Source organism: Typopeltis vanoorti, chromosome 24 (genome assembly GCF_054136105.1).
Source record: "Typopeltis vanoorti isolate ZY-2024b chromosome 24, IOZ_Tvanoo_1.0, whole genome shotgun sequence".
NCBI classification, from domain to species: domain Eukaryota; kingdom Metazoa; phylum Arthropoda; class Arachnida; order Uropygi; family Thelyphonidae; genus Typopeltis; species Typopeltis vanoorti.
This window is the reverse complement of record NC_143572.1, coordinates 67,955,186-68,016,133: the sequence shown is the minus strand read 5'-3', so window position 1 is coordinate 68,016,133 and position 60,948 is coordinate 67,955,186. Positions and strand designations below refer to the sequence as shown.

The 60,948-nt window shown below is 35.6% G+C and overlaps 2 protein-coding genes across 3 annotated transcripts in view; one reads left to right on the top strand and one right to left on the bottom strand.

Moving 5' to 3' along the window:
• Positions 1-2,560: 2,560 nt before the first annotated feature.
• LOC150093377 (nicotinamide N-methyltransferase-like) lies at positions 2,561-27,152 on the top strand. The gene is made up of 4 exons (XM_090413971.1): positions 2,561-2,693; positions 16,615-16,757; positions 24,940-25,147; positions 26,670-27,152. Exons 2-4 carry the CDS (start codon positions 16,628-16,630, stop codon positions 27,100-27,102), a joined length of 771 nt encoding a protein of 256 aa, XP_090270097.1. The 5' UTR covers positions 2,561-2,693; positions 16,615-16,627; the 3' UTR covers positions 27,103-27,152.
• Positions 27,153-47,434: 20,282 nt separating this feature from the next.
• LOC150093376 (nicotinamide N-methyltransferase-like) overlaps positions 47,435-60,948 on the bottom strand; it is a 15,088-nt gene continuing 1,574 nt past the window's right edge. For both annotated transcript variants that reach the window (XM_090413658.1, XM_090413657.1), the window contains exons 2-4: positions 57,643-57,785; positions 54,486-54,693; positions 47,435-47,918 (exon numbers count right to left, since the gene is read on the bottom strand). In XM_090413658.1, the coding sequence (XP_090269784.1) occupies positions 47,486-47,918; positions 54,486-54,693; positions 57,643-57,772 (771 nt within the window). In that variant the 5' untranslated portion in view covers positions 57,773-57,785 and the 3' untranslated portion in view covers positions 47,435-47,485. The remainder of the gene's footprint in view (positions 47,919-54,485; positions 54,694-57,642; positions 57,786-60,948) is intronic.

Here is a 60,948-nt window from a genome sequence, read left to right as displayed (position 1 = left end):
CTTGTTACCATATTGATTTCTGAACTAGGATTAAAATAAAATGCTCATATTAGGATTCTTTAAAGTACCATTCCCCTAACTATTTAAAAAACTGAAGGATTTGTCAAAAGGCTTCATCAAACACATCATTACATAGAAAACATTAAACAATAAAAAGCCTGTGTAGCTGTGGAAGTGGCGCTTGCGTCCACTGCACTTGGTCGCTCGAAGTTTGACTTAAGTTCAAGTCCAGTCGCCCGGTTCCCAAGTTAGTCGATCTCTGGCACGGGCAAGCGGGTTTTCCCTCCCCGAAACTGGGTTTTTCATCCCATAAACTCAAGAAAATCGACGTAGTACCCACATTATTTCAGACAGTAACATATCTTGTTAGGGTTAGGTACCAACAGCCCTTGTTTGCCAGCCTCTTCACCTGTGGCTGCTATAATTAGTGATAGACATGGGCTAGCTATCTCTGATTGGCTATCAGTGGAGATTGAACTGTCCACTCAGTCTCCAAAAGCTAGATAGGGTATAAATTTTGCCTACTCTCTTTAAGGAGAATAAAAGGTGATTTATTTTTTTAATTTATTTTATAAATAGCTAACAAAATTGACATACATTGCTTCAATAATTATCTCAGTATTATACACTTATAATCAGTGTTGAGCTATAAGGGGATCGCTGAGGTTCGCGCGAGCGTTTTGTTAAATTTTTTTCAAATTTGCGAGCCCCGTGTTCTTCTTGTTTACTAATCTTGTAAAACTAGAAAATACCACCATGGAATGTATACATGCTACTATAATTGCTATTTTAAATTCATATGGATTTTCTGATAGTTTTATAAAAAATCATTTCATTGCATTTTGTTCTGATGGAGCTGGTATAATGTTAGGAAACAAATCAGGTGTTGCAATCAAACTTCTACAAAAATTTTCCAATTGCGCTCATCGTTTACACTTAGCATTAGACGATTCGATAAAAAACATTAAAGAAATAAATCATTTTGAAATATTTATGGATAAATTATACGCTTTTTATCCTCAATCACCAAAAAATCAACGAGAATTATATACGACTGCAAAAGACCTTGGTATCAAAATTTTAAAGATCGGCCGTGTGTTTGGACCACGATGGGCAGCTTGCAGTTTACGAAAGACTCTTGCTTTGTGGAGAAATTACCCAGCTTTATGCAAGCATTTTGCATCGAACGATAAATATAAGGGCTTTTTAAACCGACTTCTCAATTTGGAATTTTTAAAAGATCTAGCATTGATGATTGATATCTTACAGGAATTATCACATCTGTCAGAAGCTCTACAAAGTCGCAATATAAGTATCATAAGGGCTAAGTTAGGCTTTTTTTTTTTTTTTTTTTTTGCTCGACGGTGCGAGCCCTTTGTTAAAATTTCCATAGCGCACCACTGCTAATAATCAATAGTTTTCAATTTAACACTCAGTACAGATGCTCTATACCGCTCCCTATACCGCTCACGAAACCAATGAAAATGTCCGAAAACTGATTGACTCAATAGATGGGAGAAAAAGGGAAAATATTCTGACAGTCATCAGAAAGAAGACAGATGAAATGGTTCGGACATGTGGAGAGGGCTAATGACATTCCAAAGCAAACCCTAGAAGGAATCGTTCCGGGATCAAGGGTTAGGGGCCGACCTCGCTTAAAATGGACTGATAACATCAAAAAATGGACAAATTCGTCCCTTTCTCAACTGACATCAAGAACAAGAGACCGAGACGACTGGAGGAGGCTAGCAAAGAGTATCACCTACCAGCCATGAATGACCCAACGGTTCATTTAGAACTATGGGAGAAGAAGACAGATGCTCTGAGAATGGCAAGATTAGGCTTAACAACAACAACAACACGATCACAATAGCAAGATTAGGCTTAACGGTAACGATTCTATACTCATACAATCTGATATAAATACAAACCAATTATACCAAATAAAAATAACCCACACAAAAATATAAACACATACTTCAAAGAAACATCTAACAGAGAATATGCAATATTGCAGCCCAACGCTATGTGCCAGGGAGTTGACATCTACCTTGACATATTTTTTTAACATGAGTCTTCCACTGGGTCAAGTTGCAAAGGAGTGGAAGGAGGGCAAGATTCTGCTTCTTCATAAGAGAGGTGATAGAACTCAAGCACCCAATTATAGGCCTATCTGTGTGTCAGGTGTTGTGGTTAAGTTGTTGGAGAAGCTTGTGAGAACTAGAATCTGGAATTGTGTTAAAAACAAATTAATTAATTAATTTTAAATACAAATAATTTAACAGATAAATGCTAATCCAACCTGAAAGAGCTCTTTTTCACATTGCATCTTCTAATAAAACGAACGTGCTGTACTTACTCGAAACATAAACACAGCCATTTTTGCTATATACAGTATTTGATTCGTCGGCCTTGACGCGAAGGCTATTTAGTGTTTGTGAAGACGCATTATCTTCACTGGTGAAGCGTGTTGACATCTGTTATTATGGCAGTAACTGAGCCCATGGTGACGAAATACTTTTGAAGGATTATTTATTTTTATCTACACCTACCAGAGACTTATATTATCACAAGTATAACCCTATGCAACAACAGTTGTAGAGTGATTCAGTTCACTCTACAACTACGATAAATTCAGTTCGTGCGCTGGTAGGTGTATCCGATTGTGTTAGTGAAGTGCAGTATAAGACAGAGTAAGTCAAAATTAATAATTTTCATATCGTCATACTTAATAACTGCGTTATGTTTTTAATTATTATAATTATTGTTTCTTAAATGTTTCATGAACATCGCATGGAATTCTGTGTAGAGATAATAAGCGATAAAATATTATTATTATTATTATTATTATTATTATTATTATTATTATTATTATTATTATAAGCAGACGGATGCTAGCACTCTGTTATCGCTGCTCCCGTTTTTATAGGTTTAAAGTGGTTTTAGCTACTTTAAAATCACTGCTTCGGTTTTTATAGGTTTGGAAGCCCTGCTATTTAATTCTATTAGTCACGCTGAAGACAGGGACGTTTAAATCATAAAATCGGCCAAGTAATATCCAAATTTTGTGTGCTTAAATTCATAGAGTGAACTGTTGTCATCAACCAACAAAGATCAAAGGACATCGCCATTTTAAAAGTCGCACTACTGTCGATAAAGGGAAGAAAGTCCAAAGGTCCCCGGGACAGAGAAGATCAAGCACAATGAGCTGTAAGCGCAATAAGCCATTAAGCGACGGGCTGCATTGCTCTGGATGTGGCCGAAGACAACACTAAAAATGCTCTGGGATCTCAGAAAGCACGTGGAAATAAAAGGAGCCGCAAAATGGACCGAATGGCGCTGTCTACAATGCTATGAGAACAGTGGTGTAGCTAGAGCTTTTGTCCCCCTCTCAATACACACCAAAAATAGTATAAAAAGTCAAAACGACGTATAGGGAAATAAATTAAAACACTATTTATTTCTAAAGTAAAACTTTAATTTCAACATTCTAAAATTTTATTTTTCTTGCTGTTCTGTTAGCAAAATCTTCGATTACATTGGCGAAGTCTATTTCAGAGTAATGTAGGTAATTCTTGATGAATTTTATTTAGAAAAACTCTTCTCACAACTAGCAACATTTACAGCAATTGTGAGGAAAATTCGCAGTAATATTACAATATTTGGCAATGAGTACTCGAGACTATAATTTAGAATTAACTGCAAAAGTTCAAAAAGGTTTAAAGTGCCGCCTGGGGGCGGATCGTCCCCTCCGACCCTCCCTAGCTACGTTTCTGCGTGAGAAAATGAAGAACAAAGAAAAAATTTCAAATAAAACTAACGACGCACATCAAAGCAAGTTCCTTCCTGATCCTAAAATTACAGACAACTTAGACTCATTCAAACTTATGGTTAAAGATTTGCTAAATACATACATGGAACAAATTAACAAAAAACTCGAGAAGTATGAACATTACATATGGTATAATAACATGACTGTTTAAGAAGTGTTAGGAATAAAGATAACGGTAGCTATAGAAACACAAGAAACATTCAAGCCAAAAATGAAGAATTGCGAAAAGAGATAAACACACTCAAGTGTCAAATAAAGCACATGCTACAAAAAAAAAAAGAAAAAAAGAACATCAAATTAAGAGAATATCAAAAGACATTTAAAAAAAAACATAGTGCAACTGATCGGCAGCAAAATTGGCATTCAAGTCGCGACCACAGACATTGCTTCTGTTAACCGAGGGACACAAAAAAAACAAAGAGAGTCCGCCACCATTTATCACTCGTTTTACCAGTAGAAGACCGAGAGACTCCATTCTTGCAGTAAGCAAGAAAACAAGGCCGACAACATCGATCATTAACTGATAAGAAACGCCCAACACCAATCTGTATAACTGAACACTGGACTCCATACTTTAAAAATCTTTTATACCAAGCAAGGAAGACCAAAACAGATAAAAACTACAAATTCCTTTGGACTAAAGATTCACAGATATTTATGAGAAATAATGAAAATACTCGAGTTTACATAATTGCAAGAGAATCCGGCCTACACAGCCTACCAATATAAAACACTAATTCTTCACATCCTTAAGAACAAGATTAGAAATCACTTAAAAACTATATAATGGAGATCTCAAACATAGGCGAACATAGCCAGTCAGACAATATAAACTTCAAGGTCTTTGACTCTTTGAAGAAATGGACAGACAACATTTCCACCAATACCAACTTCACTATCATACACACAAACATAAGAAGAATAAAGAAACACAGCTTACATGTTATGGAAATTTTAACAAAGGGCTCGCATCGTCGAGCAAAAAAAAAAAAAAAAGGCCGTATCTCACACAAACTTTTTTATTAATACAGCTTGCGTACCTCTTAATTAAAAGGTATGAGGCGACAATCAACCTATGAAGGCTATCATTTTTAAACAAATATTTCATGATCTAAACATGAAATATTCGTACATAATCATTTGTGTTAATTTATCTTACATAAGAAAAACATTTTTTAACTATCAATATATAATAAGAATAAAATCCTTTATAATCGCACATATGCAATAGTCCGCATTTTTTATAAACAAATTCGTTTTGTTTGCGATAGAAATTTTATGACAAACAATCTATAAATAATAAATAAATATTATCTAAACACAATAATATTGAAATATGTTATATTTCTCTTTTGTTTTTATACTTCAAGTGATAATCAACGGTACCAATCAAGGAGTATTATTTTATAGTCCTATTTATTTATATGCGATTACAAAGTGAATTCTTATTTGTGAAATGCCAGTAAAAGTAACTATAATATTTTATTTAATAAAATCACTTTGCTAGGTTATCCTATGAGTTTGATGCTTAATATATTTAAAAAAATTATGTTTTTATTGTTTTTTAAATAAAAAAGTAAACAATAAGAACAAGGGATTCGCAAATTTGAGAAAACTTTAACAAAGGGCTCGGGGAGCCCCCGCAAGCCCCTTATAGCTCACCACTGCATATACGTCATCAGTAATTAACATCAAAATTGCCGATCACTACTTTGTCTCAACGTCGTTTTATTACGTTACCTATCCCCCCCCCCTCCCACCACCACAAAAGTCCACAAAACTCGATCATATTAAAGAGCATTGTCGACAACCTTGTAAAAAATATAGACTGGAATTGCCTACTTAAAATAAATGATCCTGTAACATTATATGAGAATTTCCAACTAAAGTTCCAAAAAAAGACATTCTACCAACGATCAATAAAAAATTACCAACTCAAAGTGAACAGCAAACTATGTGTTTTCCACCAGTAACAAAACTTGAACCTAAAGAAGCACTCTTACAACTAAAACCAAAGACTACTCCAGGAATAGACAAAATAAGACTCACAGACCTTGTAACACACACTTTGAACAAATAAATCCAATAATTTTGAGACTCGTGAACATAATATTCGACACTGGCATTATTCCACAACAATTAAAAACTGCAATAATTACGCCAATTTACAAACATGGTAAAATAAACGATACTCAGAACTACAGACCAATAGCTGCCCTACCAGTTATTTCAAAAATTCTAGAAAAAATAACACACTCCAGACTACAGAACTCTATATAGAAGTACAATATGATCTCACAAAACCCAATACGGCTTTCAGAAAACAAAAAGCACAATCACTTTATTAGAAGACATCACCGACTCCATAAACAAAGCCCTCGATAAAAACAAGTACGTAGTCCTGACTTAACCACACTTTGTTTCGGGCTCATACTCAAAACACCACGTTTCGTCACCAGTAACAATCGTTTCAAGGAAGTTTGAGTCTTTACGAACGGTTTTAATGAGGTCCTTGCAGTGTTCATTTCGATACATTTTTTGGTCGTCGGCCAACTTCTGGGTAACAAATCGTGAATTCAATTTACGATGGCCCAAACTCTCGATCAAAATGAATATTGTGCACAGTTGATTTTCGAATCCCCAATTCATCTTCAATCAATCTCACAGACGATTTCGGGTTTTCTTTGATGAAATCATGCACGTTTTGGAAGTTAACTTCGCACAGTCCAGTTTTGGACGGTTCGGGTTTTCGTCGTCCTCGAGCGTCTCACGACCCCGTTGAAATCGCTTAAACCACTCGTAAACTTGAGCACGGGATAAGCATTGATCACCGTATGCTTTTTGAAGCATTTGATGCGTCTCGGTAAAATGTTTACAAGTTTAACACAAAAGTCAATCGCAGCTCTCTGTTTGAAACTCATTTTCCGACCGTTCGTCAAAACACACTGTCACTCTTGGCACTATAACTCGGCTTGTAATGAAACAAATGTCATAAACATTTGACACAACACGAATGAAGGTTGCCGCTTTCGACAACAAAAGGATACAACAGGTGGCGCCACTAGTTTCTTCTATTTTCGAAAAGTTCGGTTTCTTTTTAGACAGAGGGTGTAAGAGGAACACTGCATACCTGGTTCAGGAACTATCTCTCAACCGGAATACAAATAACAAAAATAGGTACATGTCACAGCCGGGGTATACAAATAAAACACAGTGTTCCTCAAGGCGCCATATTATCACCCACTCTATTCAACATATGCATTCACGATGTTCATAACATGGCCATAAGAAGTCAAATATATCGGTACGCAGATGCACCGCCCTACTGATAGTCCACATAGACATCAACACGCTTCTCTCCAAAGCACAACAAGACCTAAATGAGATCACAACATACTTCTACCAAAACGCAATTCTAATCAACGGCACCAAAACACAGATGTTGATAATACACAGCCTAAGAATCATGCGTTTCGCCAAATTATCGATACATTGTCACATATACCGCTGTATTAACAACAACAACAACAACAAAAACTGCCAATGTCCCGAAATCAAACCTATAACACGTGCAAAATACTTTGATCTTTACATAGATTGCCATCTTAAATGGACAAGACATATAGAATATGTACATACCAAATCTAAAACCAAAACTCTTCCACGTAAAAGACATTATTCGATCTGACATAAAAAAACTCCTTTATCACTGTATCTCCGAATTCCTACTAAGATACGATATAACAGTCTATGCAAATACATCAAACAGCCACCCTACAAAATTAGAAATATTACATGGGAAAATTTTGTCAACAGTGATTTGGACACCTTATTCGCAACAGCCAATATCCGACCAGCACATATCGATACACAGCGTCCTGAGCATTAAAAATCTGAAACACTACGTAATATTAATAAGGAATTACGTCAACATCACCTATCGAAACAACAGAGACACATATCGCATAACACGACCCACAACAACTCTCTACATCCCTACACCCTTCAACAATTCATACGGTTCTTTTGCGAGATCACATCAGATACCCACGGAACTCAACAACCTACCAAGAAAGTTAAAACACGTAGATAACTAAAGAGCATTAAAACACTAACTCTGGAAAATATACCAACAAAGTTAACATACCATTAACACTAATATACACATCACAAATCACCAGCATCCAATGCCCACATCCCATCCATAAACAATAACAACAACATAAATAGTGAAGGCTAATCCCACTCTCTTCATAAAAGCTAACCCAAGCTTCGAAGTGGGTGGGATTAATCTGCTTCATTCATCTACACGTAATCCTCATAATCAAAGACTGCAAATTATGTACCAAAACAGTCAGTTTGGTGTATAATAATAATGAAGATACTGATATAAAAAATGTGTGTATGTAAATATTCTGCATAATAATAAGCTATGATATTGATATTGAAAAAAAAATTATGTACATTTATATTTAAAAAATCACTGTACTCGACATTTGTATTGAACAGAAAATGTAATAGCATCATCATCATTAGCATCACGAACCATGGGCTCACTGCCCGTTGATGTCTGATGCCTGTTTCACTATCTTCTTCCACCTTTCTTTGTCCAATGCACAGTGTCGCAGTTTTTGTACACCCATTCCACACCAGTCTTTTATATCGTCCATCCATTCTCTGTATGGTCTACCTCTTCTGTTTAAACCATCCAAAATACCAAACATAAATGTCTTTATCTTCCAGTCCTCACTCAATCTACAGATGTGTCCAAATAATTGCAGCTTCCGTTTTATAATCTTCTGCATTAGATTCTGTTTTGGTTGTATCTTCTGATAGACTTCATTGGTGATTTTCTGTACCCATCCTATTCTTAAAATCTTCCTGTAACAAGTTCTTTCAAATGCCAAAATTCTTTTTCTTGATTCCTTATTTGTTACCCACGTTTCAGATCCGTACAGTACACCGCTGAAGATGCATGTTTCCAGTACTCTTAGTTTTGTTTGCAGGCTGATCACTTTACTTTTCCAGATGTTATCCATGGCCTTCAGATTTGTTCTTCCCTTTGTAATCCTGATCTTTATTTCTTTTTTACAGTCCAAGTCATACGTCAGTTTACTTCCCAAATATGTGAATTATTCTACATTTTCTATATCAGTTCCATCCACTTGTATCTTTTGTTTCATGTTCTTCTCACCAAATACCATTGTTTTTTCAAAGTTCATAACAAGTCCAAATCTCTTCCCTTCCTCATTTAACAGTTTCAGTGTTTTTTGTATAGTTCTCTTTCGTCTTCTTCAATAATAACAATGTCACCTGCAAATCTCAGATTGTTAATTCTCATTCCGTGTACAGATATTCCTTTGGCATCTTCTTTCATTTTATTCATTGCTCTTTGTAAATGTGAGACGAAAATGCTTGGTGATATTGGGTCTCCCTGTCTAGTATCTCTGCTTGTTCTAAACCATTTCCCCAAATCATCACCTATTCTAACTGCTGCAACTGCATTCTAATAAACATCTTTTAATATAGCTATTAGTTTTTTTTTTATCAATTCCATAGGATTCCAGAACTGCTAATGTTACTTTCTGGTCAATACTGTCAAATGCTTTCTGAAAATCAACAAAGCAAGTATATATGTTTTTGTTTTTTCTCCTAACTTTCTCTGCTATTAACCTTATTGTCAAAATCTGTTGAATTGTAGTTCTATCCTTCCTAAATTCTGCTTGCTCGTCTGCAAAGTATGTTTCCAATTGTGTTCTCAATCTTTCTGTCAATATGATCATCATCACTTTACCAAGGTGACTTATCAAGGCAATTGTTCTATAATTTTTACATTCTAGCTTATTTCCTTTCTTGTATAATGTTACTAATATTGATTTCACTCACTCCTCTGGCATTTTCCCTTCTTTCCATACCATATTACATAGTTGGTGCATTTCTGTAACCATACTTTCACCATATTTAATCATTTCTCCAGTAATGTTATCGTTACCAGGACTCGTGTTGTGTTTTAGCCGTCCTATTGCTTTTTCTACCTCTCCTCTTAAAATGTCCATACCATGCTCATTACCTGGTGGTGATATCTGCTTGAATTCTTCAGTCAGTTTCCCAACGCTATCTGAATCTAGTTTTTCTTCATATAACTCACTACAGTATCTTGTCCACCGCTGTACAAGTTTTTCTTTATTCATCAGTACTTTGCCTTTTTCATCTTTAATTGTTGGTCTGTTTCGGTTGCCACTTTCTATTAATGGTTCTGATCATTTTGTATACCTCCCTTGTTTTATGCTCTCCATAATACTGTTCTATATTGTTGCATTGGGCTTCTAACCATTTCATCTTATCCATTCTGACTGCTTTTTTCACCTCATTACACTTTTTTCTATATTGCTCTTCTATTTGTTCTGATGTATTCCTTCTTATCTTCAACATTATTTTCTCCTTCACTAACTTCAGTGTTTCTTGTGTAATCCATTTCTTCTTGATCTTCTCTTCTTCTGGTACTGTTTCTTCAACTGCATCTTCTATCGCCTTCATTACTCTTTTCACTCTTAAATTCGAGTTTTTTTCTTTCTCCACACTTTTAAGTTTCTCTTCTAACACTGTTCTGTACCTTCTTCCTATTTCTGCTTCACTTATTCGTGCTGTATCTCTTCTATTCTGATGTTGGGGTTTATATTTCTTTTTTAATTTCATCTTGATGTTTGCAATCACTAAACTATGGTCCGAGTCTATTATCCTCTCCTTGAAAAGTTCGACATTGCTGTACTAATGTTATCCATCTTGTTTTAATCATAATCATATCAATCATGTTTTTGGTTTTCCCATCATTTGATCTCCACGTCCATTTTCTACACTCCTTTTGTTGGAATCGTGTGTTACAGATCATCATCTCGTGGTCCACAGCAAATTCTAACAATTTTTCACCTCGTTCATTTCTTTCTCCGAAACTATATTTTCCCATGACTCTTTCCCAACCATCATTATCTATTTCAACTTTGGCATTCCAATCTCCTTCAATAATTAGCACATCTTGCTTTGGTATTGTTTCTATTGTCTCTGTCAGATCTTTGTAGAATAAGTCAATATCCTCATGAGATGCGGGTGCATATATCTGGACTATTGATATGTTGAATGGCTTTGCCTGAAATCTTGCTACTATGATTCGTTCATTAACTGGTTTGTAGCCTAACAGTGCCTCTCGAGCTCTTTTGCTAAGAAGGAAGCCAATTCCTGCTTCGTACATGGTGTCATGTCCTGACCATATTACTTCGCATCCATTGATCTCTCCAGATGATGTCCATCTCATCTCTGCCAATCCTAGTATATCCCACCGATATCCTTTCATTTCTTTACGAAGTAGTTCTAATTTTCCTGACATCCAGAGTGTCCGCACATTCCACGTTCCTACTGATAACAGTTCTGTTAGTTTCAGTTCCTGTTTCTGTTTCCTTTCGGTATCCCACTTTTCGATCCAACCCCGATCGCTCGATTGGTATCGTGGGCCTTGTTTATCCGGGAGACGCCCGAGCCGGCATGTTGTAGCTGTTGATTGTATAGGCATCAGATAACAATCGTGTTTTTTTCTTTACGGTAAGAACATCGACAGTCATCTGACCGACCCTCCTCCTTTATCCAGGCTTGGGACTGGCATGAGACCCTCAAGGATCCCATGGAGTTATATGTAAATATAAGTATATATGTAAATACTCTGTATGATGATAAATACAATGTTATTACAGTTCAAAAATTATTATTATTATTATTATTATTATTAATAACAATAAATCGAAATAAAATCGGAATAAAACGAAACCGGATATGCAAATACATCAAACAGCCACCTAACAAAATTAGAAACACTACACAGGAAAATCGTGTCAACAGTGATCTCGACACCTTACACGCAACAACTAATATCCGACAAGCACATGGCGATACATAGAATTCTGAGCATTAAAAACCTGAAACACTACATGACATTAACAAGGAATTATTTCAACATCACCTACCGAAACAACAGAGACACATATCGTATAACACGACCTACAACAACTCTCTACATCCCCACACCCTTCAACAACTCATACGGTTCATTTGTGAGATCACCTCAGATACACGCGCAACTCAACAACCTACCAAGAAAGTTAAAACACGTAGATAGCTACAGAACATTATAAAACGAACTCTGGAAAACATACCAACAAAGTTAAGAAGCCATTAACACTAATATACACATCACAAATTACTAGCATCCAATGCCTACATCCCATACATAAACAGTAGCAACAACACAAATAGTGAAGGCTAAATCCCACTCTCGTCATAAAAGCTAACCCAAGCTTCGAAGTGGGTGGGATTAACTTGCCTCACTCATCTACAAGTAATCCTTATAAGTAAATGCAGAAATTTGTATGTATAATGACGCTCTCTCAAACTTTAAAAAAAATAAATCAATAAAATAAAAAATAACAAATCATACAAAAAATTCTGTATAATCTTCATTGTTAATATTAGAATAACGTATTGTAAATACATAATATAAAGGCAAAAATTATTATTAAAGATTTTAATTGAAATCCAATGTAGGAATTGCACCACTTAGTGCTGAACTCTATAAAATTATAAGGTGCAATGTCACAGGAGATGTTTATTGTATGTATAAATATTTTAGCAATCAATAAAATAAATACATATGTAAAAAAATATTATTATTATTATCATTATATACATAACAGTATGCCAAACTGTACTAAGATATGCTATAACAGCCAGTGGTGTCGCGTGCCCATTTAGGTTGGGTGTGCTGTCCTCTTCTATAATGAGATGCCATAAGAATTTTCAGTGATCTTTTACCCATCTGTGTAGAGAAGAGTTGTAATTATCTATTTTTTTATGCATAGCAATTTTAGCTGAAAAAAAAAAGGGGTCATATTTCTCAGTGGCGTCGCTTGCCAATTTAGATTGGATGTGCTGTGGCTTATGCAACTCACGGCTTATGCAACTCACGCTACAAAATACACGTCAATTTCACCTTATGATTGCAGTGTTATTGATGTATGAAAGTTTTAAGAGTGCGTAGCGCATCAGCGCTCATTTTGATTGGTCCAATGCAATTAATTGGAGGATAACGTTGAATACTTTAATTTATCAATTAATATAATTGTAAATGTGGAAAGCATAAAGGCCAAATGATCAATAGCTATGTGACAAGCACGAAGGGTTTACGCTTTGTGGTGATATGAGATTATCATTGGCAAATACTAGAGTGAGACACAGATAACTTGAATTTTGATATGATTTTTAAATAGAGCCATATAATACGTACAGAAATCGGAGAAAGTAATCACTTGAGAAATTATTCTTTTTCCGGACTGAACCAAAGAAAGGCTGAAATAACTCGTTTTACATATTTATTCACAAGTTCCAACCTCCTTCATCTATATTCATACAATCCGTAAAAGTTCTTGAAGAAAATGGGATATCAGTATATCGTTAACACTGTTTCCGATTATAAATATGAGCAAAAAAAAGTTATAAATTATTTATAGAAAATTATAGACTAAAAACTTGTCTATATTGGTCCTAAACATTTCAATTCACGCTTCACGCAAGCATTAAAAGCAGCTCATGGCAAATAGCAACATTCAGTTGCATTGGTTGACACAATAACCATCACAGTCACTGATTTCTGTGTGCTATGGTCTCAGTGCACACCCTACCTCACCTTCTGTGTAGTTTCAAGCCACTGGAACGCTTAGAATGTGTCCAACTGCACCATCTATACGTGTATTCAAAGGACGTAGAGGTGTCTACATCTGTGACCTCACACCCGAAGTATGAACGCGAATGTGATGCAGCGTTTACGCGTCGAAAAGTGTCCTCTTCATAAATCATTAGTATATCGTGTTTAATTTAGGAATCACGTGATTAGGGGAGTTCTTCACAGGAATAAATAAAAAATATAATATCAATGATTTTGCTATTCCGTGGGTGTGCACCACACACCTAGCACACCCTAAGTATACGTCACGATAATAACGTATGCATTTTGTGCACACTACAAAATAAACAGCTTAATATCATTAGAGCAAAAATGATAAAGCTGATGTTTTGGGAACAAAGAGACGCTTCTTGCTTGATATACACACTGCAATGTCAGAAGATATACAGCCATGCTAAAATATTACTTTGATGCCAACTGCTAGGACAGCTAGAAATACATAAAACAAGACCTGAGACAACTAATTATATCGCATATATATATGATAATCACTATGGAAAGGCTATTGGAAGATTCTATATTTCAGATATGCCAAATAAATTACCTTTTTAATACAGAAACTTTGCAGACTACAGTAGCCTAAAAAGAACCCTAAGGACATACCATGAACGAGAAATACGTATCCAACACCTTTACAGACTTAATGAAATGCAATAAGGTTACAGTCACTGTGGGTACCAGGTTATTTTGCGCCCTAGGCAAAGTTTACAAGTGCACCCCTTATTTCACAAGTTGGATATTTTTTAAAATGAAATTTTAAATATAAAAAATAAAAATTATTTTAACATGCTTTATTAATAATATACAAAGTAATGTACAATATGTATAATATATGAAAATCAAATTTTAATTTTTTTTGCCTTCAATTTTTCCAAATTTTGAAAGTTTTGCGCCCCTTCATGGCTTGCGCCCTAGATATGAAGAAAATTACAGTCAAATGTACAAATAAATTCTTTGTACAAGCTTAAAGACATCGTGCGGTCTCTATGAGTCAAAAATATCTGCCTGAGTGTATATGACTTGGCTGGATTGGTAAAAATTTCACTCCTCTCTCGTGTAAAGTGCTGGCACTTAACCAGAACATGACAAATAGTAAGACGCGTGTTGCATTTTTCACACACAGGAGGGTCATCAACCCTTAGCAATTAAGAATGTGTAAGATGACTGTGTCTTATGCGGAGCCTAGCAAGAACAACTTCATCTCTTCTCTTTTTACGTTGACTAGAAAGAACGCCAATGATTAAATTAGAGTGTGTGCGCGTGCGTGCCCGTGCTCGCGTTTTTATGTGCAAGAATTCCTTATTCTATAGCTGTGGTAAATATTCGATATGTGAAGAGGCAGTCCCAACCCACCAATCAAACCAATAAACAAGAACTAACCTGCGTCATCTTCAGATAATCTTAATAAAATGCTTCGAGAACGCAAGCTGACGCATTACACCTGAACTGGAATGAACAACAAAAACAACAAAATCCATTTATTACAAATGCAGCATTTAAATGCAATCAATATAAACTAATACATGTTTTAACGCAAAAGTTTTAAATACATAAATAATTTATTGTTATTGTATTAATATACTGTAAAATTATAATTTTATTTAAATGCATCTGTAAATTACCTCTTACAGTTATTATTATTATTATTATTATTATTATTATTATTATTATTATTATTATTGAAATATAAATGTAATAGATAGCTTTAAAAATTCACTGTGTATGCAATGAAGTTTCATAACATCATGTGCTGACATAGATGAACATTGCTCGGCAAATCTTATGAAAGTCTGCAATCCTTCGTCAGCTTCCTTCCACGTAACGTTTTTGATCTGCGTGCTATCGTCCACACCTTCATCCTCCTCCTCTTCAACTTTCCCCTTTCCCAGTACACGTTCGATTATTTCATCGTCATCAAGAGAAAGAGAGTGACGGGAATGGAATTGTCTACATCCACCCAAGCCTGCACCTCCTCTTCACTAACACCAACCTTATCTGAATGCGTTACTCAATCCAAGATGTCGGACTTGATTCAAACATGATCATCAGCCACAATTTACGCCAACAGCGACGTAAAGCAATGTTCTTTATGAGTCAGTTCTTCAAGGCAAGACACAAAGTAAATATGGCATCTTTCAATGTGAACTGTTTCTAAAAATCTTGGACTCTACCTTCAAAGTTCACGCATTGACTCTTAAAAAGCGAGCGGTGGTTCATCTTTATATTCTCTATGACTCCTTGGTCCATTGGTTGGATAAGGCTTGTTATGCTGGGCAGCAGAAACATAATACAAATATTTTCCACATTTAAGTCTTCAGCTGGGGGATGTTAGACCTTCGAAAGTGGCATTGTTTTGGTATTGCCGGTTAATTGGGTGAAGGTTACGATAGATTTTACTGTATACATAAACGATGATATCGACTAATCTTCCGACTCCTTAGAGGTGTCACGAATAATAATAATAATAATAATAATAATAATAATAATAATAATAATAATAATAATAATAATAATAATAAAACACGAACAATGAATACGTATAGGCATACAACTAACCTTCTTATCCTATCTTATACTTGGAAGGTCGTGAGCGCTTAAAAGCCTGTCAGGGCCACTGATGACGATGCTTATATCCGAGAGTTAAGATGCACTGGAAATTTTAAAATATCAACTGTTTCTAGGCGTTTATAATAACGATACAAATATAATTTACAGACAAAAAAATACTATTGTTGTTGATAATATTACATCTTGTGAACCTCTTACAATTTAAGAAAGGTTCACGGGTACAAAGCTCTTAGATGACATTGTTTGTTGATGATAGCAGCGTCGTTGAAGAGTTGAGTAATGGAGACATAGGGGGTATAGTACAGTGCCTTCCCACGATGAGTCCTTGTACACCTCGGAACTGTCCTGTAATAATACTAATAATTATAGTAATAAGACAAGAAAGAAAGAAAGAAAAGTAAAATAATTGCTATTGTTTTATATTTTCTAGAATTAAGTCTAAAATGTCAGGAGAGATTAAACCATTTGACGGAGATACCTTCGATGCAATCAGTTACTTTACCCTAATGGCGGAAATAATCGATGTGCATGGAAAATTCTTGCTGAATTTTCTTCATGACGTTCTGCAAAGCAGTAAGTATTGTAATCGAATATAAAACTACACATTTTTCATTTTATGGATAGTTTATATAACAAGAAGCCTTTTGGTGCATTATTCCCAATGTCCGAAAAATTTAAAGATTGTCGATTGGCCAACTTGTTGAATGTCAACTCAAAGTAGAATTCACCTTCATTTTTGGAGAGTGGTAAAAAAGTATATGGAAAGAGTTTGATAAGTATGGATGGTGAAAGCTACTGTGTTCGTGTCCATAAGAGCAAACAAAGAAAGAAAACTGAAACTGAAAGATAATGATGCTCTACATTTACAAATGATTCGTATTCCAAAACCACTTATTACGAACTAAGCTCACCATTATTAGGATGATTTTTAAGTCATTTCGTGATCTTAAATTGGAACTGAATTAACATAAGTTTCTATGGTTGATTTTTTCTAAGATACAAGGTTAAAGTCTCGCGTTTTCAGTTTTATAACTCGGGACTGGCTAGAAAAAGCCCAGTAAAGGTGCCTCTAGTTAGCGACTAGAATTGAATCTAAACCAGTCTTTCTTCTATGGTATTTTCTGGCATAATTTCTGACAACTCGGATATGACATTAAATAGCATATATCACTAGCTTTCACAATATATAACACTTTAACATACCTATCCAAGCCATAAATACTGTTACAACTTGAACACCGCATAAATCTTTAATACAGGGGTGTCAAACTGGCGGCCTGCGGCCCAGTGCAGCCCCCGATGCCTCAAGGAAAGATTAAAAAAAGGATGGTTGCTTTTTATGATAAAACAGAACTACCGTATTTACTCGAATATAACTCGCCCTTGCATATGACTCACACCCCTGTACCCTGAATTTACTTTATGAAAAAATAAATTAAAAAGTTTTGCATATACATCGTACACGAAAATAAAGTTTAACCACTTTTACGTCGGTACGATAAGTCGCTCCCTGCGGTAAACAACATACCTTCCCCAACTGCCACTATACTGCAGATGCAAGAAAAACGAGTAGTTTTATTGTACCATTGAATAAAGTTCATTTGCTGTCGGTGTAATATATTTCTCAACATGTGTAATATATTTCTTTAGTGCGATTAGAGACAACTGGTATAAAAACGGCACTAACTAATGAATCACATGTTCCCTTCCACATTAACCATGCTGTTTAGACTCACGCAAAACCATATGTTGCACCGGAAAACAGTATCAAACTAAAATCTATTGTTTTTAGTTATTTGTGTTTCAGTGTGCCCACTAACTCAAACACAAAGCTGCAATAAAATGCGTAAACGTAAGACGTATAGAGTGATTGTTGTTATGACAGTTTCAGATATTATGGAATTTGGTTGAAGAGAATTAGCGTTTCAGCTCAAAAATGTCGGCTTAACTGTGTTTTGGTAACGCGATCTTTTGTTAATACCTCACCAGTCATATCCACATCTTCATAGATGTTCTATCTCTATTGGCATAGCATTGCTGTCTCTTTCACGTTCTGCTTTCACTTCTCAGACATTCATGAAGGGTGTTCATTACGTTGACAATGCACACAAGAAAACCGCTCTCGAGGCCGGAAGTAACTATAACGATCAGAAGATTCTTGGTAAGTCATCCCCATTTTCGTTTTTTTCCCCTGAAAACTTTAGTTTCTAAAAATCCCGGCATATATCTCGCACCATGATTTTTTAGCTTTAATTTTGGGTAAAAATGTGCGAGTTATATTCGAGTAAATACGGTATCGATTTATTTGTTTTTATAGGACATTTATAGTTACAATATGGATGCAACGACCTCTATAATATAATTGCAATAATTAAAATTTATATCGCAATTTCAACGTTAGATCCGATCCTAATCAATCGTCAACTATATTTATGCTTTCATTATTAATTTATAGCACGCTGCTCTTAGCGTGCTGAAAAAATCGAATTCTATTGGCTACCAGCTGTTCACGTGACGCGCAGCATACGCATGTGAATCCAGGTATGAGTTTATAATTGCCTGTTAGAGTCAATCAGTGATCTTTGAAGTCAGTGCGCTGAACACGATCCAACGACAACCTAGCAGTGAAAGAATCCCTATTATTATTTTTTTTTATTTTTATTTGCAATAGTATTGTGCACTGGTCTACAGTTTTGTGAGTTTTTATTCAAACATTTTTATAAAAATTGTTAATAATATTAATAATATATTTATTCACCAAGGCAATGTCGCTTTCCAAGCCAACAAGAAAAAGAAAAATTGCTGATGAGGGGAGAATATTTCAAGAAAAATGGGAATTGAATTATGTGTGCACTGAAACAAAGGACAAACTTGTGTGCATTATTTGTAACGAAACAATTAGTGTCGCCAAAGAATACAACATAAAAAAGCACTACGATAAAATTCGCAAAGAACAATATTCACGCTTTGAGGGTAAACTGAGAGAAAAAAAATGAAAAAAGGATGAAGAATTCACTTCAAAGTCAACAACAAGTATTTTCAAAAATTATGAAAGATAATGAATCAGTAGCGAGAGCCAGTTATGAAATCAGCTATTTGTTGGCGAAACATTCCAAATCTTTTATTGACAGTTCCTTGATTAACAAGTGTATGATAAAAGCAGCCGAAAACGTATGTCCCAAAAATGTGGAAGTATTTCGCGATATTTCTTTGTCCAGAAATACTGCGATCGAAAGAATAACTGAAATGGCAGATAATCTGCTTGACCAGTTGCAAGAAATATCTGCAAACGAACAGTGCTTTTCAAATGCACTTGACGAAAGTTTCGATATTCACGACGTGGCTCAAGTTGCTTGTTTTTTCGGGCTTGCGACGACAATATGAATATTACTGAAGAGTTCTTGGAAATGATTCCCATCCATGGAACCACTACAGGGGAAGACATTTTTGACGCCGTGTGGAACATTTTGAAAAAATACCACCTTCCTCTGAACAGGCTTGTAGCAGTGACAACCGATATTTTTGCCTGTCATTGCTGGAGCAATGACAGGCGAATATAAAGGTTTTGTGTCAAGACTTGCAGCAAGGTTAAAGGAAATATATCCAGACATTTCAAAACTGCGAGCTTTCCACTGCATCATTCATTAGCAGGTCCTGTGCTCCAAAGTGTTGGAAATGAGCAGCGTACCCAAGGCTGTGACAAATACTGTGAACTTCATCCGATCCAGAGGCCTTCAATCACCGCCACTTTGCACAATTTCTAAAAGACTTGGAGAATGAATTTGAAGGGCTACCTTAATACACAGAGATTCGTTGGTTATCTTGTCATAAGGTTATAAAAAGCTTTTTTTTTTTTTTTTTTTTTTACTTTTAGAGGAGATCAAATTATTCCTAGAAATGAAAAATCATGATGTTGCATTTCTTAATGATCAGACATGGATACAAGATCTAGCATTCTTAGTTGATATTACAGGACATTTGAATGATTTTAATGTCAAACTTCAGGGGAAAGATCAGTTAATAATACTCATGTATGGTGCACTGGCAAGTTTTAGATGTAAGTGAGTTTTGTTTCAAAATCATTTAAAACAGAATATTCTAAATTAGATATTCTAAACAGAATATTCTCATTGGCGCTCCCCACCCGGGAGCGCCAATGAGCCTGTGTAGCTCAGTGGATGTGGCGTTTGCCAACCACCGCGCTTGGCCGCACGAAGGAAGACTTGGTTTCGAGTCTAGTCGGCGACTAGAGGAAATTTTTCTAAGCCTTTTTTCGACCAGTTCCCGAGTTAGTCGATCTCTGGCACGGGCAAGCAGGTTTTTCCTCCCGGAAACTCGGGTTTTTCGTCCTGTAAACTCAAGAAAATCGACCGTAGAACCCACATTATTTCAGACATTAAATATATTGTGTTAGGGTTAGGGACCACGAGATGGCGGCACATTTGAGCCGTCTCTCTTCACTGAGTACCGCTTAATTAGTGATAGCCTTGGGCCATCTGTCTCTGATTGGGTACCAGTGGAGATTGAACTGCCCACTCAGTCTCCAAAAGTTAGATAGGGCTAAATGGCCTCGCCTACTCCCCGCATACGGGGAATAAAAAGGCGTTAGCTGATTTTTTTTTTTTTTGATATTCTAAATTACTTTCCTATGTGTGAACAGTTGAACAATAAGAATCAAATTTTTACATTTTCTCAATATTGTCCCAAACTAGAAAAGATAAAAGAAGAATTTGATAGGCAATTTAAAGATTTTAAGGAACAAGAAGTTTTTTCGCTTTTTACGGATCCTTTATCCTTTAATTTTGAAAAAGCTCCTATTTGTATTCAAATGGAAATTATTGATTTCCAAAATGATTCCATTCTAAAAGCGAAATACCAAGAAGTTGGTATACAAAAAATATACAGTTATTTAGTCAAAAATATCCGTAAATAAAAATGTTTGCTGCAAATATTCTATGTTATTTTGGAAGCATCTATTTATGTGAACAATTATTGTTATGTATGAAAGGTAACAAAACAGCCCACAGATCAAGATTAACCGACGTCAACCTTTCTGACATAATGAAGGTCGTATGCTCACAATCTTTTGAGTCCAAAGTTTGGTAGGCTGGTTAATAATAAACGTTGTCAAGTGTTGGGAAAAAAATAAAATACTGAAATTAAATTTATCATCATCATCATCTCATCCGCTTGATAACGGGTTGAGTCCACCAAGAAGAAAGGTTCTCCACTTATCACGATCTTTGGCCATCTCGGTCATGAATCTATAGCTAGGCAGATGGGAATGTTCTTTCAGCAACTTTATCCATCTACTTCTTGGTTTGCCTCTAGGTCTTCTACCTCCTATACATCCATTCAGAGATAAATATGGCAATCTATAGGGCCATTCTCTGAATGTAACCAAACCATCTCAACTGATGCTTAATGGTTCTATTTATATACCATCTGAGAAGTTTAAATCTATTCGGACTTGATCATTGGTCTTGTGTTGCATCCAGTGGGTGTTGTTGATTTTTCTGAGGCATTTCATTTCAAATGGTTGAAGTTTCTTGATTGGTTTGAGTTAATCTCCAAGCTTCCGAAGCATAGGTAGCCGAGGGGATGATGATTGTTTTATATAATTTTAATTTTAGACTTGCTGGGATTTTTTTATTTTTCCATATTTTATTTAGTTTATTCATACCCGAATATATTTAACCCGAAAATATTATAATTTTTCCCCAAAATATTTTCAGTAACATTTAAAAAATTTCCCAAAATATAACCCCCCCCAAAAAATATATATATATATATATAGAAGTATTTTATTTCAACACAAATACAAAAAAATTTCAAACTAACAAGAGGCTCTGTAAATTTTTGTGATGGTTATTAATGAGAATTTATACTTTTTTTAGAACATATAAATATATAAATATTTGATTTATTCAAATAAAAATTAATCTCGGTTTAATTTGGATTAAATACTATCTATTGTAAATATTAATATAATAAAATATACTTTATATCATTATTTTTTTTTGAGTTGTCATAATCATTGTACTATTATTTCATGTCTTCTAATGACTTAGAATAAATACAATTTTCAAAATTACTTTTCCAATTTATTTATACTAATTTTTTCACTTCCCTTCGATTCTAATTCGTGCAGGTTTTTTTAGTCGAAAATTTTTTGGGGCCCACTTGAGGTACAGTTTTATAGCAAATGACCCGCGGTCCAATTGAGTCTGACACTCCTGCTTTAATCCATCAGTGAATCATTTACAGCTTTCAGCACATGCAAACCACTTGTATAACGTGCATATAGCAGCACTCAATGTTGGAAATGTCACCCATTCGCCTTCATGCACGCCCGAAGTCTGTGAGACCACATATCGATGGCGGCACGCACAACATTAACAATTTAAAGCCATTGCTGGCTTCACATCTACCTTCAGGCTGACGATGATGGGGTATCATTTCTTGCAGGCTACTCTTTCAAGCTCTGACCACAATTCGAAGTTCAACGGATTCAAATCGGGACTTCCTGACGGCAAGTCAGATAGTAATATGGTTGGACACATTCACTTCCAACCACTTTTGTGTGGTCTTCACCTTGTGTGCCGGGACTAAGCCCTATTTGAAGGTCCACGGCCTACCTCGGAACAAAGTGTTCCGAGGTTCCAGACCACATGTTCCAGCGTGGTGCTCCTTTTTGCGGAGATTTTAACCTCTTTCTCGCAGAATTTTTTAAAATTTTTTATGTTGGGCGCATATGCGAGAGGTTGGCTGGTCAATCTATAGTACGTTGGTACCGTATATGGGTAGTGGGTTGGGAAAGGAGAAACTTATTTACATTCGATTTGAAAGCCTGTATGTTGTATTCTTGGGAAAACGTCAGGGGGAAGACTACTCCACAGTACCGTAGAAGCAGGGATGAAGGAGGAGGCAAAGAAACTTGTTCTGTGGGTTTCAAGGTATACTGTAAAAGGATGTTGGTCGGCAGCTGTACGTGTTTCAATGGGCTTAGTATTGAGTGGGGGGATTATTGCTGCTGTTTCAGATGAACATTTCCCATGGAAATATTTATAGAATATATAAATCGCAGAGACCAAGCGTCTATGTGAAAGTGAGGGGAGCGAGTTGGTGAGAGATAGGTCATTTATCAGTTTAATTGCTCTCCTCTAAAAGATCGTTCCGTGAGAGGACTCGAACCTGCAATCTTCTGATCCGAAGTCAGATGCCTTATCCATTAGGCCATGCGGACTTCTTCAGAAATGCAACTTGGATACCCTCTGATGCGTGTCTCCACACCAACCATCATTGATTCAGAGTTATGATCATTCTGAATCCTGGGCGCCATGGCAGGTGATCTGAGACCACCTGGGGAAGCATATACTCGATCATTTGTGCAGTTAAACAACTCTTCACTGGTGAAAATTTCCCTATCTGTGAAGGGGATATCTCTGTTGCTGTTGTTTGCTTACCGCCAGAGAAGTCCCTTTGATTTTATCACTCTCTGTCCAGTAAAATGACGATAGGCTCACTCCCAGGTCATCAATTAGTATATTTGACATCGTTTTCTATGAAATCTCTCTCTCTCTGTCGACATCGCATTCTGCTTTCCCACAGGATTACGGAGGAGGCTTGCCTTCATTACCCTAACAAGCTGTTGCATCCTAACGTGGCGTGGTCGTCCTGTTCTATGGCAGTCAGATACGTCTTCTGTATCGTTATAACGGTTAACAGTCCGATATCAAACATCCTACTGATCCCAAGTGTTATAGTCTAACACAGACAGTCCATCCACCTACCAGCATACCAGATAATCCACAACATCATCATGCTGATATCCTTCACCTTTTCTTAATTAGCTCTTCTTCCAAACATACTGTAATAATAACAGGTGGTTGCATTACAACCTTGTGAAGTGCTATTACAGCTAAACTGTTTTCATAATCTCCCCGCTGTATATTAACCGTTACAGCTAGATAATTCTCTCACTAGTAATAAACACGCGAATGCTGAATGTGCACAGTGCCACTAACGTAACCACTAATGGAACCTGGGCTCGCACAATTCTGTAGGCAGCGCCGGGGTATGCAGAAGTTGTAACAGTATTTATGGCCAAACTGTGTATATTAATATATCCTGGTCGACCTTCCCCGACTAATAAATCATAGTTTCGAATTCTACTGCCAGCAGATGTTCCTGAATGTCTTTAGGTGGCAGATGAAGGTCATCGTCCAGTGTGAGACTATCATTCTATCTTACTGAAAACTTGAAATGCCTTGTAAAAGTGTCTATGTTGAATTCCAAATAACGGTAATATGATTATCTGAATATTAGCTAACCCACGGTATTCTCATGTACGCAAAGCTGACAACCGCTAGTGAGTAATATTTACATAACCATTTATTTTTCTCTTGCTGTAGAGTAGATACGAGAAGTGTTTTAAACTCCTACGCAGTATTTATACTATATACGTTATATTTAGCTAAAACTCACTTAAGTGTTTCGAGAAATGAAATACTTAAGTATGTACTTTATGCATAATTTTTTTTTTTTTGTGTGTGTGTATGTGTGTGTGTGCGCGTGCGTGCGTGCGTGCTCAATTGGATTCCATAATCTGAAAATTTGTGTTCACTTTCTGTTTTCTTCGGAAGAAGACCAAACGCTATCCACCCGATCATTTGAGAAAATCAGTATAATAAGAATTTGAATAAGATTAATATTTATATTTCCCCTTTACAAGTTTTGTTTCTTCCATTTTAAGAGAGGTTCACGGGAACAAAGTGCTTAGAAATTGGATGTGGTCCTACTGTACACTCTTTGATGTCTGCCAGTGCACATTTCCCTTATATGGTCACCAGCGACTATTCATTGCCGAATCTACAGATGGTAGAAAAGTGGCTGAAAGAAGACCCTTCGGCCTTGGACTATTCGCCTTTTTTGGAGCATGTTGCCATGTTGGAAGGTTTCAGGTAAAATAAATTAGTAGCTCTGACCAATTTTACTAACAGAATTATACTGCTGCGTCTGTTTCTTGTTTATTAAATTACACTTAAAACTCTCTCTTTTTCCCTCTCTCTCACTGACTGACTCAGATGACATAAAAATTTGATATTATGAATCGATTAAAAGATGAGTAAGTGCAAAATTATATTACAAGTAAAAAAAAAACGTGTAATGGTTTAGTGGATCCTTCAATGATGAACAGTTCTACACCCTCTGTCCAAAAAGAAACCGAACTTTTTCGAAAATAGAAGAAACTACGGGCGCCACTTGTATATTTTTGTTGTCGAAAGCCGCAACCTTCATTAGTGTTGTGCCAACTGTTTATTTTGTTTCATCAGAAGTTATAGTGCCAAGAGTGACAGTGTGTTTTTGACGAACGGTCGGTCGTCACCATATTCATGCGGTACGGGACGAATTCTCGCTATCAATCGCTTCAAAACGTGGAGTTAAAACTCACCATTTACCGATTACCCAGTCGGAACGATTTCTTTGTGGATAATGCCCTTGGAATCGTAGAAACAAATTAGCATTGTCGTTACTTTTGACTTCTTCAAGCGACTTTTTTTCGAATACCCCTCTTCTGCTGGTCTCCACTCAGCACTCTGGCGCTTTGTTTCGGGCTCATACTCAAAACACCACGTTTCGTCACTAGTAAACGATCGTTTCAAGGAAGTTTGAGCGTTTAATGAGGTCCTTGCAGTGTTCAATTCGATATATTTTTTTATCCTCGGTCAACTTGTGGGGAACAAATCGCAAATTCAATTTACGGAGGCCCAAACTCTCCTTCAAAATGTTGTGCACAGTTGATTTTGGAATCCCCAATTCATCTTCAATCAATCTCACGGACGATTTCGGGTTTTCTTTGATGAAACCATGCACTTCGATGTTAACTTCGCACAGTCCAGTTTTTGGACGGCCCGGCTTTTCGTCGTCCTCAAGCGTCTCACGATCACTTTGAAATCGCTTAAAATACTCGTAAACTTGACTACAGGATAATCATTCATCACCGTATGCTTTTTTGAAGCATTTGATGCGTTTCGGTAAAAGGTTTACCAACTTTAACACAAAAGTCAATCTCAACTCTCTGTTTGAAACTCATTTTCTGACCGTTCGCTAAAACATACTGTCACTCTTGGCACTATAACTCGGCTTCTAATGAACGAAATCTCATAAACAGTTGACACAACACTGAGGAAGGTTGCCGCTTAACATGCTACGTTTCTGATTAGTAAAGAACATGCCGTACAAAGTACATTGTACGCAAGTACAATGTATTTTGTACGGCAATATATATATATATTGTACATTGTACAATCTAGAATGTACTTTGTACTTCTACTAGAAACAGTACTAGTATTAATATTAATATTTATTATTATTATTATTATCGTTAATAATAATATTTAAAAAGAATTTTAGCAATATTTTTATTTGAGGTGAGTTGGGTGCTAACATTATTAATAATAATAAATGCCTTATATTTTCCAGTGATCTGGAGGAAGGAAAAAAACAGATTGCGTCAAGGCTTCGACGCAACTTGAAAGCAGTTGTCTTTTGCGATGTGAATGCCGATAAAATACTACCCGACGAATATCTGCAAGAGTACGATCTTCTTATTTCGGCAGGATGCCTAGAAGCTGGATGTGCTGATTGGAATGCCTTCGATAAAGCTGTAAAAAACTTTGCTTCGTTGCTTCGTCAAGGAGGTGGTTTGGTGCTTACGGGAATTTTCGGATGCACATTTTGGAAGATTGGTGACAACGTCTACCCTGCTCTAAGCCTGAACAAGACGAATGTTGAAAAAGGTCTGTCGAAAGCTGGATTTGGAAATTTCCAGTGGAAGATACACGCGAGGTTGGATTGTAAACATGATTCTGCCAATCATACCGAAACGTTTTTTCTTACTGCAGAAAAGTTGTAATTATTTTCATGTAGATAATATGAATCCATTAAAGATATGCAATACAAGGATGCCTGCTTTTCACATTTATTTTCGGCCCTTCTGCAAACAAGAGAGAAGGTTCGAAAAGTGACTTTCAGTCCTTCTATCATATCGTTCAATCTCAATCTCAATCTCTCTCTCTCTCTCTCTCTCTCTCTCTCTCTCTCTCTCTCATGTGAAACAAGGGTCCTTCAAAAGAAAACTAAATCCGTAGTTTAGTTTTGTATATCTGCCTTGTAAAGTCAGCAGTTCCTGCTTTTTGTATTGTTGATGAAACCCTTGTTTACTCCTCAATACTAGAATAGGATTCATCTGCAACTGTTCCTACATGGGAGTGCTGATAACCTATTTCAATGCTTTAAACTCAGAGTAAGAAAGATTATTTCAGCTGCACGAACCTAAAAAATCTCTTGCCCTCTTAAATAGAGAAATTGCGGATATAAAAAATGCTCTGGAATCTGTTTTAACGGTTGAAACATTTACTACTGTAATGCGCATATCTTCGAGTTCTTACTTAAAGGTCTTTAATGATTCTCGTGACAAGCTAAAACGCAAATTTGAATCACTGGTCAGCATACCTAGATCCAGTAATAATACAATTGATATAGATAAAGTAGTTATAAATGTTTCCGGACGTCCACCAACAGACTGTGAACGTTTTGTTTTATCAAAAGGACATGATTTCGCTGTTACGCCGAATAAAGTGCCAATTATGGATTTTTTTCGTAACATAGAGAGGGTTATTCGATCCTTATCCCAAAAAACAGCCAACAGATTACGTTTTGAATGTGCACAAATTCTTTTTCATGCCAGGCCTCCTCGTCCTAATCTTTCTTACTCTGAGTTATAAGAAGAATTAGAAATCAGCCTGAAAGAAACAAGTAACCGAAAATCACCTGGAGAAGATAAGCTAAGTTCAGAACTATATAAATACGCAAGAACAAGGTTCCAAGAAAGACTCCCATTATTTTTAAATAAAATATATTCAACTGATAACCCCCAATAGAATGGAAAAAACAATTGTCATTCCTATCTTTAAAAAAGGTAGTAGAGATGACCCTAAAAACTACAGAGGTATAAGTTTACTAAATTCCTGTTACAAAATATATAGCAGAATTTTAAATAGCAAACTAATGAAATATTCCGAAAACTTTATTTTAGAAGTACAGAATGGATTTAGAAAAGGACAATTATGTATAGACCCGGCCTTTGGCCTAAAATTAATAATAGAGAAAAGAAGAGAATGCAATTTGGAAAAACATATCGCATTTATTGATTTTGAAAAAGTATTTGACAAAGTTAAAAGAAACATATTATTTAAACATATTAAAAGAAACACAAATACCAAATAATAACCTAAAAGCTATCACAAGTATATATGAAAATAATCAAATACAAATAAGATTAAATCACGAGCTATTATATACGAGAGAGATAAACCAAGGCTTCCGACAGGGATGTCCCCTCTCAGCAACTATTTTTAATATCTACTTAAATGAAATAATAATAAAATGGAATAAAAATTTACATCAAAGAATTAAACTTTCTCCTACAATTAACTTAAACACTCTCCTTTTTGCCGACGATCAAATAATAATTACAAATTCTGAAGATAACTTACAGAAAGCTATTTTAAATCTAAATGAGATATCCAAAGATTATGGTATGATAATATCAACAGAAAAATCAAAAACTATGGCCTTTAAAGGACAAGATCCAGCAAGAACTAAAATAGTAATAGATAACAAGATCTTAGAACGGGTGAATTCATTTAACTACCTAAGATGTATGATCACATATGAAAATGAAAAAGATATAAACGTGAAAATTGCGAAATATTTAAAAATGACAGGTGTAATTAACCCTATATTTAAACCAAACCTAGTTCAAAAACAAACCAGGCTAAAAGTATACAATACATTAGCCCTACCGGTCTTAATGTATGGAAGCGAAATCTGGACAATAAAACAAAAAGACAAACGAAGATTAACAACAGCAGAAATGAAGTTTATGAGAAAAGCTGCAAAGTATACCTTATTTGATCACAAAAGAAACAAAGAAATTATGAAAGAATTAAACCAATAACCAGTAATAGAAAAAATTAAAAAATATAGACATAAATGGATGGAACACTTTGAAAGAATGAACAAATTACCAAAACAAGCCTTAAATTACACCCATTAGGAAAATGAAAACCAGGATGTCGTCTTAAGAGATTCAACGATAACTTCTAAGGCCGGAACAGGCCACTCTAGGCTTAAATCATTGACAAGCGTGATGATGATGATGAAAAAACATATCTCTCCTTGGTATAAAAATCCTTTTAGAAACATTAAAAAAAACTAACACACTCATTGCAATTTGGATAGTTTTAACGTCAGCGTTTTCCTTTATACTTATGTACATGTGGGGCCTTCATGATGGCGATAAGATATCGCAGATGATTTCTTATATAAACCACTATCATACCTGACGGTTTGATAGTAGTAGTAGTAGCAGTAAAACGCTATCACGGTTTCACGTGTACATTAACAGAGGATGAGATTACATAGAAAAAACACTCTCAATGAGAAGAGTCTGCCAATAATGGATACTGTACAAAACATGAAATTCGACAAAAAAAAAAGGCAAATATTCTAGGAATTTCTTTATATTCAAAATAAACTGCAATTTGCTTCATAAAATATATGTCCAAAGTAGTCACGTTTATCGAGAGATGGCTGAACAGAAATCTACAAGTTTTATCAGACGAAATTAGCCTAATATGTAACAAAATATTTTTTTCTTTTTTATTCTAAACTTTTCTTTTTCCCCCAAAATGGAGATGGCACTCTTTTAGTCTTTATTTTCTGAAATAAGTACGAGGTGTGAGTATCTAATCTTCACAGTATTTGCATTTGAGGACATTTTTGATAGCATGCTAAACAAAAATAAGATTGATAACTGCGCCATGTCGTGTTCCTTATCCTAACTGATATTATTCATATATTTATCGTATAGTGAAATTCTAAGATTGAATTTTTACTCCTTGAGTAGAATCGACTCTGTACGCCAATCTTTTACTGACCTAAAATCATTTCTAAGCATTTCTAAGCCAATTTTTGGGATCGATTTAAAAAAATAAATAAATAAATAACGGATACGACTTCAGAAATAGTTGTCAAATTATAAACTCTGGTTTAGATGTCTGCTGGTATTTTTCTATTATTCTTGTATTAATGTCTTTTAAAAGAAAATCCGTATACTAACACAATCTTCACAAAATTAAATAGCTGCTCATTTTAATTGTTCTATGTTACTTTGAATGTCACTATGTTACTCAGGATTAATATAATCTTCGAATTTAGGTGTACAAGTGTAAAGATATTTCACACTCACATGCCCTCTGTGAGCGTCAAAGATCACCATTTCTTTCTCTATAATAGGATTGTTTTATGTAAAGCACAGATAGATTCACAGAATAATTGATCACTTTTGAAGTCTAGTTTTAGATCGTAAAATTAGAATACGTTTTAAATAATTTTTCTCCAATTTAAAATAAATAAATAACTAAATGAATATATATAAAACTAAAATAAAATAATGACAAATATAGTGAGTTCATATGTTACGGACACTTCTATGAATGGTAAGTATGGAAGTGAATGCTCAGTATATTATATGACAGGGAGAATAAACGTTTATTTAGTTCGGATTTGCAACAAGCAAGCTGATGGAATCTGTAAAGCAGAACAATTGAAATAAACTAACAGTGTTCGCGAGGACTCGTGTATCGTTATAAATGCCGAAGTGATGAATAGAATGCCTGAGACTGTGAGCGCAGCTTTTAATGAAAGGCGACTACACCTGATGTAGGATACTTTGATTACAGTTTATCTAACCTGCCGTATTATTCTTTAAGCGCAATGGCAAATAAATTGTAATCACTGTATGTAATTTCGGTAAGCCGCTCTATAGTACTTAATGAAATTTCTCTGTTGTATGTGCTCTAATTTATGTTTTCTTCTCTTCATATCCTTAATGTGTTCAGACATGCGGATCGACCTGTTTGTCCCACCCATCAAATTCCACATGAACAACGAGACTTCGTATTCTCACTGTTTTGAAGTGGTGAATGAGGAGGTTTAGGTGGTAGAGATAGAATTCAAATCTTGTTTATAGATGATATTATCCAACCTCTCTTCTCTAAATATCTTGCACATTTGGTAGCCCAATTGTACCGAAGACAGCACTTGCATAAAGAATATTAGAAACTTAACTGAAAAACACTCCAGATATCATAAGACCTGCTATCAAGCTTGATGAACATCGACCTATTCGCCAACGCACCTCAAACAGAAAGTACTATTATTATTACAAAGACTGTTTCTACTGGACGCCAATGTTATTTCAAAACTCCATCAAAAACACATTTTATTTTAATTCCAAGGCAAATTCTACAAGCAACAAGCGACTCTCCACTATCTCCCTTTCAGCTAACCCTGTTTATGGGATAGTTTGAAAAGCATGCGCTGGGGATACTACGGACTACAACCTAAACTTTGGCTACACGGTGTGGATGATGTATTCATCATATGGCCAAGACGATGAAATTCACAGCACTTTGTCGATCATCTAGCCGAAATAACTAGATCGTAAAATCTAGTTATTTCATATTTTTCTTCTCCAAAAATCCAGATGCCACCCCTTCGGAACAACGAACATAAATAAAGATGGAACGAACTTTCGGTGGTTGATATAGGTGACTTGGCGAGTAGATCAGAATTAATAACGGTCGAGAACAACAAACTCAAAATCAGACAACGATGTTGAGACATTTTCTATCCTAAAGTATCTCACACAAATTGTTCACACGCCTACCAGAGTACCACGTAACCATAACAACTCGCCAAATCACTTCCTTAGTTAGTAATCCCTCCAAGTATGCTGCGAAAGTTAGGTTGTCTCTCCTGTAGATAATTGATACCACAACCATGTGTTTATCTCTTCTTTCACTGAGCAACAAACAAAAAGCCACTCTGAACGAAGAGTTATCTGTCATTATAAGGTTGAAAATTGGGATGACCTTCGTGACTTCTATGCCGAATTCTGTTAGTTGGACTATGGCTTTTGGCCTTCTTACCCAGGCATATAAACCGAACGCATCACTGAAGTAATCCTCTCCAATGTAAACATATATATCCTATTCCACGCTAAGCTCTTCTTCTCCAAGAGGCGTCATGGCTGTACAAATGAAGAACTGAGGATATACCAACTATCAAGAACTTGGTCTTCCATTGCTACTTACAAAAATATTTCGAAGGATGTAAGAAAACCATCAATGTGTGGGAAACTGACTTTGAAAAGCAGGAGACTTGCATCGTGTCCAGTAGCCCTCATGCTTTTTGATAGAGCATGAGGGCTACTAAAAAGAGACCTAAGCATGACCTCATGCTTAGGTCTCTTTTTCAGTATTTAAACCAACCAAATTCCGGCCACCTTTGACTTTGCTTAGAGAGAGCGCAGCTGAAAATATTTGAATGGCTCGCTTGATATTCCATGTTCTTGGTCAAATTACTTTGTTTACGGTTTTATCATAATCCTTGAAAATGGGTGTTAATTAAAAGTTTTTTATTCATTCATCATTTATTTTTTATGATGGAATTACTCGTGATTTGTGTGGAATGGTAATCGGAACGCTATGCGTACCAGAAACTCAGATAATTCAAAACTTTGTAAGCCTAGTTCGAAAATTTCAGTTTTGTGCTCTCAAAAACAATAGTTAAGGTCAATTCTTTCCACGGATCGTTGTCATAAAAATGTCATATAGTGTTTGGACAAAACTCACTTAATGTGACATCTGCAGAGTCGCAAATGCTCACATTTAAAATGAACTGGAAAGAAAGAGATAGAGATTCTTCTGAATAGTATGGTTTACTGTACTTCTTTAAAGTTTCATATTTTTTCAATAAATGTTTCAAAGTATAAATATCATTTATAATAATTCTGTCCATGCCAATTAATTGCATCTTTTCTTTAAGCAACAGACTGCATTCTAATCTTACGCTATGTTTAGTGAATGTCTTTACGAGGTAGATGATTTTCATGACTCTACCGTCTTCTCTACTAGGTACTTCTCTACGAGGTATGATGAATCTATTATGAACATTGTAGGGAGAATTTGACCTTCTTCCGCACATCTATTTCCATTTCCATTCCATGCAAATAAAATTCCCTTGGTTTTGAAGGAAAGACAGAACACAGTTATGTCGTTGTTGCTTTCAAGTTCTTCTCCAAGAAGTTCGTTGTATGAGATCGGTAATCAGGTGGTTATGAAATATTTTTTCAATCAAGTTACTTGATTTTTGACAGATAACCTGTAGTTATGAGGATGGGCTTTTGTCTGAAAGGAAAAGTAACGTCTATGCAAGTGTGTGATGGTCAGAACATACGACGAACATACCGCCTAAGGGCATAGACATAAACAGATTTGTGTTTAGATACATGAAAACTATGAAATGACTTCTTTAATTCTTACCGAGAAAAATAGGAAGGAAAAAATCTCAAAGTGGTATCTGATATGATTAGTTCTTATATTCACACACAGAAAATACCCAACCTTTTAAAAATTATGGACATCTCAATATTTTTAAGTCTCAAACACATTGATGCCCAAGATTATAACCAATTTTCGAAGAAATGTGCCTGTATAGCACGAAAATAAAACACCCAACACACACCTACAAGGTCGGTCATTTTTTCTATGTAATCTCATCCTCTGTTGATGTACACGTGAAACCATGATAGCGTTTTGCTGCTACTACTATCAAACCGTGAGGTATCACAGTGTTTATGTAATAAATCATGTGCGATATTTTATCGCCATCATGAAGGCCCCACAAGTACATAAGTATAAAGGAAAACGCTGATGTTAAAACCATCGAAATTGCAATGAGTGCGTTATTTTTTTTTAATATTTCTGAAGGGATTTTTTATACCAAGGAGAGATATGTTTTTTATCTTTGTTAAAGTAACCAATCGGCAATAATTGAAGTTTTTTGTCGTGTAATGAATACATGATAAGGAGGTTAATATAGTATTTTTGTTACCAAATAGAAAATTACCAACTTTTTTACACCGATAGTACGCGTGTACTATCGATGAAATGTTTATTAAAGACAGTGGCGAACTCTTTTTAGTGTTTACTTTTGGAAGGCAGCCAGTTTTTATCCTTACTTATAACTGACAGTTGAGTTCATGCTTATCAGTGATTAAACAGTCTTACAAGTGGCGAATGTACGGCAGATAACTGTACCATCTTGTGATGCCATCTAAAATTGCGCGTGTTCTACGTTTGATTTTGTTTTCTTTTTCTTTTGAAGTTGCAGGTTAAAAAAATCCAAGTTTCCCGGTGGGAGGGGAATAACCTACCACTCTGAACCAAAGGTTAGCTGACTCAATAACTTGCAAGAAAAAAGGCCTAGCAATATTTCGGGAGACGACTAAAACCTGATCTAATGTAATCTAATCTAATCCGGAAAATCACCAGAAGACAAATCTAAGGGATATCGCTTCTGAAGATCTAAACTTATGGAAGCACACAACAAGGCAATCTCTAGAACGCTAGACACAGGCAGGAACAACAACAACAATAGTTATAAGCAGCACATATTGATTGCACATGCAGGTTCTCAGTCTCCAATGTTGGCATGTTAAGAATTCCTCACTGACATAAATTCATTGTCAGTTAGTAGGAGTTCTGTAAAAAGATTTGGATTTGGCGTAATGGCATCGCTCAATAGTTGGATATTTCAATATGTAATGTATACACGTCATCGGTCTGACCATCATGACATCAGAAAAGGTGATGAGTAATTGGTTTCAAAGCAATAATACTACTAATAATACTGTAATTAGAAGAATAAGTTCACGCGGTTAACCGAATGTCTATGAGCTTCGCAACCATATGCTTGGGGAAGGAGTGTCCTGGGTTCGATTCTGGTCGCCGACGTGAGGAACTTAACGATCTTTCTCAAACATACTCAAGTTAGCCGGACGCACCGGGATGCATAGGGCTAGCCACCTTTTCCTCGGGACGGGTAGAACGGCTTAGAAAGGATAAGGATAGACCTCTAAGAGGCCACTAGGCCTACTATGTGAAAGGAAGAATAATAATAATAAATTCTACATATTAAACAGTAATTAAAATTGCATATTTTGTATTAAAAAATAAATTAAAAATTACAATTTTTTTCAATAAAGATTTTTCAAGACATTTGTTCAAGATGTCCAAGGACAAGTAACCAGAATGTTGGGAAGAATGGGGGAAGTACTTCAAGGGAGATTCTTTTTGATAAAACAGCATACAGAGAAATGATAACCAGTCCAATGGCCAAACGTTTCAGGTGTTTCACCATTTATGCCTTACATGAGATCTTTAGCAGTAGTGAGTATCCTAAAGAATTAACTCTCCACATTCATAAGAACAAGATTTAAAATCACATTATAAATCACCAGAAATCCGAAATCTAGGACAACATATCCAGTCGGAAAATATAAACTTCAAGGTCTTTGACTCTTTGAAGAAATGGACAAACAACATTTGCACCAATACCGACTTTACTATCATACACACAAATATAAAAAAACACAGCTTACATTGATAATACTGCTCAACTACACTTTGACAAACAATGCGCTAATATTGACAGACGTTGCAATAAATGACACAGACATTAACGCATACAACATTAATAATTACCAAACCTACAACTTACGTAGACCAAACAAAAGAGGAGGTGGCATCGTGGCATTTATCAAAGAAAAATACAATGTGACTGAAAAACAAAATCGTTCCGAACATGCGGAAGTTTTAATTTTGGAAATCACAAATAGCGACAAACATAGCATCAAATACCCAATAAACATAACATACAGACTTCCAGATAATAACCCACTCGGCTTTCTGCATGAATTGGAATAACGGCTAATCAGCACTGAACCCCGTACAGCACATTGGCTCGTCCTAATGGGAAACATTAATATAAATACTCTTTACCACGCTTCTTGAATCACTAACACATACCTTGATATACTAAGTCAGTACAACATAAATCCTACCATAAACTCCCCAATAAGAGAAGAAATATCTCAATATTTCCCTAACACAATCATGCATTGATAATATCAACATACGGGCTCCCATCAATACATATACCCCATCAGTAATTAACACCAAAACCACCGATCCCTACTTTGGCTCAGCTTCGATTCATTACACTACTTACTCCTCCCCACAACACTGCAAACTCTACAAATCTCCATGATATTAAAGTGAATTGTCAACAACTTTATAAATATATAGACTGGAATTGCTACTCAAAATAAATGACCCTGTAACTTTATCCGAGAACTTCCAACTAATGTAGGGATCCCAAATACGTTGGAAAAAAATACGGGACACTTATGACTGAGGGTAAAAGTTTAGTATGCGCATCTATCACATATGCCAGACTTACAAAATGATTCTAACTTTCCAAGTGTGTGTGTGGTAAGGTTCACTATGCACACACTTTACTAAGTATAAGTAAATAAATAGTAAATCAGTGATAAATAAAATAAACAAATAGTAAATGTCAATGTACACTGTTCTAACGAAATTATCATTATTGCAGTGTTGCCATCATTCGCCTTGAGAAAATAACAACGCGTCTACAGTTCCCTGTAATGAGAGAGAGCGATGTTTGTAATGAAATAGAAATTGTAACTCATCGATTTAGTTATTCTCTCTTGAACTCTAAAATACAGGACAAAAAGCTGTCCCGAAGAGTTTTCTCGGGTTAACGGGACTCATTAGCCCAAAACGGGACGATCCCGTATTTTACGGGACGTCTGGGATCCCTAAACTAATATTCACAGAAATATACAAAAAAGAAACAAAACGTACACAAACGAGGCGACACATAGACAGTAACACATGGATAAATGGCGACATCCTAAACAATATTACTGCAAAAGAAAATCCGTGGAAAAAAACTAAAAAATCATCCCATAACACTCATTTACAAACATTACACAAAAACATAAGAAATCAACTAACAACAAAAATTCGTAGGGCAAAAAGAATTCCAAAAATTTAAGGAATATAATCACAATATGAAGCAAACATGGGCTACACTCAACGAATTAGTAACTCGAAAAAAGAAAACTTCAGCACAAGATTTTATTGCAAAAAGCTTCAGTCAAGATATAAACCAAGCGGAACTAGCAGACTCATTCAACCATGCCTTCACAAACGATATCACACAACCCAAAAAAGACAATCCACCAACGATCAACAAAAAACTACCACACGAAATGAACAGCAAACGATGTATTTTCCACCTGTAACAAAACAGGAACTGAAGGAAGCGCTCTTACAGCTAAAACCAAAAACCACTCCAGGAATAGACAAAATAAGACTTAGACCTTTTAACACACTTTGAACAAATAAATTCAATACTTTTGAGACTCGTGAACATAATATTCGACACAGGCATTATTCCACAACAATTAAAAACTGCAGTAATTACGCCAATATACAAACATGGCAAAAGAAACGATACCCAGAACTACAGACCAATTGCTAATCTCCCAGTCATCTCAAAAATTCTAGAAAGAATAACACATACCAGATTACAGAATTTTTTTTACAGAAGTTCAACATTATCTCACAAAAGCAATATGGCTCTCAGAAAACAAAAAAGTATCATGATTTTATTAGAAGACATCGCACACGCCATAAACAAAGCCCTCGATAAAAACAAGTAAGCTGTCCTTATACTGCTTGACTTAACCAAAGCTTTTGATACACATGAACAGGACATACTACTAAACAAATTGTACTCAATCAGAATAAGAGGAACACTGCATACCTGTTTCAGGAACTATCTCTCAAACAGAATACAAGTAACATAAATAGGAACATGTTACATCCGCGGTATACAAATTAAACACGGCGTACCACAAGGCTCCATATTATCATCTACTCTATTCAACATATACATTATTAACGATGTTCATAACCTGGTCACAGGAAGTCAAATATTTCAGTACGCAGATGATCCCGCGCTACTAGCAGTTTACACCGACAACAACACGGCTCTTGTCGAGCACAAGAAGACCTAAACGAAATCACAACAACCATAATTCAATTGTTGTAGGCAACGGTTCCAAGATACTGATAATAGGAGAATCATGCGCCTCTCACCACTATCGCTACACCGTCACACATACCTCTGCATTAACAACAAAAATACCTTAACAAAACAAAATAAATTAACAACAGCGAGGAAGATTTTTAATTTTGGGAAGAGATAGAAGTCAGAGGGAGCCAAATCTGGGGAATATGATGGAAGTTCCAACAATTCATAGTGCAGATCCCTTAATTTTCCCATTGCGAAAACACTTTTGTGGACAGGTGCATTGTCTTGATGAAAGATGATTTTTTTTCTTCTGCAAACCGGGTGTTTTCTCACGAATTTTTTCGTCTGGTCTGGTTAAAAGATCGGAATAATATTCCGCGGTTATTGTTTTACCCTTTAAAGATAATTATTAAACAAATTGCCTTTAGCATCCCAAAATACCGATGCCATGACTTTTCCTGCTGATGGAACCGAACTTTGTCTTCTTTGGCGCTGAACAACCGGCTTCTGCTAACTGTTTTGACTGCTGAATGGTGAATCCAAGTCTCATCCATAGTAATAAATCGACGCATAAAATCAGTTTTATTCTTGTTAAAACTTTCCAAGCACTGTTCAGAGATTTCATGCGAGTGTGTTTTTGATCTGCTGTGAGCAAGTGCTGCACACATTTTGCGCAAAGCTTTTTCATTTGATATTCTTCATGCAAAATATATCCTACACGTTCTTTTGAAATGCCTATAATCTCAGCAATTTCACGCACTTTGACTCACCAATCATCCAATACCATATCATGCACTTGATCAATGATTTCTGGTGTTGTTACACTTTTTTGGACGTCCTTCACGTGGATCAACTTCAAGGCTGATACTGCCACATTTGAACTCGGCAGCCCATTTCTTAATTGTCGAAAACGAAGGAGAAGAGCGCCCATAAACTCTTATGTACTTTGAATCAATTTCTTTTGGAATTAACCCTTCTTTTACAAAGAATTTTATAACCGCACGATACTCAATTTTATCCATTTCAAGGGATACAGACAACACTTTTGCTTCAGACAGCTGTATAAAACAAACTACTTGGTAGAATGACTTGCAATTTCACATGGATGCTTAGGACAGATGTACCAACTTAGAAAAAAAAATCTTCCAGATAGTGTTGCCATCTATGGTTGAGACCGAGAACTTTTCAGACCGCCTTCATATGTTGTAACAATTCATGCAATGTATTATAAATATTGAGTATAAATAACAAAGTTTGATTGAAAAAAATATTATTATTATTATTCCTAGATACCGCCTTTTTGTTCCCTCATAGGGAGTAGGCGAGGCCGTTTTAGGCCTCTCTAACTTTTGGCGAGTGAGTGAGCAGCTCAATCTCCAATGGTAGCCAATCAGAAATAGCTGGCAAAAGGCTATCACTAATTAATCGGTATGCAGTAAAGAAAGCGGCTAGGAAGTGCCGCCATCTCGTGGTCCGTAACCCTAACACCATATATTTTTTAATGTTTGTAGAAAAACCCGATTTTCCGGGAGAAAAAAACCGGCTTGCTTGTGCCAGAGATCGACTAACTCGGAAACCGGCCGAGAAAAGGCTTAGAAAATGTTCCTCTACTCGGCGACTAGATTCGAACTCCAAGCTATTTGTCGTGTGGTCAAGCACCGTAGAGTGGAAACGCCACTTCTACTAAGATACACAGGTTCTCTTATACAGGGAATACTAAGTAAAATATTAAGAAAAAAGAAACTATACATAAGTTATATACAATGAATATAGTCAGATGTTCCTGCTGTATCTTGAGCAATCATATTTCTGTGCAGGATATAAGGTCCTCTTTTGTGCAAGGTGATTGAAGAAGGGGACAAAAAAAAAGGTGTTCCGTGGACAGGGTTGTCCCACACTCACAATTATCTGGTCCAGTGAGGTTTCCCCATTTGATCAGGTTTTGTTCGCAGCGTCCTTTCGTTCGAAGTCTGTTCAGAGTTTTCCAAGTATTCCAATCCAAGTGGGCACCAAGTGGAAGCTGTTCTGCTGTTGGAATACCAGCATTACTCTGAGGGTATAGTGCAATCCATTGTTAAAGTTTTATCTCTGGAGGGTTTTGGGGTGGTTCAACAGTTGCTAGGAAACTATGTCGGGATCTTAGTCTTTTTGCACTGTGGTCTGGCCAAATAGTGGGTGGCGATCGAACGCAAGTGATTGAACTCAAAAGTTTGACTGGTGATACAGAGCAATTAAGAATCTGTCCAAGAAACTAAGAATAGTCTGTCAGGTAGAGTCGTAACATATGGACTGTTTCCAACTAATGCTGTCTTTTTTAGTTCATGCAGGGTCCCTTCCTGGATGTTTAATTCTTGTAAATAGTAGGATAGCTTTTTTGAAAGTGCACCGATAACTAATGGGGTGACTTTGGTGTGTTTAATCCACATCCGGCAAACTTCGGTTGCCATATTTCGGCAATCGAAGTTTGCCGAAATATGGCAATCCAGTAATCCAATAATCCAGACTTGTAGATGCTCAGTAATTGTGATGGCAGGGTCTATTACCGATCGGTTTGTGTTCTAACGTTCCATAAAATTTTTGCTGTTTCCTTTTTCAATACTGTGTTTGTTTTATGCTGCCACCAGTTATTAGAAGTAGGAAAACCATAATTTTTGCATACATGCCAATGAATTATTTTGGCCACTTGATCATGTCAGTATTTATAATCAGTTTGGGCTATTCTGCTGCAGGCACTGATCAAATGTTCTACAGTTTCATCTTTCTGATCGCATAATCTACATTGACTGTTATTAGTGATGTTCTCAATTTTTGCTTTGATTGTATTAATCGACTGTAGAACCCACATTATTTCAGATACATTAAAAATATTGTGTTAGAGTTAGGAACCACGAGATGGCGTCACTTGTTGAGGCGTCTCTTCATTGCTGGCCACTTAAATTAGTGATAGACTTGGGCCAGCTATCTCTGATTGGCGACCAGTGAAGATTGAACTGCCTACTCAGTCTTCAAAAAGTTAGATAGGACTAAACGGTCTTGCCTACTCCCTATGAGGGAATAAAAGGTGTTAACTGATAATTTTGTTGATATATATATATATATGCATTCAAGATACCAAGTAATTTTATATAAACGTGGTTTTTAATCCTATTTCCCAAGTAAGCAAACAGACAAGTATGTCAAGTTTGCGCCTGCACATAGTGCAAGACTGAGGCAACTTCTGCAAGTAGTGCAGGACAAAGGAAACTCGTCTTGCACTACGTGCAGGCGCAAGCTTGATATATACTTGTCTGTTTGCTTACTTGGCAAATAGGATTAAAAACCAAGTTTATATAAAATTACTTGGTTTCTTAAATACATAATATATACCCAAGTTAAAAAACTTTCAATATATATATATATATATATATATATATATAAATGTTAAAGATACCAAGCTATTTTAAACCTGGTTTTGCTCCATTTCCCAAGTAAGCAAACAGACAAACAAGTCAAGTTTGCGCCTGCACGTATTGCGAGTCTAGCTGACCCTCATATGTAGGGCAAGTCAAGGCAACTCCTGGTAAAGGTAGAATAAGCTCTGATCACTATTCTTAATATTTACCCTTAATGCACAGCCCATCTCCTTGAGGAGATGTATGATGCTATGTATTAAAGGCTAGGGACCACTACCCAGACCAGTTTCGACCTTTATTGAGGTCTTATCAGTGGGAGCCAGGCTAGAAATACCAAGATTTCAACGTTTACCAGGAGTTGCCTTGACTTGCACTACTTTTGAGGGTCAGTTGGACTCGCAATACGTGCAGGCGCAAACTTGACTTGTTTGTCTGTTTGCTTACTTGGGAAATGGAGCAAAACCAGGTTTAAAATAGCTTGGTATCTTTAACATTTATTATACCCAAGGCAAAATGCTTTCTACACACACACACACACACACACACACACACACACACACACACACACACACACACACACACACACACACACACACACACACACACACACACACACACACACACACACACACACACACACACACACACACACACACACACACACACACACACACACACACACACACACACACACACACACACACACACACACACACACACACACACACACATAATATTCCTCACGTCCTTCACTGGATTGAAACCCAGATCTTGCAACCGAAAAGAAATTTCAGAACTTCCTCTCATTTAAGAGAGAGAGATGTAGCCACATAACAAAGCACAATATTATACTGCAAGAACAATTACAACGTTTAAGGAAATGGAAGTGCAAAGATTAGATTGTCCAGCACAGACACCTAATCTGAAACTTATGAAGTAGATTTGGGCAAGCCGAAATCTTCCACCCATTCATTCCAACAAAATTTTATTGCATATCTTCTCTTGGCTGCATCAGAAAGCGATGTACAAGCAGGTAATGATTTCTGAATGGAGGGCCTTATATTGTTAGGTTCGCGAAGAATGCTTTTACTAAATTGCCTATTAATCTATTGTTCTGAACACAGCTCTTTTACCAGACTTCTACAAATAAATCAACGTCAGTTTCTTGCTTAGTTCTCATTTACTCATTGTTTTTTTTTTAGAAATAATGCATTTTCTTTATTTTTCTTTTCTTTTTTTTTTTTTTTTTTTACTGATAGAGCGATTCACTGGATGTAAATTACTGGAAAAAGGATGTGGTCCATCAGTTCCTGGACTGATATCGGCGAGTGTCCATTTTCCTTACATGGTCACCAGCGACTATTCGGATTCAAATAGGAAGATGGTGGAGAAGTGGGTAAATAAAGATCCTGAGGTATGGTTTACTCTATGTTTTTCGAGATTGTTGCCAAACTGGAAGGATACAGGTAAATGGAATTCAACATAAAAATTGTATAATCTTTGCGATGAGCTGTATTTAGTGAAAAGCGTTTTTTTTATAATTTATTCAGTGATTTGTTTACCCTACCGGAGAAAGATTAACTTAATCAGACGAAAAACATTACCACGCTTTGGATGTGAAGGGATGATCATTGATGAGAGCACAGTAATTATAATTTACACAAAATAATATTAAAGGAATAACAGACGATGTGTTTGAATAGATAAAAGTTTTGAAAGAGAATGGGAGTTTACCTAAATGCAAACCTTAGATATGAGTTGCCTTGGTATTGCAAGAAACAATTGTTACCTTCAAGTCTAAAATCTTAAAATCTGCAAACGTGTTCTTCCAGTCTTGGAGGAAAGTGGAAGAACAATGGTAATCCTTGAACTAATAGGAGAAACATAAGCATCAGACTTTCTTCTTGGAGATTTATGTGAACCACCCCAAATGTGTGTGTGTGTACAGGAAGGGATTATTTCAAGATCAGGCGGATTTGCCTTGAGCAGAAAAGTATATCTAGATTTTGGGCGGCCGAACAAGCTTTGTGTGACTTACCAGGCAACGTTCGAGTTTTGTTTAGGGTTCGAATCCTGTTGTACGGATATTTGCGAATGTCTTTAGGTAAGAGAATTAAATTTCTTGGTTTCCTCGGATGAGATTACTTGTTTTCATTAATTAAATGATAGCATTTTAAAAGGCTGTTCATTCTGATTTGGAAAGAACATTTTGTGCATATATTGCATCCCTGAGAAAGGCACAGTTGTACAGCTGCTGCATTACATTTGCATCATTAAACTTACAAACATCAAATATTGTACGACTTACTTGTTTATTCGGAAAAGACCATAATTTTCTCTTGAAACAAAATCGGAATCCGAAAACCATTTGTATTCATCTGTCTAAAGACATTTGAACTTTCCAGATTTTGGACATGACATACGAAAGATATATGGCTGTTATCGTTGGGCTATTTTTTACAGTCAGATTCTATTGATTTATTTTATTTTTACTTTTCTACGATGTATTTGCTGTTTACTTAACATCGTTTTCGGATTTTTTTAAATCATTTCCATTCCTTATGATGTACACCACACAGAGCGTATGTAACTATAAGAATTAATTAAAAATCTTTTTTCCATGGAATAATACCAAATGTTCCTTTAAGTATGAATGATACGATATTTGTTCGTACGACATGGAATTGTTGAGACAGATGGATAATTTTTACAATAAAATGGTTTAGTTATGGTATATCATGTAGTGGTGAGCTTTACATGCTACTATAATTGCTACTTTAAATTCATATGGATTTTCTGATAATTATATAAAAAATGATTTTTTTGCATTTGGTTCTGATGGAGCTAGTGTAATGTTAGGAAACAAATCAGGTGTTGCAATCAAACTTCTACAAAGATTTGCCAACATTGTGATTTGGCATTGAGTAGCTCATCGTTTACAATTAGCATTAGACAATTCGATAAAAAAACATTAAACAAATAAATCATTTTGAAATATTTATGGATAAATTATATGCTTTTTATCACCAATCACTAAAAAACCAACGAGAATTAAACACGATTGCAAAAGACCTTGGTATCGAAATTTTAAAGATCGGCCGTGTGTTTGGACCACGATGGGCAGCTTGCAGTTTACGAAAGGCTCTTGCTGTGTGCAGAAATCACACAGATTTATGCAAGCATTTCGCATCGAACGATAAATATAAGGTCTTTTTAAACCGACTTCTCGATTTGGAATTTTTAAAAGATCTAGCATTAATGATTGATATCCTACAGGAATTATCAAATCTGTCAGAAGCTCTACAAAGTCGCAATATAAGTATTATAAGTATTTTTATTTTTTCTCGACGATGCGAGCCCTTTGTTAAAATTTCCATAGCTCACTACTGGGTATATGGAATAAGAGAAATGCATTAATTTTTTAATCTTAATTTCAAAACGTTTAATTAATTCATTGATAGGAATTATGGACAAAGCAACCAAGAATATGAGACACTGTCTTATGCCTATTAACTGTACCTGTTTAGATAAGATTTTTGGAATTTGAGATATGAATGAGAATAAAATGAATTAATTTTTCAAGATAAAAAAAGTGTTTATGGTATGTAAACCCCCTGCCACTATTGTATGAGACTGGTATCTTACCTGCACTCGAATGGCATTAAGATTCCTCATTTCCTATACGGGATTAGAACCTAAGACGGAAAAACAAGTTTCAGAACTTTTATCGCTGCTACGTGTAATACAGAGGAGTTTTTTTTTTTTTTTTTTTTTTTTTTGAAATTGGAAACCCACTCGTTGAATTGAAAACCCAATCGTCATCAGATAATCTGCCAGTAATTTATAAATCATAAATTATGATTTCAAACTTCTCAGTTCAATCTCACAAAACTACGGATCCCTTGTGGCATCTTTGTAACTTTTAAGGATGCGGCAAGTTATAGCTTAAAACAAAAATCACGAGGACGTCAAAATTTTGCTATGGAGAAGGATACGAGTGGATTCACATGTTCAAAATTCTAGAACAAGTATGCTTTGCATTATGGGATATTCAGGCAATTGATATGAAACCTTCTGCCTCCAGTCTAGTCGGGAATATACTTGAATCACGAAGTTGTTGTTTACACTTGGATAAAGGATTAAACAAGAATATAATTTCTTGTTAGAGTAATATAGTAAACAACGTTTAGGAATCAACAAACAAACTGTAGAATAAATGGATAAAGAACTTTTCAACTGAAAGCTAGGTAGCCAGGCTCATACTGATGCGGTAGGTTTTTGTTTCTTGCACAACACCAATTTTTATTTCTTCCGACAAACAAAAAACCATCATGAAAACATGAAACACAATTCAGTCACAATCCTGGTGTGTGTGTGTATATACAATTGATCCTTGGGACGCAAAGTACTACTGGTTTAAGGATAGTCTAATGTAGTGTTTCTTATCAGTCTTGAGACTGCGAAACCGTACAAAAAAACATGCCCTTCTTGCGGAACCCAATGAAAATTTTCATGAAATTATCGGAAACGAATGATGACAGTAAATGGTTTGCTGAAAAATAGTTTAATTATGAAAATATACACACGTTCTAGAAATAAGGCAGGTTAATAAATTTTGTTTTCTCCATTCATTGAAGGTTTTTCCCAAATTACATCCAATAACAAGTTATAATTAATTATGCTCTGAAAAATCCATAGAAGTTTTCGATAAAATCTAAGTTCCGCGACAAGGTTTAAGGAACAATAGTGTAGGGGATCCTGGAGATGGATGTGCAGTTGTGTAAGGTAGTACCTGTATTTGGAGACTGAAAAAGATATCTGGAAACTCATTTGGATTGCAAAATATCGGAATCTTGAATATGACAGTGACTAAGAAATGAACCTGGAACTAATGGGGGCGTGAGAGTTACGGGTCGAAACCAATCACCTCTCTCAGTACCACAGAAACCAACCTCTGCGTTATGCCAAAAGCTTATTGTCCTACATCACCTACTTTCCTCGTCAGAAGATAAAATTTCTAGTTGTTCAATACAATATAACCACGTGTGGAATATCTCCCAAAGCCGATATGATTCGAAATATATACCCTGGTGGATAAAGTGCACGTTTGAGCCATGAAACAATTTGAATTTATTCAGCAGATCACTACCATTACTCATCATTCCAATACCAGCAAGTAGTCGACCACAGAGAGAAGATATTTTCCAGATCGAAAAAATGACAAATCCTATGTTGGTGCAGTTTTTAACCAATGATTTTGACAAACATGAAATTCCCATTCTTTGATTCGAATTCCAGAAAGATAGTCAGAGTAGTCAATCGCTGAACTCTATTGGTCACGAAGCCATGGATTATAGCGATAAGTCTCAAAAGTATTCCAATTAAATGTTTCTTATACTACAGTCAATTTGATTTTCGAAGATGCAGCCTATCATGTATGCATTATACGTTATCAGCACTCCCATGTAGGAACAGTTGCAAATGAATACTATTCTAGTATTGAGGAGTAAACAAGGGTTTCATCAACAATACAAAAGGCAGGAACTCCTGACTTTACAAGGCAGATATACAAAACTAACTTTCGGATTTAGTTTTCTTTTGAAGGACCCTTGTTTCACAGGGGAGAGAGAGAGAGAGAGAGAGAAAGAGAGAGAGAGAGAGAGAGAGAGATTGAAAGATAAGATTGGATTGAAAGTCTCTTTTCAAACCTTCTCTCTTATTTCCAGAAGGACCGACAATAACTGTGAAAAGCAGGCATCCTTGTATTGCACATCTTTAATGGATTCACATCAGCTATGCCAAAAATAATTACAATTTTTCTGCAGTAAGAAAAAACGTTTCGGTATGATTGGCAGAATCATGTTTACAATCCAACCTCGCGTCTATCTTCCACTGGAAATTTCCAAATCCAGCTTTCGACAGACCTTTTTCAACATTCGTCTTGTTCAGGCTTAGAGCAGGGTAGACGTTGTCACCAATCTTCCAAAATGTGCATCCGAAAATTCCCGTGAGCACCAAACCACCTCCTTGATGAAGCAACGAAGCAAAGTTTTTTACAGCTTTATCGAAGGCATTCCAATCAGCACATCCAGCTTCTAGGCATCCCGACGAAATAAGAAGATCGTACTCTTGCAGATATTCGTCGGGTAGTATTTTGTCGGCATTCACATCGCAAAAGACAACTGCTTTCAAGTTGCGTCGAAGCCGTGACGCAATCTGTTGTTTGCCTTCCTCCAGATCACTGGAAAATAGAAGGCATTTATTATTATTAATAATGTTAGCACCCAACTCACCTCAAATAAAAATATTGTTAAAATTCTTTCTAAATATCGTAGGGCATGTTATTTACTAATCAGAAACATAGCATGTTAAGTGTATATATGTAAATACAATAAATATTGTAAATGTATGACAACATATCTTTTTCAAATTTTAAAAATTAACAATTTTGCACTCAATAGATTATCGTATAATTTGGTCCGTGCGGTTAGCCTAGTGGCTTTGCGCTTCACAACCATATGCCTGGGGAAGGAGAGTCCTGGGTTCGATACCCGTCGCCGAAGTGAGGAACTTAAGGATCTTCCTCAGCCATAGCCAAGTTAACTGGTCTTGGGCGTGGACAGCAGGGTTTTTCCCCTTAGTTTATCTGTGGTTTTTCATCCCGCAAGCAGGCAAACCGGCTCCGTGAACACACACGTATTTACAGCCATAAATACTTAATACCCCCATGAGGGGACTCAACTCGTCCCAATAGGGACGGGGGAGAAAAGAGAGGAAACTCTATATGAATAAATAAATAAATAAATTGTATAATTATCATTACAAATGTTAAAATGAAACTATTGTCAACGCAAATGTTACTGCACATCATTTTGTTATACTTAATGATTTCTTTTATTAGTAGTGATATGTGCACATTTCTCGAAGACCAATAAAGATGATTATTATTAGTATTAAAAAACTGATTACGTTTGTTTAAAATTATTATTTTCTTGTTCCTGAATCGTTGAATTTCATTCTCCAGATCCCTATACTTGGTCAGTGTTTTTATGCACTTTTTATTCTATTCTACTATCCCCTGGTATTGCTACATGTTGCTATTCAAATACAGTGAATATCTGGCATATTACGTTCCAGATTTATATCTATCCGAATTTTAATGTACTACAATATCTCTGTATTTTCATTTTCAATAACCTTTTCACCTGTGTTCCCAAGAGGTTTAGCAAATGGGAAAACCATATTTCCTGTACTTGTTCCAGTTGTACAGATTTTGCTACCTGATCACGCCTTTGCTGATTGTCTGTATGAGCAATCTTCCCGGAAGGGACTAACTAGATGGTCCACTGTCTCTTCTTTATCTCTGCACGGTCGGCATTTACTCTCGTTACTGAACTCTATTTACCAATCTTCACCTTTATTGCTTTCGTTTGTAGTGCTTATTCTGGAGCAGCAAGTATCAGACCGTCTGTCTCTTTCTTAATGCTGAAGTCATTAAGAAATTTCATCAACTTTTTCATCAAATTTCATCAACAATATCCTTCAAATGTTCACCACGGAGTGCTTTATATTTCCAACCTTCTGATCTTTCTGCAATTTCTTTCTCCTTGTACAGTATTGTTTGAATCTACAATCACTACTTTTTTACTTTGCAAGCTATAATTAGCAATGTTTATACTTTATACAATAACTCACTACTCGTTTTTCTTCTTCTACTATTTTCTTGACTTGTAAAAGGCCAGTCCTCCACTTTTCCTGGTTATGCAGAACCAATTCACATCACTACATGGGTTGAAGATACGATTCACTGTCGTTAATTTTTACAATCAAGTGCATGCAAATCGGATTGTGTCCAGTCAATTATCTCTGCAGTGTATCTAATTGCGCGGATGATCCATGTATTGATTGCTGCCACAGAGTTGCCTACATTCAGTTTGGACTATAGAACCTTTCTGACTTTTTTCGGATATTCATATTCTTCTTTCTTTTGACTTCAGAACTCAAAATGCTGTCTGTCTCAATAATTTCTAGGTATTTGTAGGGGTTATTCTAGGACAAATTTTTAATTTTTCTTCCATTTGCAGATATGATTTCTTTCCTGCCTACTATTTTTCAACTTATGTTATGGTTCAAGTCCAAATTCCATGCCAATGTTTTCGCTAAAGATTCGAACTGGATTGAGCAGCGACTCAATTTCTCTAGATCATTTTCCGTATAGCTTATCCATGTATAGCACATGTTACATCTTTCCCTTCTTGCTTTGATGTTTGATATCCGAAACTAATTTTTCTTTAGAATTATATTAAAGGAATCAGTGCTAGGAAGAATTAACAGAGGTGATAGTGATTCACCTTGGGAAATTCCTCTCTTGATATTCACTATATCCAAATTGTCTTCGACTATTAGCCGATTTTTCTACATAATTATACCAGTTGTTAGGGAATTTCTGGCGTGTTTTTACTACAAAAGTTTCTGGACATTTTCTGATCTAAGTATGTCTTAAGCAATTACATGCTTTCTGCTGATCAGTCCATGCCATATATAAGTTTGTGTTTTGCCTTTTCGAGTTTTTCAAAATCATTTTATCAATTAACAACTAGTCTATTGTTCTTCTGGATATGCTACAACACGCCTTTTGTTCAGTCATCAGAACAAAAGGCGTGTTGTAGAGTCTTGGCCGAGAATTACTTGGAAAAGCTCCTTTTTTCTTTGCTTTTTTTTTAAAAAACGGAATTATCCTTCTGGTTGCCATTCATTCCTAAATTGAGTCTGTTTGCAATAAGTTGTGAAACTGAGCTAATCCAGCATGAGTACTGGGCAAGTATATGAGCCCAAACCCATATAATTGATCTTTTCCAGGTGCCTTCCAGTTCTTCATTTTCTTTGCTTGCCTTTGGATTATTTTTGTTGTTATTACACAGTCTTTCATCGGAATATTGTTCGATTGTTTTTCAACGTCTTTTACCCACTAATCATTTTCATTATGTTCGTTTGGATTATCTCATAGAAAGTGTTTTGATTGTTTTATCAGCATTCAGGTGTTCAACATTGCTTTCAGAATTCCCATCGATATTTCTCTAAAAGTAATATTTAGCAGTCATGACTTATTCTGCTTTCATAGCGTCATTTTTTGCTTTCTGCTTTTATAAATCATCTTTTCCTGGTACCTTCGAGGTCTTCACTTTCTTTGCTTGCTTTTGGATTATTTTTGTGGTTATGAGAAGGTCTTTCATCTGAATATTGTTAAGTTGTTTTTCAACGTCTTTTATCCACTTAGCATTTTCATTATGTTCGTTTGGATTGTCTCTCATAGCTGCTTTTAGACCTTGAATGTTTCTTCCGCATTCAAGTGTTCAACATTGCTTTCCGAATTCCCATCAATATTTCGGTAAAAGTGATAATGATGATGACTACTCTTGAGCTGAATGTTTTGCCTGTCTTGACTTATTCTGCTTTCATAGAGAATGACCATTTTTGCTATAGCCACGATCCTTGCTTTAATTTTTCTGATACATACTTCAGTTATCGATTTTTATCATGGTATCGCTTTACTAAACTGCTCTTGATATTTTCCTACTTAATTTTTCCTTGTTTTGAATCATTTAAATTGCTAACTTCTGCTCGAAGTTTGGCTTTTCATTTGTTTACTTTTGATTCTAAACACAATTTCAATTTTCTATTCCTCTTTTTAGTTTTTCACTTGTTTTATTGTATAAGCAAGTTCTTTCGCAACTACAACTGCATATAAGCTGATTTGATTCTACAACCGTTTTTTTTTTTTTTTTTTTTTTTTAAGGAATTAATTCTATCAGCAAGCTCGTGTTCCTTAATATTGCAGCTAGATCATGTCTTAGGCTTTGTTTCAGTGTCGGTAGTCGCTGTCTTTCTTTGATGCTCTGCATTTATTTTACAATCATACTTCTCAGTTCATTTTGTTTAGCTTTTAAGTGACCATGTTGGTTATCATCTGTGTTATTTGTATTTAATAAATTTACCTGAACTGAGTCTTGCAGCTGCCTTACGTTCATTTTAGGAATTCTTTTACAATGTCTTTGCATTTCTTCGAGTTCATCATCGCTGAGAACTTTGTTTCTTACAATAAATTTTTATTGGTCAATTAATCGCTGCCCAGTGACTCCTGCAACAGAAAATTTCTGTTTCTAAATTTCATACATTCGCTTTTATCCTCTTGATGCTTGATTTGATCCATAAAAAGCTTACATAATCATCTTGTTTTCAGACAAAGTATATTTATTTCATTCTCATTTAAGTTCTTTGGTTTGGTTACTGAACAAAGGCATATAAGCTCTGAACCCATTTATCGCCTGACACCCACGAGCTGTAGCACCAAACGCTGCCCTTGTTGTCCTGGGCGACGACCGATATGGCATGGATAACTTCTTTCTTCTATTCATTATTCAATTTTTAATAATAAATATTTATTCTTTTTCAAAGAAATTACATGTATAAACAAGTAGATAAAGAAACGAAAATCTCGCCAATATCCGTCCGGTAATTACCTCTCCTTCTTTATATCTACTCTTGTTCAATAGATGATAATTTCCTTGTTCCTCTGGGATCTTTCCATACGCACGAACTCCAATTACACATGTTACTAGCAATAGGAATTCCTTAGCACATTCTTTAACAACTTGTCACAAAATCCCATCCATCATCGTATTTACTTACTTGTTTATTCACCGAAGGATCCACTAACCGTTCTTGTTTTTTTTTTTTTTTATTTATAACATGATTTTGAGCTCACTTATTTTAATCGATTTAATCGATTCACAGTAATCATCCGAGTGAGTCAGACAGAGAGAGAGAGAGAGAGAGAGAGAGAGAGAGAGAGAGAGAGAGAGAGAGAGAGAGAGAGAGAGAATACGAACTGCATCATTTACTGCCATATAAACTCATTTGTAATCATATTCTATGAAATATTATATAAGTATAAAGAAATGACTAAAACAAAACATATGTTGAACAAGAAATGGCTTAAATATACAAAATTATATTACAGCTTTGGTCTGTTTAAAATGTAACTTAATAAACAAGAAACTGACTCAGTAGTAAAATTCTGTTAGGGAAATCATCATGAGTATCAAGGATTCAGGCCTAGCATGGCCTGTTCCGGCCTTAGAAGTCATCGTTGAATCGTTTAAGAGGACGTCCTGGTTTTCTTTTTCCTAATGGTTTGTACTTTAAGGCTTGTTTTGGTAATCTTTCTGTTTTCATTCTTTGAACGTGTTCCATCCATCTATGTTTATATTTTTTAATTTTTTCAATTACTGGTTCTTGCTTTAATTCTTTCATAATTTCTTTGTTTCTTTTGTGATCAAATAAGGTATACTTTGCAGTTTTTCTCATAAACTTCATTTCTGCTGTTGTCAATCTTTGATTGCCTTTTTGTTTTATTGTCCAGATTTCGCTTCCGTACATTAAGACCGGTAAGGCTAATGCATTGTATACTTTCAGTCTGGTTTGTTTTTGAACTAGGTTTGGTTTGAATATAGAGTTAATTCCACCTGTTATTTTTAAATATTTTGCAATTTTTACGTTTATATTCTTTTCATTTTCATATATGATCGTACATCCTAGGTAGTTAAATGAATTCACGTGTTCTAAGATCTTGTTATCTATTATTATTTTAGTTCTTGCTGGATCTTGTCCTTTAAAGGCCATATTTTTTGATTTTTCTGTTGATATTATCATACTATAATCTTTGACTAACTCATTTAGATCTAAAATAGCTTTCTGTAAGCTATATTTAGAATATGTGATTATTATTTGGTCGTCGGCAAAAAGGAGTGTGTTTAAGTTCCTGTAGGAGAAAGTTTAATTCTTTGATGTAAATTTTTATTCCATTTTATTTAAGTAGATATTAGAAAGAGTTGCTGAGAGGGGACATTCTTATCGGACCCCTTGGTTTATCTCTCTCGTATATGATAACTCGTGATTTAATCTTATTTGTATTTGATTATTTTCATATATACTTGTGATAGCTTTTAAGATATTATTTGGTATTTGTCTTTCTTTTAATATGTTAATAGCCTTTCGGCTTATTAAATTAATAATATGTTTCTTTTAACTTTGTCAAATGCTTTTTCAAGTCAATAAATGCAATATGTGTTTCTAAATTATATTCTCTTCTTTTCTCTGTTATTAATTTTAGGCAGAAGGCTGGGTCTATACATGATCGTCCTTTTCTAAATCCATTTTGTACCTCTAGAATAAAGTTTTCGGAATATTTCATTAGTTTGTTATTTAAGATTCTGCTGTATATTTTGTAACATGAATTTAGTAAACTGATACCTCTATAGTTTTTAGGGTAATCTCTATTACCATTTTTAAAGATAGGAACCACAATTGCTTTTTTCCATTCTATTGGGGGGATACCAGTATTCTTTCTTTGAATCTTGTTCCTGCGTATTTATATAGTTCTGAACCTAGCTTATCTTCTCCAGGTGATTTTCCGTTTCTTGTTTATTTTAGACTGATTTCTAATTCTTCTTTAGTTATTTCCTTTTCAATTTCGTTAATTGTTTGCCAGTTGTCTTTTTTAAAATATTTGTCAGTCCACGATTTTGTGTAGTAATTTAGAAATTCTTCTAATTTAAATTCGGTGTTTAATTTTATGTTTTCTTTGGTATCTGCATTGAAGTTTCAAAATCTTATATACATTGGGTCTTATTTTATATAAATCATGTTCTAAATTAGAAACAAATTTGTTCCATGATTCTGTTAGGGAAATGTGTGCTCAAATTATGGAATTGGCCTATCGCTAATCAAAGCTACTAATTTATTTTACCTGAAACCTTCCAACATGGCAACATGCTCCAAAAAAGGCGAATAGTCCAAGGCCGAAGGGTCTTCTTTCAGCCACTTTTCTACCATTTGTAGATTCGGCAATGAGTAGTCGCTGGTGACCATATAAGGGAAATGGGCACTGGCAGACATCAAAGAGTGTACAGTAGGACCACATCCAATTTCTAAGCACTTTGTTCCCGTGAACCTCTCTTAAAATGGAAGAAACAAAACTTGTAAAGGGGAAATATAAATATTAATCTTATTCAAATGCTTATTATACTGATTTTCTGAAATGATCGGGTGGATAGCGTTTGGTCTTCTTCCCAAGAAGAAGACCAACGCTATAATAAAAAAAAAAGAAAAGAAAAAAAATCAGTAAGCCGTTATCATTTTTTTTTTGTTTGTTTGTTTTTAGTAGTCTTCACTCATTCAGGATCCAACTCCTGTTGGATAGTATCAACGATTCGAAGGAAGTGAAGAACGCTTCTATGATGTTGTCCTCGGCAGATGAGTTAGCCGGTCTCATAGAGAGGCAGGGAGTCTTAATCCTTGAAAGCAGATTAAGAAACGTTATACATTGGTCTGAAAGCAATTAGTTGCTTTAACCATAATTAGCCATGATTACGGACATCCGGAACCACATCCTGCGGCATGAGCTACTCAGGTCCACAAAGTCTTTGAGTTTGTAGACCTCAGTACATGCGGTAGAACTGTGGGTAATCCTGTGCAACTTTTCGTTTGTTTGTTAGTTTTTCTGTCTGTTTATTTTTCTTTCAGTAGTTAGAGGACGCATACGCAATGCTTTTAAGCCTTCTTGAAACACAATTTCTTTAAAACTTAACGAAATTAAGATGAAATGATCCTGGATCTAATTCCATCATGAAAGATAATTAATTTTGTTTATATTTACATTCTTCCGCAATCATGTAATTCATAAACCTTATCAGAGTTGAAAACGTTGGATGAAGCCATTTTTTTTAAATTTTAGCATTCTATTTACACAACATTAAAATACTGATTTAAAATTTATTTAATATTGAAATATTTTAATAAAATTTAATTTAACGATTTTAATAAATAAGTTTATTTAATAAAATGAAAAAGTTTAAATAATTCTAAATTTTTGGGGTGCCATAGCATCCGATTTATTAGTCGGAGAGGGCTAACCAGAACACAGTCTTACCATAAATACTGCTACAACTTCAGCACACTCCAGCGCGGCCCACAGAATTGTGCGAGCCAGGTTAAGTTAGTGTCGTGCACAGCCAAACATTCGCGTGTTTATTAGCAGAGAGAGAATTGTCCAGGTGTACGAGTTAACATGCACTGGCGAATTTACGAGAACCGTGGGGCTGTAATAGCACTTCAAAAGATTGGAATGCAACACCTGTTATTTTCAAAACGGGAAAAACATTCGAAATCAGTAGGACGTTTGGGTATCGGACTGTTAACTGTTATAACGATACAGAAGATGTATCTGACTGCTAAAGAACGGGTCGACCATGCTACGTCAGGATGCAACAGCTTTTGAGAGCTGTGAAGGCACACCTCCACCGTAATCCTGTGGGAACGCAGCAGAAAGTGATGACGAGAGAGAGAGAGAGAGAGAGAGAGAGAGAGAGAGAGAGAGAGAGAGAGAGAGAGAGAGAGAAAGAGAGAGACGAACCTTTCACAGAAAACGATGTCAGATATACTAATTGATGACGTGGGGATGAGAGCCTATCATCATTTTACTGGACACGTCCTAAACTTATGTGCCAAAGGGTGATATCCTCTTTACAGATGGGAAGATTTTCACTAATGAAGAGTTGTGTAACAGCCAAAACGATCGGGTGTATGCCTCGGATGTTCGCACAGCAAGTGCCATAGCATCCAGGATTCAAACCATCACTCACATCAGTGATGGTTTGGTGTGTGTGTGGGGGGAGGGGAGGGTTGACCTATTTGGGTATCCAAGTTGCATTTCTGCGAGAAAGGGTCAAAACCTCTGCCAAAGTATATCAAGACATTGTGCTGGAATCTGTGGTACAGGCTCTGAATAACACCTTGTTTCACGGTAATTTGTGAATCTTCCAACAGATTCACAACGTCTTGTATGCAGGGATCAGCCCCTGCATACAAGACAAGGACCATTCAACAGTGGTTGGAGGCGAATGTGTCCGACCACATATCACTATCTGATGGGCTGTCTGAAAGTTCTGATCTGAATCCGTTGGACTTCGAATTGTAGTCGGAACTTGAGCCTGCAAGAAACGAAACCCCAACATCGCCAGCCCTGAAGGTTGATTTGGAGCGAGCAATATTGAATGTTGTACGTGCCGCCATCGATATGTGACCTCACGGGCTTCAGACGTGCGTAAAGATAAAAGGAAGACATTTCGAACAACGAGGGCTGCTATATGTACGTTATACAAGTGGTTTGCATGTGTTGAAAGCTGTAAATGACTCGCTGATGGATTAAAGACTTATGTGGTGTTCAAGTTATAACATATTTATGGCTAGGCTAGGTATATTAAAGTGCCATACATTGGGAAGCTTGTCATATGCTATTTAATGTCATATTCCAGATATCTGTGTAGCTTTGTCGCAATATTTTTGGTAACTAGAGGAACTTTTGCTGGCTTTTTTCTAGCCAGTTCCCGAGTTAATCGATGTCTGGCATAGGCTAGTAGGGTAGGGTTGTTTGTTCCACTCTTCCCGTATAAAATGTTTGAATGATTTATTGAAACATTTTATGTTATTTCAGCTCAGGTTTAAGATCACGAAATTACTTCAAAATGATCTGCTTAGCAATTAGTAGGCTATGAAATAGGACTCACTTGTGGATGCAGAGCATCATTACCTTTTAGTTTTCCTTCTTCGTTTTTTTCCCCCTTACAGACGCAAATACAGTAGCTGTTGCCTTCCATATGGGAAAAGTTTCATAATGAAACTCTTCCCATCTACTTTTTTACATCTCTCCAAAAATGAAGATCAAGACTACTATGAGTTGACAATCAACAGGTTGCTAATCGACAGTCTTTATAATTTTCAGACATTGGGAATAATGTCTGAAAATTATAAAGCTCCATCTATATAATGCACGAAAAGGCTTCTTGTTATATAAACTATCCATAAAATGAAAAATGTGTAGTTTTATATTCGATTACAATACTTACTGCTCTGCAGAACGTCATGAAGAAAATTCAGCAAGAATTTTATATGCACATCCATTATTTCTACCAGCAATTTCGAGTAAGAGACTGCATCGAAGGTATCTCCGTCGAAGGGTTTCATCTCTTCGGACATTTTAGAACTTGTTCTAGAAAATACAAAACGATTGCAATTACTTTTTGTTTTCTTTCTTTCTTGTCTCATTGCTGTGATTATTAGTATTATTATGTGACACTTCCAATCTGTACAAGGTTAGTCTACCAAATCCCTAAACTGCGTCATCTTCGTTACCATCCATCGCATTACATATCCCGCATTTCTTAAATGACTTTATAATCGTCTCTTCTTTCACGGCTTCCCATGAATTTTTCACCCAAGTACATACTTCTAAAATTGTTGGCCGTTTCGTACGTCCTGTTGCTATAACATCGTGATTTGGTTTTGCCATCCATTTGTTCCACTCTTCCCGCATAAAATGTTTGAATTACTTATTAATAGATCCATCCAAGGGTTGTAATTGACTTGTAAAGCCTCAAGGAATGACAGCTAATTCTGTATTCGTTTCATTTAGAAGCTTCTTGGTTGATTCTGTTTTAGGCCCTCTGAATTGATCCCACACTAACATCGTAGGCTTTTTAAACAACGCTCCTGGACGTTTTGCTCATATCTTTTGCATCCATAATTTCAATCCTGTTTCGTCCATCCTGCCTTTATCTTGAACGTGGATAATACAGATTATCATGGGGGGGGAGTAGTTTTGTTCCGTCCGCGCAACAAGTTCAAACTACAGTGTAGTGAGTTTTTCGTGACCTGTTGTTTTGATCACCATTGATTTGGTGCCTTTTGAATCTACTGTCCGATTTGAAGGAACATCAAACGTTAGAGGCACTTCATCCATGTTCGCAATTTGATTAAGCTCAAAGTTAAATTTCCTTCTCGCTGATATGACAAATCTATGGAAGTCTATAATTTTAGCTTCATAGTCAGCCGGCTTTTTTTTTTTTTTTTTTTTTTGGGCTAGAGTGGTTTTTGTACGTATGCATAACCCGTGTCTTTTCATAAATCTAAAGCACCAAGACGGTGATCCAGTAAAATCTAAAATTCCATTAGCAGTTGCCAATCGTTTCGCTTCAAAAATTATCATTTTCGTAAAAACAGATATTCCCATGTTTTGATGATTTGTTACCCAATTTTTCATTTGTACTTCTAATTCTGGTCAATTTTCTAGGTGTGAACGGAATGTTTTCTTGTGTTTACATAGCAGTTTTAATTGTTCCTCTTGTTTTCTCCACTCGCGAACCATTTTTTTCTGTTCGTGGTGGACCAAAATGTCTTTCTGTTGCTTTGTTTCCATATTGATTTGCATAATTTATCACATTTAATTTATAACTCATTTATTTGTTATATGAAAGTCTTTTTTTTGTTTTATCCTCATTTTTTTCTAATTTTAAGATAAAAATTTTAACTACTTACAAAAAATAATTCAAACGAACCGTACAAAAACACGTGTTTGCACACTAATGACTATTGACGCTCTAAATCGGTGATTCACCCACACGCACGAGATAACTTAGGTACCTATCTTCAGTGGCGTACATACTAATTTCATTAACAAATTGCGGCAGTAACTAAACTTCATTAACAGCTTCAGTACAGTGTAAAGATTCGTATTTTAATGTTACCTTTCAGATTTTTCTAGGTAAAAAGGTGCGTCTTATGGTCCGAAAAATACGGTATATTTGTATCGTTTTCATAAACACCTAGAAACAGTTGGTAAAATTTAAAATTCCCACTACATCTTAACACTAGGAAAAAAGGCTCGCGATCAGTGGCCCTACCAGGCTTTTAAAGGCCCCCGACTTAGCAAGTATAAGATTTGATAGGATAAGATGATTAGCCGTTTGCCTACAAGTATATACTCACGCAGATGTTTTTAGACTCAGAGAGACTGCATGATATCTTTAACTTTGTACAAAGAATTTATTTGTGCAAACACATTTGACTATAATTTTGTTATATGTAGATACTGTATTACCTAACTTTTGTACAGTCATATTATTTACTAATTTATCTGACTGTTTATGTACTCTCTAGCCTTTGACCTTGTGTATTGCTGTGACCTTTGCTATAATTTTGTTTATATGTAGATACTGCATTGTGAAACATAATTTTCGTGCATGCATATTGTTTACTAGTTTTTCTTTTACTATTTATATCTGCTGTAAACTTTGACCTTTGCTAATCCAATAAACCATATTTTGGTTTAAGATATAATTAGTTTTCTCAGGTCTTGTTTTACGCTATGTATTTCTAGGTACCCTGTAGTTCGCATCAGAGTAATATTTTAGCATGGCTGCATAGTGATATAAGTGTTTAGCTGTTAATATTTTATGTTCTAATTGCCGTGTGTATATTAAGCAAGTAGCGTCTCTTTGTTCCCAAAAGATCAGCTTTATCATTTTTTCCTCTAATGATATTAAGCTACTTATCGTATAGAGTGCACAAAATGCATACGTTAATTACATATTTCGTCTTTTTTGTTTGTTTTAAATAAGGTTTATAAAAGACTAAGGTTTATAAACACTAAGAGTATGTGTGTGTGTGTGTGTGTGTGTGTGTGTGTGTGTGTGTGTGTGTGTGTGTGTGTGTGTGTGTGTTTATTAATATTTCTTGGCACCTCATCGAGGTAAGGCACCATTTCCACCACTTAATTCACAAACTACATCGACCGCTACTACGATAATCATCACCACTAGTATTTTCGGAGACTACGATATATTTATGAAAATGAGTTGGGCGCTAATATTTAATAGCATCACCCCTTTGCTGCTAATACCAGCAAAAATGATTATGACTCAAGTTAATCCCACTGACTTCGAAGCTACAGTTAGCTTTTCTAAAGAGAATGGGTTTAACGATAATCTTAACTTTTTGTTGCTGGGGTTGATGTGCTCTATGAGGCATGTATGGCAACTTTTACAGTATTAAGTATAATAATAACTATGATATTTTATCGCTTATGATCTCGACACAGATTACATGCGACGTCATGAAACATTTAAGAAACAATAATTATAAAAATTAAAAACATAACGCACTTATTATTGATTGTAACTTACTCTGTCTTGTGCTGAAATTCACTAACACACCTACCAGCGCACCAAGTGAATTTATCGAAATCGTGACATGCGCCTCTGGTGGGTGTAGATTAAAAAAAAAAAAAAAAAAAAAAAAAAAAAAATCCTTCAAAAGTAATTCGGGATAATGGGCTCAGTTAGTATTATATAACAAATATGAACACGCTTCACCAG

Bases quoted from the DNA above. Each gene is read 5' to 3' on its own strand.
- LOC150093377 (XM_090413971.1), top strand. From the start codon at position 16,628: ATGTCAGGAGAGATTAAACCATTTGACGGAGATACCTTCGATGCAATC. The intron at 16,758-24,939 runs GTAAGTATTGTA...TTCCATTTTAAG, and splicing joins TCATGACGTTCTGCAAAGCA to AGAGGTTCACGGGAACAAAG. The intron at 25,148-26,669 runs GTAAAATAAATT...TATATTTTCCAG, and splicing joins GCCATGTTGGAAGGTTTCAG to TGATCTGGAGGAAGGAAAAA.